The following is a 57,111-nucleotide window of genomic DNA, read 5'->3' as shown; positions in this document are numbered from 1 at the left end:
GATTGTGTACTCCAGATTGGATGATCTAAATTATCACAAATCTATCATGAATTGACCTCTGAGAGTTAAGAGGTTCATGGGTCTTATTTTGTTGTGTAACGTTACTATCTAAAACGAAATCATCTCATGTTACAGTGGTTGTTTTAACAATTAGGCCCCATAGCAGTTGGGATATCCCAACATATAACATATAACAACTCTTATTGTTTCTCGAGCTACTTTGGTAAATACAGTAGAAGTAACACTACTTAACGTACTGGCAAAAGCTATTATCACAAGTTTAGACTTGAAGCTATAGTCTCCGAAGTAGTTTGGATGATCTGGAATATTTCAAAACTATCTTGGAATGACTCATGAAATGCCAGGAGATTGCAGATGACAGTTGGATGGGCAATGTAACAGTTCATGGTGGGAATAACTACTGTTACTGTCAAGAGCAAAAGTCCAGGACAGTTTGGACGACCCTTACTGTCCCAAAGGTTCATAATAATATATAGTAGACTTTAGGTTGGTCCAGTAACCGCGATTGATTGTACAACGTTACTCAGTATAACAGATACAGTTGCTGTGACGAGTGTAGACCCGAAGTTCTGAACTCCAAGATAGTTTGACTGGCCTGGAATATTCCTATAATGCCTCTAAATGACATCTGAGGTTTTAAGAGCTTCACGGATCCCAGCAGATTCCTAGAGCCTTAAGGGCGTCAGCAGACTACATAAACGTTTATAATCGAAGAATTTAGGCTTACTTAATTCTACTTACTATTCATCTAGTTTCTGGTATAAGCCATCTACAAAAGATTATCTGTCAGTATCTTGGAATATCCTGGATATCTATTCCTCGAAGAATAAACCTTCAGTTGTATGATGATTAACCTGGGCTTGTCCCCAGTTGTATTGTTCCGAGACATCCTTGCCGGAATTTCCCCAAATCAGTTTTATATACTCATATGCTGCATATACTCTTCTTAGAACAGAACCTTTTTGAAATTTCAATTGACGTATTCCCGAAAGGATCTGTGGAAGAACTTTAGAAGGTATTCTCGTATAAGCCTTGAAACTATCACTGAAATTCACCTGAAGGAATTACTGGACGAATGTCTTCAAAAAGAAATGTCTGGAGGAATTTAAGAAGGAATTCCTAGAGGAATTCGTGGTGCATTTTCTAGAGAAAATCCGGGCAGAAACTTTTGTCAGAGTTCCGAAACTGTCTTCTCTGGTTGAATTGCTGAAGGATTCCCAGGAAAAAATATGGCGGAGGGATTTGCAAAATTTGAATAAATTTTTGAAAAGATCTCGAGATGAATTGCTGAAGGAATCACTACAGGAATCCCTGTAACAATCCCTGAAAAAACTCCCGGAGCAATCTCTGGATAAATTCCTAGAGAAATCCTAGAAGAATCTCAGGAGGAAATCCTGGAGGAACTCCTGGACAAATTCCTGGGATAAATTTCTGAAAGTATACCTGAAGAAATTCCTGGAGATATCGCTAGAGGAATTCTTGGAGAAATCCCTGAAGGAATTTCTGAAATAATAACTGGAGGCATCCCTGGGTGAATGCCTGAAGCAATCCCTGGATGAATTCCGAAATGAATTCCTGTTGGAATATCTAGAGAAAATCTGAAAGAATTCTTTGGTAAATTCGTGGAAGAATTCCTAAAAGAATTCCTACAGGAATACTTGGAGAAATTCCTGGAGCAAATCATGGAAGAAATCCTGAAAGATTTTTTTCTGGCGAGTTCCTTGGGAAATTCCAGGAGGAAGTCCTGGAGAAATCCCTAGATGAATTCTTGGGGGTATTCCGTGGAACTATCTCTGGAAAAAATCCTTTAGGAATCTTTTAATGAATTCTTGGAGGAATCTCTAGAGAAATTCTGGGAGGAATCTCTGGAGAAATTTCTGAATAAAATTTCTAGAGAAATTCCTGGAGGAATTCCTAGGTGAATCTCTGGAGATATTCCAGCAGGTATTCTTTGAGGAATTTCTGGAGGAATAACTGAAGGAATCTCTGGAAGAATCCTTAGAAGAATCTCTGAAAAAATTCCTGATAAATTCCTGGTTGAATTCCTGGTGGAATTTCTGGAGGAATCCCTGGAGTAATCTCTGGAGGAATCCTAAGAACAGAAATTCCTGAAGGAAACCCTGAAAAAAAAAACCTGCAGGAATTCCTGAAGGAATCCCTGGAATCCCTGGAGGATTTCCTGAATGAATCCCTAGAGGGATTGCTGTGGGAATTTCCGAAGCAAATCATGGAGAAATTCCTGGATTGAATTCTGGACAAATTCCTGGAGGAACTCCGGAAGAAGTACCTGGGGTAATTGCTGGAAAAAAAATCTTGGTGGAATTTCTGGAGGAGTCCCTGGAGAAATGCCTGGATGAAATCCTTCCTGGAAGAACTTTAGGAAGAACTCCTAGAGAAACTCCTGGAAAAATGCCTGGATAAATTCCGGGAGGAATTTCTACAGGATTCCCTGGAGAAATTGCAGTATTATTTTCTGAAGGAATTCCTGGATCAATTCTTGGAGGAATTTCCGAAGGAACTCCTGGGGTAATACCTGGTGGAGTTCTTGAAGGTTTTCCTGGAGGAGTCCTTGTATGGAATCCTGGAGAAATGCCGAAAGGAGTGCCTGGAGAAACCTATGGAGAATTTTTTCAAGAAATCTTAAGAGGAATAGCTAGAGGAATCCCTTTCCATGAGAAATCCCTAGAGAAACCCCTGGAGGAATTCCTGAAAAAAATCCTGGAAGAATCAATGGAACATTTCTGGAGGAATCTCTAGAAGAATTCCTTGAGATATCTTTATGGAGGAATCTTTGGAGCAATTCCTAAAGGAATCTCTTAAAAAGTTGGAGGAATTCCTAGAGGAACCCCTGTAGGAATTTTTAGAGGAATTACTGCAGGAATTCCCTGAGGAATCCTGGCATAATTCCTGGAAGAATTTCTGAAGCAATTCCTTGTAGAGTTCCTGGAGGAATCCCAGTAAGAATTCCTGTAGAAATTCAAGGACCAATTCCTGAGGGAATCCCATGAGGAGTTTCTGAAGAAATCCCTGGAGGAAGTACTGAAGAAATCGCTGAAATTCCTGAGGAAATGCTAAACGAGCCCTAAAAAGAGTACGTAGAGGAACTCTTGGAGAAATCCTTCTCGCAATTCATGAAGGAGGAGTTCCTGGTGAAAGTCTGTTACAAAAATGCAATATGGAACCCTACAAATGCTAGGGCCCCACGTTTGGCGCCATGTTAAAAAATTAAAAAAAAATAATTACTACAAAGCATCAACATAACACGAACCCTACAAATGCACAAATAAGAGACATTATCAATCAGCACAGCACAACGCAAAACATAAATATGCCCTGTTATCCAGATGGATACCTTCCGATCACAGGATGATGAGGTTTTATTTATCGGTTTGAGTCCATCAGTCATCCTGGAATTGTGTTTTATATGGCATTTCGCCATTTAGTTCACAGCATTTGTGTCTGTGCTTTAAACGATCATTTAAAATCTTCAAAGTTGTGGCACAGGCAAACAGACGTAACACTTGTGATTTCTTCAGGGATTTCTCCATATATTCACAGACAAACAGACGTAACATTTGCGAAATTTCCATCGACCACGCTTTTAACGATCATTTTAAATTTTCATAGTTGTGGCTTTCACAACCGCATCGTTTCTGTATGCGTTTGACGTTTCACACTAGCGCCTTCTGTTGACGATATTGCACAACACAGTGATTCGTGCAACTTTTCCACCAGGTGAAGGTAGTGTGTACTAGGCGATGGATTTCCATGAAAATCGTTCAAGGCGTTACGTCTGTTTGTCTGTGACTCTAACTTTCATGTACATTAGAAACAGGAGCTTATTATCTATAAGGAGCGATTTCGTAAAAGACTATATTTGCCCACAGAATGATTCTGTGGAGCTGAATGTATCTTTTCTCGTAAATCTAAATCATGAATCATTGTAGAATAAAAATTTTAAGTAGCGTAAAATGTCATAGAAAAATATTTAACTATATTTAAGGTGAATATAGAACGAAGCCACACCTCGAATTTCCAAAAGCACAAATCTAAGGAACCAAATGACGGATCGCGCTGAAAACTTGATCGATTGGTCACCACCGGTAGGTGACCAATCGATCAACTTTTCAGCGCGATATTATATTTGGTTCTTCAGATTTGTGCTTTTGAAAATTCGAGGTGTGGCTTCGTTTTATATTCACCTTAATACTTTTCTATGACATTTTACGCTATGTAAAAGAATATCAATAAAGCAGCTGCGAAGTTTAATGTTTCTCGTGCATATGCTCTACTGTGTATTCCAACAAAAATTTCACCGTTTAAGGGCGAACTGGACGGTTGAGGAAGTATCCGCCATTGCTCGGTCGCTACTACACGGAACCGCCAAACTACCCAAAATTGAGTTCTTTTGACGCAATCCCATAGTTCGGCCCAATAAGCCAAATTTGAGTAAATCGATTAAACTCACACTAGGTAAATTGCCTTCACCTCCAGCAAAAACATTTACTTAAGAGTAGGTAAATTCAACCCAAGACCCCCCCCTCATTCAACCCAAATTTGAGTAAACCTGCATTTACCCAAAATTGGCTTATTGGGCTCAAGGACCCCCGTTGGGTAGATGCATCTATGTTTGTTTTTGACAACATCGGTGCGGGAAAGAGGGAAAACAACCTAATTTTGGGTAACTAGTTTATTCGATATACTCAGCTTTGAGTAAAATCGACCCAAAAATTAGGTAATTTGATTTCTCCGTGTAAGAAGATGGTAATCTCAGATTCTACTTCATGTTTGCAATAATAACCGATCATTGTGTATGAGCCTCTGCACGAATCTGGCGTACTGCTCACTCCCACAGAAAGTTCGAAAACAGTTCGCACAGTAAAAGTCAAATGTGACTTTTACTGTGCGCGGTGTTTTCAAATTTTCTGTGGGAGTGAGCAGGACAGGGCAAATTCGTACAGAGGCCCATGCTCACTTGCAATGCATATGCTGATTGGTTTTCAGCTTATTCAGTGCGATAGAACTCGAGATTACCGTCTTTAAAATCACGAGGCAAATTGGGGAGCGTCCATAAATTACGTCACGCAAAAATTTCCCATTTTCAACCCCCCCCCCCTCCTATGTCACACTTTTTGTATGAGATCTCTGAAATTTTTGTATGGGTTGTCACACATTACTGAACCCCCCCTCCCCCCTAAAAGCGTGACGTAATTTATGGACGTTCCCTTGTTAGAAAGAGAGACAAGATAGGAAAAATAACACGACGTCCCATAATTCCGGCTTCAATTTATTGACTGGTTTGCTGAATATGATACACCGCGCGGCCTTTGTAATGTTCCAAACGCGCATTTGCACGAAATTCCACGCGGCAAATCCTCTTGGAAAGGAACAACCGCACTTGAGGAAACGCCGCAATGTTATCTCCCATAAGAATTGAGTAAAAGGGGAGCAAAAAACGCGGCTGTTCCTTTCCTCAGGGATTTGCCGCGTGTACTTTTGGGCAAATGCGCTAATATTAAAACCAGCTTCCCGACCATTTGAACTGACGATTTACGCACATTTACAGTTACCTCATTCAATTTCATTCATCGCACTTTTGCGCGCTTTCATTCATCTTTGTGTTTGGTTGGGGGGGAAATTTTCAACCAACCACATAGTTTGGGGTCGTCCATAAATGACGTAGCTTTTTTAAAGCGATTTTTAATACCCCCCTCCCCCCTCGTAGCATTTCGTCACATATTCAGATACCCCCCTCTATAAATGACGTAGCTTTTTTAACATCCCCCCCCCCCTAAAAAAATTCATGTCAAAAAACAAAAAAAAAATCAAATTTAGCTCTGATTTCGTGTTTATAGAATATTATGAAAAAACAACAATAGCAAAATAACATTACCGACTGCCAGGATCGGATCGCCGACATCAAGACCATAGGTGCAACCAGTGGAGATTATCACCAAAGCGAATTTCTCAATAAACCACCCATCGTTCTGCTTGATGCCGAAGAACAGGAAATTGATGCTCCCAATATCGTATTAGCCTGAGCTCTTCCGAAGATATTAGTTTGCTCACTAATAAATCTCTTCAAAATATCACATTGGTTTCATTTGAATAAAATTCACCACGACATTTGAAGGACCCTGCAGGAGTTTCTTCTAAAACTCTTACAGCAGTTCATTTTGTAATTCCTCAAGGAGTTCTTTTTTTGGGAATCCCGTTTTGAGAATTTCTCCCTTTTTAATTCCTTCAGGATATCCTTCTGGGATTTCTCCAAGAATTGCCTTTGAAAATTCCTCCTTATTGTATTCCTTCAGAGGTTCTTTCAGAGATCTCTCCAATATTCTCTTCCGGAGTTCCTTCTTACATTCCTCCAAACGTTCCTTCTGAGATTGCTCCAGCAGTTTATTTTCTAATGTTTTTCTAAAAGTTAACCCATGGTTTCCTTCAAGAGTTCTTTCAAGGTTTTCTTCTCCTCTCTTTCACCAGCAGTTTCTTCGGACATCTCTTCCTGGATTTTAACCGTATTATTTTTTTTGAGATACCATCAGAACTTCTTTTTGTGTTTCCCAAAGAAGCTCCTTTCGGGATTCCTCCAGGAGTTCCTTCTTGATATTCTTCAGTAATTCATTATGATATTCATTCCGAAATCTCGGCAGGAAACCCCACCGGTCTTTAAAAGCCCTCCCAGGAATTGCTTCTGGGATTCCTCCAGGAGTTCTTTTTCGGATTCTTTCAGGAATTTCTCGAGAACTTCTTTCTAAGATTAAGGATCAGATATTCCTTCCTGGATTCTTCTGGAATTCCTCGAGCACTTCCTTCTACGATTTATCCAGGATTTTTTCCCGGGACTCCTCCAGGAACTTTTTCCGCCATCCCTCCATTCTCTTAGAATTCCGCGAGGAATTCCTTCACGGATTCCTCCCATTGTTCCTTCTGGAATTCCTCCAGGATTTTCTTTCTCAGATTTCAACAGGAGTTATGTCCAGATAATCTTCCGGGATTCCCTAAAAGTTACATTCGGGATTCCTTCAGAGATTCCTTCTGGGATTCTTTCAAAAATTTCTTCCGTGTATTCTTCAGAAGTTGATCCAGGAGTTCCTTCTGAGAAATCTAATCCTCTTTAATAAAGACAAATCAATCAATCAATTAAAAATATTTCCTTCTGAGACTCTTCCAGGAGTTTATTCAAGATTTCTCCGAATGTTCCATCTAGAACTACTCAAAGAACTCCTCACGGAGTTTCTTTTGAAATTTCACTATGATTTCCTTTCCAAATTCCTCCAGGAGTTCCTTCTGAAATTCTTCTGGAAGTTCCTTCTGAGATTCCTCCAGATCCTTTTGGAATGTTTTCAGAAGTCTTTTTTTTTTTGGGATACCCAGTAGGATTTACTGTGGAAATGTTATCCTTTTCCTGTTGGGGAAACCTATAAAGAATACCATGAGAAATTCCTTACAAAGCTGCTAGAGGAGCTCCTTAAGAATTTGTTGAAGGAATTCTTCGAGGAAATCCTGTAGAAAAGAGCTCCTGGAATAATGCTATAATGCCAAAAACTTAAAAAAAAAATCCTTTGCAACCTTAGCGGCATGCAGTGCTGTATAGCAAGCAACAAACTATTGGTCGTGAGAAGCATGAGTGAAATTGATTTTTGTCTGCAAACACAAAACATTATTATTTACGCGTGATTTCAACACCATTTTCTCAGATACAGTTGTTGCGTCCGATAGGTGCATGTCTTATGAAATTGAGTTGTCCAAAAAATGTCTCACGAAACCTAATGCAAGCCTATCCATATACGTGAGAACAAAAGATGTTTACAAAGTTCTTACAGATAGATTAACACGGGAAATCTGAACACAAACCACTACCACATAGGAATTTGGATTGGTCAATGAGGTTGCCTTTAATCTTTATTATTGGTTATTTACATTGATGTGAATGAAAAAAAAATAATTCATGCAATATATTTTTTTTCGAATTACTAGATAATGATATTTAATGCAAGTAAAAAATTTATTAAGTACGAAATACTTTTCCAATAGACTTAATAGAAAGCTACGTAGCATATCATAAACCCCTACCCCCCTATCGTCACACTTCGTCACAAAATCACAAACACCCCCCTCCCCCCTAAAAAGCTACGTCATTTATGGACGCCCCCTTCTACTTCCGACGTCCAGAGAGCGCCAGTGCGCACGCACGCTCGCAGTGCCCTCTCGAAAGGGAAATTTTACCTCCGGCAGCCTTTTGCATCGGGCAGCTCGCTGTCAAACAGTTTCGTGCAGTTTGTTTCGACACAAACACAGCCGCACCAGTGTGTTTATGAATGGCAAACAGTGGGCAAAAGGAATCTTGGTACGGTCAAAACGTTTGGGATTTCAACGTTGTCCCGATTTTTCGACCTAAATGTATCTTTTATTTTATATTAGCGCATTTGCCCAAAAGTACACGCGGCAAATCCCTGAGGAAAGGAACAGCCGCGTTTTTTGCTCCCCTTTTACTCAATTCTTATGGGAGATAACATTGCGGCGTTTCCTCAAGTGCGGTTGTTCCTTTCCAAGAGGATTTGCCGCGTGGAATTTCGTGCAAATGCGCGTTTGGAACATTACAAAGGCCGCGCGGTGTATCATATTCAGCAAACCAGTCAATATTGAATCACATTGGAAGCTCGGCCCCAATTACTAATTCAAATTAAGATAAAACATGATTCAATTCAAGGTAACAACAAATTACGTAAATTTGATAGGTGTCATCACAAATAATGCCAAATAATATTTTGGATTGAGTTTAAATAAGGGCGAAAGTAACATGAGAGAGTTCTCTTCATCGACTCTCTCTTCTGCAAATTAAAGCACAGAGAACAGACATCCAAGTCCAGTTCCGAAACTGTGTAATGAATTTAACGGCCATTTGAAATCGGCAACACAAGTGGCAATAGCGTGGCGCTGCAATCGGGTAATTTCCCATACTAATTAAATTCACCACTTGAAATGTTTCAATTCACCACTGACTGTGGCAATATGGTGTTCGGTGGCGTTAGTGTTGTCATCGTGTATTGGTTTGCAACCTTACTCAAGTAAAGATTCAAATCCTTACACAACTCTCCGAATGAAATTTGTTCTAGCCTGGATGTCTGTTCTCTGTGATTAAAGTGACAAGATGCATATTCAATCAAACTTATTTACACTTAGACGCTAGATTGCATTGCAACCTAGCGATTTATGACCAAAAAGTGCAACCATACTTGCGTCTTATCACTTTAATTTGAAGAAGAGAGAGTTGATGAAGAGAACTCTCTCATGTTACTTTCGCCCTTATTTAAACTCAATCTAGATATTATTCGGTTGATCGATTCTATATACGATAAACCAGGCGTTCATTTGACGTATTCACTTATTACATGTGATACAATGCGTGAGCTGTACGCTGTATGATTCCACCAAAAATGTGCTTCCTCTTCGCAGTGATTTTTCAATGGGGCATGTTCGGTGTAGTACTAGATTTGTAGTAATGAGCTGAATTTTAGTATGGTGAGAAGGTCAATTCTCCGTTTCTGCAATGAAATGATGCAAAAAGCGTGGGTATTATGATTCCTTGTCTAATTTGATGTTTATGAGCAAAACTTTGGATAACTATGTTGTTTATGTTGCAAGAAATGGAGAAAACAATAACACTGTTGCCCAACGTTTTGCTCAAACAGCATCAAATTAGGCAATGAATCATAATGCCCACGTTTTTTGCACCATTTCATTGCATAAACGGAGAATTGACCTTCTCACCATACTAAAATTCAGCTCATTACTACAAATCTAGTACTTCACCGATATGTTCTATTCCTTATTTTCAATAAAGAAAACGTTTTATTCAATGCTTTTCAGATTAATGCTACCATCTATCTATCTATCATAATTTAAGAGGAGTTGAGTATACGCCTACATTATATTCCTCAAAATTGCACAAAAACTAAGATTATCCTTAAAAATAAAATGTTTCGTCGAAGTTTTCATCTAAACAATCGGTATCCTAAAAAGTCTTTCTGGAAAAATATAGCAATGCAGGAATATTCAAAAACAAAATTAGAAAAATCAAAAACCATAATTTATTCATCAAATCACGATTTAAAAAGAATAACCTTCCAAAACATGTTCAATTCGATTTTAGATGACGTAAAATGATATTTGTATCAAAATAAAAAAAAATGGTATTAGAGAGTTAAGATTAAAAATTTTCATCATTACAATTTTTTTAAAGAATTTAATTTTGTTTGTGATTAAATTTTTATGATACGAAAAAAGACATTCTGCCCTCTTTTTGCGGAAAACGATAATCAAAAGCGCAACAATGAAAATACAGTGACATCTATGTATCAAAAAACTGACTCAAATTGCCAAGTTACCAACACCAATGCACGGCTTGGTTTGAATTTTGCCAACTTATTTCAAAATCATTCATCATTTTTAATCATTCAATAAATTTATCCGAGGCAAACACTTTTACGAACAATGAAGACCCGGATAAAAAAATACCATTCATTACATGGTGAATATTATTAACATATGACTGGTTTTATTGTTCACAATAAAACACATAGTAGATATATTGTTACTTTTTACAATAGAAATCAAGCCCATATAGTTTGTACAATAAGTGAACATTAGCTTTTTAGTGACTAATTGATTCGATTGTTTTTCAATAGTTCTATAATAATTTAAAGTTATTGCATTTTTCATTGAAAATTTTCTTTGCCTCGCTGAGTTATATGACGTTTTCTCCCAGCGAAAGCTTACGCGATACAGCAAATCGCTATATCTCACACTAACACAGAAAAAAATCTGTCAACAATAACAAAATACACATGCATTTTCAGCGAAATGCTCTATTTGCATGACAACAATCCACTCCAACAGCTAACGGATGACCGCCGTCAAATATCAGGATTGCCAACTGTCCGGCGACTGCTGTCAAATCTCTTTGTCGCCGAATCTGGTGCTGGGTCTTCGGCGCGGAAACCCAAAGGTGGGAATATTGCGGCGCTCATAATAAATCCACATTGGGCGGCGGCGATATGCCCGCGAGGAGATTCCCGCGATACAGACGCAATGTCAAAATCGAACAGATACTGTCACCCACCCAGCAGCATCGCAGCAGCCTTCAGGCCGTTCATATCAAAATAAAAGTTTACACAATGGCAACTCAGGTGGCCACTGGCCAGAAATCGTAATAATATTTATCGCGACATTGATTCAAATTCGCATACGCATCACCTCGTCGGCTTTGTGTTTAATAATCGGGATGTTATTTAGTGATGCTGCAGGGGGATGCGGCTTCATCTTTTCCATTTCCACATTGCGTCTGTATCGCGTGCATCTCCTCGCGGCTATATCGCCGCAGCCTCATGTGGATTTGATATAAGCGCCGCATGCAGATTTTCTGACCATCAGATCGCTCATAGTGGTGCGGTCATATTTTTGCAACATGATGGAAAAGAAGAAGACAAACGCGTTTCGCGGATTTATCTTGCAAGGCACAATAAAATTTTGGGGTTTGCGCGCAATACTATCAGTAAAAATTAATTTAAGTTGTTTTTATTTATATAGTTGCAAAAGTGCCTGCAAAGTTCTCATGGACTTTTTAATAAAAAAGAGTTTATTGAGCTTTGCAAGGATTTCGCGACGATCGTGCAAATGTTCAATCTTTGACAGCACAATGTTCACACATCCAACAACAAAGGAAACAGTGCATAAACAAACCTATTAGTCGAAACACCACCCCAAAATAACGCTCCGTTACTGGAAAACTGTAGCGGCGACATCAACCAATGTATGCTGAAACCGGTGTGCATATTTTGTGGTGGGACAATTTTATTTGCCTGTGCGTCGTATTTGGCGTAAGATCGTCAATATTTCTCAATTACACTTAAAAACAATTCGTAACAAATAAATAACAATAAATATTATTGTTGCTTGGATCATGTTTGTATAATCAAATACAAAATCACTTGACATATTTTTTATAGTTTTCTTTTTAAATTTGAGTACAGTAGGTGTTTCGGTTATCGAATGTTATTCGCTAAAACTTCAACGACTAACAGACGTCAAGCCGTGTTGGCAGAGGAACCTCTCAATGAATAACTGAGGAAGTACTTATAGAAAACTAGCTAAAGCAGGTTTAGCCAAGTGAGGATGTTACGACAAGAAAAAGATGAACATAGATTTTTCTAATGTTTTCCAATAAATTAAAGGAATCTAGTAAATAGTAAACTACCATTGATAACAATACAAATACAATTAGTTTAATAGGGTCAATTGAACCGATGTTAAAATAAACATGCAATAATATTTGTTGTTATGTAAACAGATTTCGCCTTTGAAAAACCAAAGAATTCATATTTCTCGGTAACAATTTTCTCCAGCATTTACAGATACTAATGGCCACATGAATTGTGAACGATTTATGGTATGGATCATACAACCTGAGGTCTGACTTGTGATATTTAACAGTTATTTGAAAAGATTGAAGATAGATCTTATCAACAGCTGCCAAGCAATACTTACCAGGCAGACATCAGAGCACAAAGTTTGTGATCAGAGTCTTTGATTCTTATCATAAAATGTGCATATCATTCTGGCGGCCGTTAGTGCTCGTAAATGCTGGATATAAATGTTAGCGAGTAATATAAATTCTATGGATTTTCAAAAGCGAAAACTGCTTACAAATAACAACAAATACTGGAACAAATATTATTGTATTTTTTATTGCAACAACGATTCATTTGACGCCATTCAATTAATTGTATTTGTATTGTAAGAACAATGAAAAAACATTAAGATATATTGTTTTCTTTTGAAAATTGCCCTAAAAATGTCTCATAAAAACACAATACATTCTATCGTTTTTGTGAAAAAGTGTATGAAAATTTGCCCAAAATTTTATGGTTAAGATACATAACGACCACAATTTTTTATTGTAAAAGTGCCATTTACCATTCGCCAAATGGTATAGAACAATAGGGGTGATGGTGAGTGTGCTGTGTAAATTACAATGCGTTTAATGGTGAATATTTTTCGAAATAATGGTGTTGTAACAATACAATTTATCGTATTTTTATGATGTTTTTTATCAGGGGATGAAAATAAAAAATGTACCCACAAAACCGTTATCTCTCTTCTGTACTTCGTCGTCTCTCTCGGTGTGCGCCGACTGTCACACACGTGGTGCGTGCTGGTATGTGTGTGCGTATTCGAACGCGCGCGCCCGTTTTGCTGACGGCGGAGGTAGAGAAAAAATTTCCCCTTTCGGCTGGTACGTGTGCGAGGTAGCCATCTTGCTCGCCAGGCTTTCGTGCAGTTTTTCGTTCTAACCTAAAAATACCCGAGTCCTCATCCACTCACTCATCTTAGCCTACCTACATGTTATTTAGATTTCTAAGAAGTTTAACTTTTTTAGTTTTCTAATTAGTATTTAAGGCATTATTAAGGTTAAAGCAGAGATTTAAGTATAATAATTTTATTAACTGAAACGTAAAGAAGCCGATACCGATAAAATATAGACAGTAAGTAAGTTAGTTTTATCGCAACAGAGATAAAAATATCCGCGGAGCATTTTTTCGAATCGAGGAGAAAATTTTCGCTGCTCCATAAGAAGTGAAGTGCGATTTTGGCGGAAGAAGAAGAAGAATAGTCAGTGCTCTGCCGCCGCGCGTGTGTGAAAGAAGAAGAAGAAGATTTTCGGGAAGTGCGTCGTGGTTTGTTTGTGGCCAGACCAGCAGCAGCAAAATTAGTGCATTCGGCCGGAGGATGCATCCGTCGAAGAAGATGAACGCGGCGGAATTGGACGACCACGAGAAGGGCAAACTGTTCGTCGGCGGCCTGTCGTGGGAAACGACGCAGGAGAACCTTCAGCGCTACTTTGGACGGTAAGTGGTGTGGTTGGCGAGGTCATTGACTGCCTGCGTGGTCATGAGGGGGGAAACTTGTTCCGTTTTCATTGGGGGAATTCAGTGGGGCAAAATCTAGGCTAAAGCACGGGACCGGGACCTGTCGTTTCTGTCTATTTAAGAGGGAAGCTATCCTGAAGGTAAAATCTGGATTAATCCACCTAGTTGATGGTGCTGCCTTTCTGGGGTCTATTAATGTATGTTCTCCCAAAAGTGATTCAAGTGTAGAAAATGAGTTAATGCAACATCTATTCACGGTACGTTAATAAAATACAATAGTGGACCATTAAACAATTCAATTCATTAATTCTTTCCCCCGAATTAATCGATTTGATCGCTTTCCAGCGTAAATTTCGTCACTCGGAACTGCTGTCTAAAAGCCAAGGACATGAGTCTTTATCTCCCGATGGAAGTTTACACAGGTAGAATCAGTTTTGAATTGAAAAGTGTTCTCGCGTTCCAGCTGGAAATTTATGAATGATTAAAAGATCCACTTTTGGGTCAAATTTTGATTGAGACTACTTCCATCGAACCGATTTGACCGCAGCCGATTGGACAACACTGTGGACAAAAGCTCAAAATTAGTCCAATGTTTATGAAATGGAAACGCAAGTTGTGTCAGATTAGAATCAAAACATCCTAGTTCCGTCAGTTTTTTTTTTGCAATTTTATTGAAAACAATAACCTGCTAGTAAACGTTATATGGAGTCATGGAAATTCCGTTTTACAATTTTCCCTTAAAATAAAGCTAAAGTCCTTTTGACGTGCTTATCAACATGGTTGGAGATACATAATTGGTATTTTGGCGCAAAGCTCAATTTGGTCAAGCGACGGCCACTCAAATTTGAGGATACCGTTTGGAAATTATCCGTTCTTTTATTACTAGGGAAGTGGACCATCTCGGTAGGGCGGCTTCTATTTTGATTACTTTTCCGCTATAACTCAGGCAATTTTGTACCGGTGGAGCGGACCTGGTGTGATGGTTAGAACACTTGACTATCACGCCGAGGACCTGGGATCAAATCCCACACCCGACAAACTCATAAAATAATGAGCCCTTGCTTCGGAAGGGAAGTAAAGCGTGGGACCCGAGATGAACTAGCCTAGGACTAAAAATCTTGTTAATATGAACAGATGAAAAAAAAAGTTTTGTACCGATGCACAGTGGTTCCGGCATAGGTCATTAATCCAAAAATTTGACCTCAATGAAACAGTGATATCATTGTGTTAACATAATTTTTAATGCTTCAATCACTAGGCTGCCGGTGGACGCATAAATGTCCCATGTGCAAAAACAGGCAATCGAGAAAATCGTGTCCATAGTTCGAAAAAAGTAAATTATCTCAACTATGAAGAATAAGTGCTGAATCGTGTTCTAACATAAACCAATTTTTAATTTGAGCACTATTTTTTTGTTTTAGAGCGATTTTATAGTTTCATAGGATTTCCAATGAAACGTGACGCTTATGCGTCCACTTTTAAGAATGTTACAAATCGGCCATGCATTTTTTCAACAATTTTCGGAACAAACTACCTATTTTTATTTCCTCATATGATAGTACCCCACGATACATAGTCATGGGCTGCAAAATCTCAATATTGCCAAAAATGCACATGGGACAATTATGCTTCCACCGGCAGTAGGGTCAGTCATCTTTTATCAAATGTATGCCGAAACTATTCCGCAGACCTCGTGAAAGTTGATGTTTTTGAGTAGACATTTTATTTGAACTTTTTCTAATTTCAGTCCTATGCATTCATCGCTCAAAAAGTCTCATCCATTAGACATATATTTAGTTAATTGTGTTTGATTCCTACATAGTTGAAATCAGGGTGTAAAATGTTCACAGTCATTGACTGAAAATAGCACGAATTTGAATGATTCTGCACTGAATATTCAAAACAAACGAATTCATTTTCGCTCTACATCTTCACACAGTCAGTCAATTCGTAGTCATTGAATATGAAACCGATCGAGAAACATCTTCATAATTACCTACGTTTATGGCTACGATTCCTTCCAAAAGCACTCCACAACAATCAAATGGTTAAAGATCTGTGTAAAGCATCGTTAAATGTAATCGAAACGGTAATATTTTATCAGAAATTCAACACTTTGTAAGATGTTTACAAATATTCATTGACTTTCATTCAGTTGACAAACGAGTATCAAGCAGCTGAATATGAATATGCAGGCAAGTGAATGCAAATTGCCGCACGGTGAACTTCAGCTCGTCTGCTCGAAAATTTTGCGCCCTGGTTGAAATCGATGTTTATCATAAATTTAGATGCCATTCTTTATCATTTTATTTAAATAGCTGTGACTGAATTATATGCTTTTTCCACAAGGTATAAAAAACTGAAAATTTTCAACAAGCCGGAAAAAATGTTTCCCCTTCAGAAGTTCTCCTATAAAACTTCCCTATAATCTCAAACAATGATTTACTGGCGAATTCAGCTGCGATCGTTTACGACCAGATTGGTGGTAGTCACTTAAGTGTCGTACCTTCAATATACTCAAACACTATCAAATATCCCCCGCATTGCATTGCAGAGAACACTTTTACCCTCTCTATTCATCACATTATGTGTGTTTCACTATTCTTGAGCAGTTTTGACTACCGTGGACCGCCTAAACTAATATCATTTATTCAAATCAGTTGGTAACAGAAAGGGGCCATTCATAAACCACGTAGACTTTTTGGGGAGGAGGGGGCTCTAGCCAAAGTCTACGCTCCATACAAATTTCATTTTTTTTGTATGGACGAAAGTCTACGAGGGAGGAGGTGGGGCTGGTCTGAGATGGCCAAAATTTGGTCTACATGGTTTATGAACAGCCCCAAACTGCAAAATAATGTAATTCGGCTCCGTAAAGCCAAAAACTCGATTGAGCCCATTAAAAAAAAACAATACTAAAACGCCTTTGGAATGCAAATATGCATCAAATTTAGCGGATGATACCAATCATGAAAATCATATTTATGACCGCCCTTAAAGATCTTGGGAATAATATAAATAAAAAAGAATCGCCTCTAAAATAAAGAAGGATGCATAACACATGATTGGGGGATATGTTGATTTCCACACACTAAGATTCAGATGTTCCAGCTCAGTAATTTTTTTACAGAGTTCAGTATTTTTTCCATCTTTTTACTGAGTTTTCAATAGCAGATTTAATTCGGTACACTCGGTAATCGTATTTACCGTTCACCAGTAACGATATTTACCGTGTACCAGTAACTTTCGACAGTTTGACAGCTGAGCTCGGTAACTCATTTACAGAATATCCGCAAAATAAACAACCGAGCGTACCGAGTTAAATCTGCTGTTGAGAACGAGAACTCAGTAAAAAGATGGGAAAAATACCGAGCTGATCTTAGTGTGCATGTTTCATGTTCCTCTTTTTCCGAATTATGGTTTCTAACTTGGCTCTCGCAACATCCTTGTTCCGTTGTAGCCTCGCTTTTCGTAGAACAAGCGAGGCGCATCTGCAAACGGTACCGTGCCATGCCCTAATACCGTGACCTTAAGGATGCTCTTCACTTCAAAGAGCCCTATAAAAATCAATTATCTGTTTTTCTATATAAACGCTATATTATTGCTTATTCTGTGTATTATGCATAATAAATATAATTAATGATATTCCAAATGTTTAAACCATTGTTAACCTTTCGTAACTCGCGCGGTTGGCTACCTGTGTCAGCAGCACGCTAATGTTGAGTACAAAAAGCGAGATTTTTTCAACGTGTTGTACAGAATACACCAGCGCGATCGCTCGAGGGTTAAAAACAAAATGGTAGAACATAGCATTGTGCCTAATACCGTGTATGTGACCCGCGTACATTGGTGGTCCTTTGAATCATCACTATATCAATCATACTAAGTTCATACTTAAAAGAACCTGTGCGTTAAACGTTGCCTAGAGCACGGGCTCCCAACCGGTGGTCCGCGGCCCCCTGGGGGCCGTGAAGCCAGTCCAGGGGGCCGCAATGTTACCAAAAAATGGGTAAATTTTTATTCTATTTTGTGCAAATTATACCAATTTTTAATTTTGTATACCGCCACCCCCATGAGCCACAATTTGAGGAAGAAATTTTCAGTATAAAACGCCTTCAGAAGAAAAAAATTTCGGCTGCGCCGCTATTTTTCAGCTACGACTCAAATTGAATGTACATGACATCATTGTTCACGAAATGTGAGTGTCGAATAAAAAAACTTATCATTGATCGTCGAAAATCCCTCCCTTCGTTAATTTAATTCATTTTTTTTTCTAAAAAATTTCATTGGGCCGCAGATGTTTCGATAATTCTTAAAGGGGGTCACCACCTCAAAAAGGTTGGGAACCCCTGGCCTAGAGGTTTGTACAAGTGATTCATAAAGTAAGAAAGTATCAATAATATTTTCAGTTTGCAGTTTTAGCCGAAACACGGTATTTGGAACACAAAAGGAACCATGCCCTAATACCAACCTAAGGGGCTGTCCATAAACCACGTGGTCATGAGGGGGGGGGGGGGGTTTGAGAAGTCCCAAAAAAATGACCACGTGGTTTATGGACAGCCCCTAATACCGTGTATTGGTACTTCGCACTCACATTTTGTAAATATTTTCAATTGTTTGTTTTTGTAAATATGTGATAAATTTATTACGCCTAACTTAAGAAGGTTTAATATTCTATTGATTGAACTAGTTACTCAGTTAAAAAAATAATACTAAGTGTATATTTGAGTTTTTTTGTCAAATACACGGTATTAGGAGGCACACGGTATTAGGGCATGGCACGGTAGGGGAATCATTGAACGTAGAAGTTTTGGAAGCTAAGTTTCAAAGAATCTTTCGGGATTTTTTTTTCGCTTAATGCCGTAATAGCTAATATTTCTTAGAAATTATTTTTTTAACTTATGAAAACTCCATTAGAAATTCCACTGGGTATTTCTCCAAAAAATCCTGCGGGAATCTCATCAGAAATACTTCGAATTCAAGAATTCTTTTGGTTATTCTTCTTCAATATCACACAAATTTCTTTAGTATCTATGCATGCTATATGCAGCGGGTCTTCAGGTAGCCTAGGAGACGGTGGGTTCGATTCCCATTCCGGTCGGGAAAATTTTCTCGACTCCCTGGACATAGTGTATCATTGTACTTGCCTCACAATCTACAATTTCATGCAATGGCAGACAAAGGAAGCCCTTAAATTAATAACTACGAAATGGTCAATGAACGCTAAGTTGAAGCGAGGCAGGCCAAGTCCCAGTGGGGCCGTAGAGCCACGAAGAAGAAGAAAAATGCACTTTATCAGAGATTATTCCAAAGGTTCTTCAGGTGTTTGTTTTCAGAAGTTTCTCTAGGAGTTTTTTTTTGCTTCGGACGAAAGGTGACCACAAACACAAGATTTTTAATGTTTCTGAAGTTTAATTGATGATTGATAAAATATTTACTTTTATCTGATGTGACCAGGGATGAGAAATGTACTGGAAAAAACGGTTACCGGCTGTACATTTGACATTTTTCCACACGAACATCATAGGCCCAGCCAAACTCAAACTGTTCGAGAAATAAATGTCATATCATTTTTTTTTTCCTGCAGCCTTCTTCCTCGAAACGGTTTCCAAGCGGGACAGCGCCAGCTATCGAGCACAACGACGACAATAATTTCTGTCTCCCGTTTTCGCATTTTTCTGCGTTTCAAACGTTTCAAACCGCTTCTAGACAAACTTCTTTACATGCATCACAAAGCTTGGAGTGTGCTCTAGCTATTTGTGTAAATTGATTTAAATATTTATTAAAACAAGTGAAACGGGCTTGGTGGTCTAGTGGCTACCGCTTCTGATTTATATGCAGAAGGTCCTGGGTTCAATCCCCGGCCCGTCCCTTTCCTCCTACTTTGTATCATTCTATATACTTTCTCTCTGCTCTCTACATATACAACTCATGTATATAAACATGTTCATAGCCGTCGCTAGAACAGAAACGGGTTGAAAAAGCCGTTTCCCTTCCTTCCAAACTTTCACAGCACAGTGTCACAATCCTATTAGAAAACGCCTACAAGTTATGCAATCAAGCGAACTGTGCCGCACATCTTCAAAACAATAAAAACACACAATTCTATCACCTTCTTCTGGTATCCACAAACCAATGTATGAACCTTCTGCCAACCAATTCCCACCAACACTCCAACATCCGCATGAATTTGTGCTGGCGCAGAGGTATATTCGGCCAGATGTGGATACAAACGATTGCAATCATCACTTCCTTACCCCTTCCCCACATTGACCTGCAACCTGACGTGGCAGGCGCCATTGTCGCCTAAAAATAGAAGATCACCAACGCTCACACACTGAAGATGCCTGCTAGTCCCCGGCAGTTATCTCATTGGTCCTTGTGTGAGTGTAGGTGGTCTGGCGATACTGGAGTAGCATCCACGGGCGGTCAATCAAGCTCAAGCTCAAGCTTAAATATTTATTAAAACAAGTGAGTTATTAGCAGTTGAAAATTTTTGACATTTTTCGTAATCACCCGCCTCAGCATGACTGCTCATAAATATTTTCGTGGGGAAGCGAAAACTATCAAGCGTCTGCTTGACTGCCGTCTGCGCGGCGTCTGATGGTATTGGTGCTGCCATTGTTTTGTTTTTATTTTACTGCCAATATCGATGGGCGGAAAAGAAAAAAAGTGTTTTTGCCGTCCCTGGATGTGACAGTTTCCAAAACTAGAAGGTCGCACAGAAGAAATCTTTTGTACAAGTGTTGCTGACAGGCTTGGAAAGCGTCAATGTCAACACGAGTCGTCACGTGATTTTTACAGAAGTGCCTAAGTCTGCCTAAGTTAGACTCTATAATATTCGCTCATTTTTCGGTCATGACGAAGCGTGACATGGTTGTAAACAAGGCAATTACTAGCTCATAGATCGAATTTGTTATTGTTTAAATTCTTTAAACCATGAATATATGTCCTCTCTATCTATTAAATATAACGACTAGCCTAAATTTGTTTGGACCAGGTGAAAATTATAATTTCGAACAATATGAAAGTTTCCGTCATGACGCTTGATTATTGCGAAATGGCATGGCGAAGTGCGTGAGTGCTCGTTTCATTTTATGACGATGAAAAGGCCTACTTGTTCATCGTCAAGAAATGGTCATGATCAATTACAGCACTAGTTGCTGATATGGATGAGACTACTGCCTTCCTCGTTTAGTATAACAATAAGTGAAGTGATTTTTTCTTTTGTTGTGTTATTTATCTCATTTAAATAAGTATTCAAAACTGACACACTCGATGCAACATTTTGACAAAGATACATACTTGAAATACATGACCAATGAATCATTTAATAGAATTTTTGGAATGCTGGGGCTGCCCCGTTTGGTATAAAGCAAATTTATGGCAGTTGTCTGGTATAACTCTAAACGAAAGACGTTTTGAGTTATGACTCTGTGACAAAGATGGAAAATGATGAAGATTGCAGCTGAGCAGACACAAACTAAAACAAACCTACTCATGAACAACAGGGGCCCGAAAATACTCGCACTTCTTTATTCGTGAGTAAACGAAGCTGGCAAGCACTCGCATGTGATTCGCAAAGCTTCGCTGAGTTTGTTGCATTTTAACGAAAAATGCGTTTTTACGACTGACAATGCTGCTTTTGAGGAACAATGAAGCATAGCATTAGTATATGATAGGATTTGCTGTTATAACCGCACTAAAATGTACTTCCCGATACTCCGATAGTACCTACTTCACGAAAAAAGAGTGTTTTTGTTTTCGTTTTGCTTTTGTGTGAAATGTGTAGGAAACATATAGAACTTATTGTGCAACCATTGGTAAAGACAATTTAATTAGGATATCATAATATTTTTACGATCAGAACAAATATTAGCTACTAAGGGGTCCACTGTTGGCTAAAATACCGTACTTATAATAATGGCTTTAACATTGTGACAACAAAGACTTGCCAGGAAGGTGGCCCACACTTATGAAAAATTTCAAAAAATGTCAAATCTTACCTCCTAAATCAGTTGCATTGGACTCCCAGAAGCTACGTTCAAAATTTGAGCAAAATCAATTAAACCTAAGGGGGCGCTCAAAACGCTTGAAGTTTGTATGGGAAAATTTGGCCAAATGTATATAAAAATTTTAAGTTTTCGAATTTTGTCGCTAGTTGACGCTATTAGCGTTCAATAATCAAACCCTTTGATATTATTGTAGGTTACTATTTACCAAACAACTTTGTCGAAGACCGCAAAGTGATCCGACGGCTGTTAAAAAAGTTATACCCTAGGTAAAGTGAGGATAAACTTTATTGTTGTTTTTCCAATACATATAAAGCAATAATATCAATAATGAAATCTCAATACTTTGCCTTCCTAGGGTATAACATTTTTCACAGCCGTCGGATCACTTCGCGGTCTTCGACAAAGTTCTTTGGCATATAGTCACCAACAATAATACAAAAGGGTTAATTTATTAAACGCTTACAGCGCCACCTTGCGGCAAAATTCGAAAACTTAAAATTTCTGCATACATTTGACCAAGTTTTCCCATACAAACTTCAAGCGATTTGAGCGCCAAGTGTGGGCCACCCTACTAGCCAGTCTTGGTATGGTGGTATGAATCATCAACCAATCAGAAACCTTGCGAATACTATCATATCTATCATTGCATTATCCACTTTGATCTCTACTCCCTTACATTCTGAGTAAAAACTGACAGATGAAGCCATAAAATGATTAAGTTTATTGTTGTAACAAACAAATAATACACCAAATGGCCATAATGCCGAACGGGTTATGCAAAATGCCATTATGCTCAATTTTATGCCTAACGGGATAGACCCATTTGGTGGGGAGCAGGCCATTTGGCATAAAGACTCGCCTAAACCAGTGCTCGTACCCTTAAAATCGTATGATTCGAACAAATTTATTGTAACACAAAGCCTACTACCTACATATCTTACTCTGCAAAGCCTACTATTTAATACAATTAAAACATTGGCATATTCTACCCCCTTTTCAACAGGTATGGCGAAGTCATTGACTGTGTGGTCATGAAGAACAACGAGACGGGTCGTTCCCGTGGATTCGGGTTCGTGACATTCGCGGATCCGGACAACGTTGACCGCGCGCTGGAAAACGGTCCGCATACGCTGGACGGGCGAACAATTGACCCGAAGCCGTGCAACCCAAGGTCACTGCACAAGCCGAAGCGCACCGGAGGTTACCCAAAGGTATTTCTGGGTGGTCTTCCGCCGAACATAACCGAGACGGATCTGAGAAGCTTCTTCAGTCGGTACGGCACCGTGATGGAAGTGGTCATCATGTACGATCAGGAGAAGAAGAAGAGCCGCGGATTTGGGTTCCTTTCGTTTGAGAACGAACCAGCAGTGGAACGCGCCACGGCGGAACATTTTGTCAACATCAGTGGCAAGCAGGTAGAGATTAAGAAGGCGGAACCCCGGGACGGCAGCGGCAACAACAACAGCATGAACGCCGATTCCTACCAATGGGGATCGCCACAGGCTCCCCCGATGGGAAATGGCCAGATGGGAGGCCCCCCAATCAACATGCAGTCGAACATGATGCAGGGCTACCAGGGATGGGGTGCATCGCAACCCCAACAGGGCTACGGTGGTTACGGAGCCTCGGCAGGAGCGGCCAATGCCTACCAAGGATGGGGAGCTCCTCCGCCACAACAGTGGGGCAATTACAACGCAACGCCCCAGCAAACTCAAGGCTATGGTGGGTATGATATGTATAACAGTTCCGGTGCCGGAAGTGCCGGCGGATACGGTTCAGGTAACTGGAATTCGTGGAACATGCCACCGAACACCGGATCGACTGGATCGGCCGATATGTACTCGAGGCCACAGTCCGGTCCAGCGGCTGGCCCGGCTGGTTCGGCTGGCGGCCCAACTGCAGGTGGACCATCGAAACCGGGATCCGAATACGGCGGTGGATCGGCGTACGGTTCCGGTGCTGCTGGCGGCTACGGTGGCTACTATCAGAATGAACAGAACACGGCCGCCGCTGCCTACAATAGGCCACGGTCCGCCTACGGTGGAGGCAACGATGCCTCCTCGCAGCCACCCTATCCAGCATTTTGAGAGATGATGACGCCGACGACGACGAGCAGGATGCAACCGCCGCCGCCGCCTCAGCTGCAGCAGATCTCCAGTGGGGCCAATCCGACAGTTGCATCCGCCGCTTTCGATCGCAGCCTGATTGGAACGAAGTCGTAAAAGATGAAGTTAAGCTCATAAGTGGATGAGGAAGAAGTGGATTTTTTCTTATTATTTTTTAAACTTGAAAACAAAACTAATTATACATATTATATATTATAACGGAAGAGGTAGAAGATGAAAAAGCACTATCTAAGAAGAAGGCAAAAATTATAAATATATTATTAATGAAGCAAAAAGAATAAAATGAACGCAGAGAAGAATACAACAAAACAAAACACACAATTGGAAGAAAGGCAAAAGATTAATATAAACAAGAAAGTATAAGCATAAACACACAAACACACACTCACTCACAGAAACTGAAGTAAAATACGTCTATATTCTTAATATAAATGAAACAAACACTGAAGAAAAAACCCTTTATTGATTAGTGTTAGGAGTGAAGCAAAACAACAATACAAAATTGTTCATAAAAACACACGCACTCACATGATTATACAACAAATGATATGAATAAACATGGAAGTGAAAACCGAACTAACACCGACTTGTTGCAAGCAAATTTATTACTATCAAGAAAATTCACACCTCTCAAACACACGCGCACACATACACATTTCGCGGTGCACCTCGATTTAGGTTATCAGAAAACGGTGTCCTTAATCCATCGTAATCCTTGAAAATACGATTGATAGGCTAAGATGTGATGGAGATTACTTTTTCCAATAACTTCGATCAAGAGAGCACCGTGACGCACTCCCACACACACACAGACAAGATTGATTGGTTCAAATCCCCCCGCTTACTTCGACCCGGGTCTCACAGCTCACTCTCTCGTTTTTAAGAATTCACCAGAAGACTAGACTTAACGGTATAATTAAAAACACACTGAAGAAAAAAGTGACTGCAAAAAAAATGGAAAAACATGTTACTTCGATGAACAAAAAAAAACTTTATTTCTTTTTCTAAACCGATTGGGACAGCCCGACCTGTGCCGCCCACGTTCCACAACCAAACGTTGTTGACTTTTTCTTGGTTTGTTCGCAGCCGTTTGTGGAACCGTGGGGCGGTGTTTGGAGAAAACAAAACAAACAAAAAAAACAGCAAAACCCCCGTCGCCTCATAAGTGTGTACCGAACGCACGCTCGTACGTACGTTACTTCTATCTTTTAGTTGACTTTTTTTTTGGTTTAGTTCGCGTTTGCCCGCCCCCACCTCTGTAATAAGGTTTTTGTTTGTTTGCTTTAGAAACGGAACGATAAGGACATTTTCTATATAAACGTTATTAAATTTCTGTAAGGGAAAAATGAAATGATGCGAATACTTAATCAGGTACCCATAATAATAGTTGAAGCTGAGTGGATGCAGTGCAGCAGAAGAGTTTTTAAGACCCCCGCCTACTGTTTTTATCTTTGTCTATTGTTTATAAGAGTAAATGTGTAAAGAAAGTTGAGACTAGAGATCAGGAGAGCAAGTGATAATTTTTCGTTTAATTTTCGTTTTCGCGATTAAGGTTATGGAACACACACCTACAAAGTACTGCGCCCTCCCTTAAGGAGGTCTAGAAGAGACACAAACAAGCATTAACATAACATTTAACCTAAAAAAATCGAAGCAAACTGCTAGTTGATAACAATGATGATGATGAGACTTGAATTTCCGGCAGACCAGAGGACCCTTTTTATCTCGAGTCTGCCGGAAGAAACTTTCGCGTAACTAATTCTTAAGTTTTTCGTCGTTCGTCGGTTAAGGACCCTAATCTTTATGTGCGAGAAAGTTCGTTTTTTTTTTGGTAAATACATATAGGACACGCACTTCCCTCTCTGTGCGAAGACGTCAACACACAAATACTGCTACACCTAGGATCAAACAAACTAGTAAGAAAAAGAGGTAATAAGTGAGAGATATTTTTAAAAGTTCGGCCCGCCCTGCTAGGTGATCTCGGCCGGAGGTCGGGCCGGCGTGAGACTCTAGTGTTTTTTTTTGTTTTTCGTTGGTAAGTGACCGAAAGTTGCGCGTATTTTTCGGATATAATGTAACGTTACGATACAGTTAATCTATGTACGGACCCCCGCAAAATCCTTTTAATCAAACAAAGGTCGTGTTAAGCTTAACTTTAGAGAACAAGAGATTGACGAAAGCGCGAGAGAGAGAGGTTAACTCTTTGATTTGTTGTTTTTTTATAATTTAAAAACTGAAACCTTTAAATCGATATATTTGAGATAGAAAGACCATAACATAGCAGAAGTAACGCATACACTGGGACAAAACTGCGGTGCGGAACGAGAGAAAGAGTCTAGCGATAAATTATTATGGGTAAGTTTGATAAGATCACACACATACACAAACTAAAAGTAAAGTAAAGTAAAACGACAGCAACCATCAATAAAAATTAGAGATCAAATAATCGCGTTGTCTGTAAGTGAAAAGAAATGCAAATTTATCTTATAAATCGTACACATAGTTGAAAATCACCTGATTAAGAGAGATAGTGAAAGATAAAACTAGCGGATTATTTCTTGCGTTTTTGTTTTCCCCCACAAAAAGAAGCAAACCAAGAAGGTTAAGGAAACTCTTAGAAAAAGAAATAAGTTGTACTTCTAATTCTAATCTATAAAATTTCCATTTAAGAAGCAACCAAAATGCGAAACAAATAATACAAAAAAAAACGCATAGCATTCATTGAACAAACTTAAAAATAAAAGTAACATTAACAAAAACAAGAAAACCAAGCATCAGTGAGAGAGAACTTAAGCAAACAAAGATTGACCCACAATCCCCCAAAATAAAACAAGAGAAAAGAAAACAAACAGCAGCCTCTCGCCCCCATTTGTGTGTTTGACATTTGATTATGTGAAACAAGTGAAAAAAAAAACTGAAAAACAATTATTATTCTTCTTCAAGGACTTGTACAAAGCAGAACTTTAAGTGAACTAAAGTAATCAAGTAAAATCTACTAAAGAGAAGCAAATCTTCCCCTAACCTCCTTCCTGTTTTCTGTTGTTCCCTCACCCCAACATCCCCCTCTCCTCCCCAGTTCTAATGTTTCGTTTTTTCCTTATTATGCAGCGCAGTAGTGCGAAAGGGAAAATAAGATATTTTCCCTCCTGAATAATCATGTTTTAGTTTTCCTTAGACACTTAGACACGTACACACTCACAGAGAGAAAGGAAAACCCCCCTCTTCAAATTAAGCAAACCCAGATTAAATCTAACACTATTTTATATATGATGAAAAGAGGAAAATAATATACCACAAGTCGTTCTTTGTTTTCTTAAATTTTTATTGTTTCGGATGAGGGTGTGAAAAGTTTTTTAGTTCCCTATATTTTTGCGCTATTATTTTATTCCTGTTTTTTACAAGAACAAACCACAAATAATAATTATAAAAACCCCAAAAAAAAATCATATACATATATATTAATCATGAAAGTATCACTTTTTCGTTTATATTTTTATTTGTCGTCTTCAACTAATAACAATGGAATGATGAAATATTCTTTTTTTTTTGTTTGCTACTATTGAAAAGAGAAGCAGCAGCCGCAAAGATAATCTGATTATTATTTTTTTTGTGAAGTGAGGACTATTCCTGTTCAATTCGAATTAAAAGAAGGTCTAATAAAAACGATGAAAAATGATAAACTGACGGCCGGGTTCGGGTTTGTTTTGGTTTTTTTTTATGTTTTTATGTTGAGAAATTGCATTTCTTTTTCGTTTAGTTTGTTTCCCATTCGTTGATTGTTTTCTTCACGTAAGGTTCTATCGTTTCTATCTGTTCTAATTCCCACATCGCTCATGATCAAATTACTATTGATATGATTTTGACATGAAAATTTATCTCAGTGCAAGCTGATTAGACAGGTTCAAAAGGTCTAAAATTCAGAGTTTAAAACTTTGCAGCATTTATTTCGTTCAACATCAAATTTATGATAAGATCTTGGATAAGGCGCGGTGTCACAATTTCACACTAGCATTCGCTGCGAGCCGTAAGAATAGAACAACGTGTTTACAAGTTAAGCTAATTTATTGATGCGTCTTCTACTGACAATAGTTGGATTCGAACTAAAAACTAAAAGGCACGCGTGGGTGGTCACCACGACGGAAGTTACCATGGTTACGCTTGACGGTGCTGGCGCATATTGCCTACTACGATAGTTTCATCACTCCCCAACTAACATTTTTAGCGCTGTAAGCTTCAGTTATTTGCTTTCTGTTGTGTAACCATTGAATAAAAGCAGTCAACGCTGTATAAAAGGGGAGCTAGTCAAATATAAATCATAAGCTAATACACGACTGTAAAATAAGCACCATACAGCTACCAATCTCGGTTTTCAAAGATCCATCACTTATAACTGAGGTTGCCTTTACTGCCTATGATCGCATAATTGTCCCATAGGAATAGGAAACCCAGCAAAGATGGGAATGATATGCGATCATGGGTAGTTTACTCCACTCTATTCCAACTCCAGGAGATTTCCCGGAAGATGTGAAAACTTGAACAAATCGAATAGGAATCCTCACTAACAAAACAGCTGCTACTATACAATACAATTCGTTATACTGACAAATCCCCAAACCAGCAGCGCTTTGCAGGCCATTATGCGATTTCATTACAACTAGATGCTGTAATGAAGAAACTGTTGGTATACCGGATATAAACATTATTGTCAAAACAAACTTTAAGCGGGATATATAGCTATACTACACAAAATCTTCACAGCTATCCATCTCTGTGCTGTAAAATTATTTGGATTGCTTTTACTGCACTTTAATTCAATGCCGGAAGATGTGCAAATCGAGTAAGAGGCCCAGCCAATACAACAGCTGCTTCTATACAGTACGTTTTGTAATGTTGCCAAATACACAAAACAGCAGCGCTTCATAGCTGTTCAAAGAACACTCTTTCAGCTAGAAGCTGTGACGAAGAACCTGTTGGCGTAACCATACAGCTTGTTCAATGTAAACATTATTGCTTTGATGTTTCACAAGCTTTTGAAGCAAGATGAAGTTGGGTAAGGTTCCTTGTGGTACAATTATAAAGCCTTGTCTGAAATAAAACAAAACGGGCTATTTTCTATGCTATTTATATATAGCAGTGTGGCAACGAGGACATCATCAGGACCAGTGGATACGGAGATCGGAAGTTCAATTCCAAGTAGCGGCAAGTACTTTAATTATTCAATTTTGAAAGCGATAATTCCAGTTCCACATGTATTGCGTCACGGTATCCATAACCTAATTATATTGAGGGATTTGCACAAAAGTGCACGCGGCCTATCGCTTCTGAAAGGTACAGCCGTGGTTTTCACTCCCTGTTTACTTCATCCTTATGGGAAATAACATTGCGGCGTTTCCTACGGTGCGGCTGTTCCTTTCGAAAACGATAGACCGCGTGAACTTTTGTGCAAAGCCCCTTTTTGAAACATTTCAACGACCGCGCGGTGTTTACGTTTCAAGAAATCTGACAATATTTAAATCGGGGATGTCGCATAACTATTATTTAACAACTGCGAAAAGGCTGAAAAAGCGCCTTCTCAAGTATGTTATTCAGTTAGTGGTTACATAGGAGCCGAGAAAAGAGCTATGACTTCGTGGCATAGAAGCTGCTCGTACAACATATACTTGTGGATTAAGTTCGCCAGATTCATAGGGCTTGCATAGAAGCTTCCGTCCATATGTACAACACAGTAACTCAGCGTCAAGCCGTATTGAGGACGCTTTGTTGACGTTTACATATATCTATATAAATAAAAATGAGTTTGAAGTTCCTTTGAGGCAACAAAACTCAAGAACGGCTGAACCGATTAGGAAAACTCTTGCATGGTTTGATACGTATTCATACTGGCTGTGTTTATAAGTAAAAAAAGTTGCGAAAATTTACTTAAAAAGTAAGAAAATTGATGAAATACTGAATTTTGATGACCGGGCAGGAAACTGACACGATCGAAATAAAAGCAATCTAGAGTGCCATGCTACAATGACCTTAACAATTGTCAAACCACCACAACCTGGCAAGACAAAGTTTGCCGGGTTTAGTAAAATACGTGCTTTCAGTATTAACGTTTATTTGGGAATGATCAGTGTAAGTGTCAGATGTCAGTCTATCTAAGTCAAGGCCTACTGATTGGGAGTAGCTTAGTATCCGACTTAAGTATATGCACAAACACTAAGTACTTCATACTACATTCGGTCATCCTGACTCGTCGATGTCCTCATCGACGTCATAATTTGTATCTGAGAGCGAACCTGTATCAGAGAGCCATTTCCTTATATTATTCGGTGAGCAAACCGAGCTGAAAGGTAAGTTTGAAACTTAAAAACCTTCAATGTCTGTGACAAGGTATCGATCATTTGGCAGTAGTTTCTTTATAATGTAAGGGCCTTTAAATCTTTTTGAGAGTTTCTTATCAGCATTAATTTTAAGAACGACAAAATCGCCTTCTTTAGGTTGATAAATTCTGCGTAGCTTCTTGTCAGTAGCTCGGGTTGAGACGACAGCCAAACTTTTGCGTTATTCCGAAGATGCTTGAACACCACCAGTTTCATTACTTCCTCTTCTACATTGAACGTTTTTCTAGTCTGCTCTACAGTGTTGATGAAGAATTGCGCATTTTCCTCTGGTAATCCCGAAAAGAACGGCAGAAAGGCGGAAAGTTCGTCCAGCTTGATAGTACGACTTGTAACTTAACCAGTTTCGACTCCAGTAGAACATCTCTGATCAACGATTAGGGCATCTCCACTTCCACCAGAATTGGTATTGGATGAACTTGATTTTTTCGATCCTGAGCGCAGCGTTTCGGACTGTTTTCTGACGTCTTGAGAAGGAAGGCCACTTCCGAGATTCTCTTTGACTTCTTCCGAACACAAATGGCTTCGCAGGAACATTTTTTCAGGTTGATCCCACTTCTGATTTCTTTAGTAAAATACGTGCTTTCAGTATTAACGTTTATTTGGGAATGATCAGTCTAAGTCAAGGCCTACTGATTGGGAGTAGCTTAGTATCCGACTTAAGTATATGCACAAACACTAAGTACTTCATACTACACCGGGACAGCTAGTTCACAATAAATGTTAGTTGGGGAGTCACCTAACTTGAGTCGAGATTTTTCACCTTGATAAGCGAGTCGAGCTGAGTCACATTATTCCAATCGTAGAATAAGCACTCTTAGCTCCGAGCGGTCGATGCTCACATATGTCGTAATCGATGAACAGGTGATGCGATGAGATCAGGTATTCAGGGCATTTCTGGAGGATTTGCCGTACGGTGAAGATCTGATCAGTTCATGAACGGCCGTTGATGAAGCCGGCTTGATAGCTTCCCACGAACTCATTCATTTTTGGTAACGTTTTGATCCGGGATATTTAACAATGTCCATTACACATTCATGAACTATACGACTCTTCTTCCTTCAGTCGCGTGCACTCGTGTCCTTCATTCGGTTCCTTCAGTACTCTCATGTACGACGTTTTACCGAAGGTTCATCGATGCAGTTCAACACTCGAACAGTCGCCTTTCTTGTGAATATGGCTGTCAATCCCTTCCTTCCTAACTCTTGTAGCTGTAAGGTTACTCAACTCCTGGATATCAACCGGGGTAGATAGATGGTCAACTATGATAGGCAGGCCCAACGTGATCAGTTGCGAAACCAATCTTACCATCTGCTTTGTTGGTTTTAAGCTGCTGGTTTGCCGTGCACCCAAGCTAGAAGCGCTGAAGGCCAATATTCTTCTTTGACTCTTGTTAACTTGCTTCGTGAGTATAACAGCCATCATTGCTTTCGTGAGACAGTACATAACGTTCAGAACACCGGTACTTTTCAACTCTTTCACAAAATTATACTGCCTTAGCGATGTGATTTGTTCCTCTACTTTCAGCTTCAGATCGCAGTATCACAATACAACTTTATTGTCCTTCCGAATCCGTGTGTCCGAATGTGTTAGTCGAAAATGTCTCCTACATCAACCAAAATAGTTCACGACTTGTTTCGGATAAAGTAACAAACTACGCCTTGGTTGGTGTTTGTGAAACGCTTGTTTCCTTGTTGTCCAGTTAACCCGCCAAGCCGGATAACGAATCCCACACACCAAACGCTTTCAGCAATATTTTGTTGAATTTTGGCGAGCTGAACTTTCGGCAAATTTGCTGACTTTCAGCAAAACTTTACTGATGATCAGTTTAGTTTACTGAACGAATCAGCAAATTTTGCTGAATTTCAGCAATTCTTTTGCTGAAACTTTCAGCACGACAAAATTTAGCAAAATTTTGCTGAAACCCTCAATCGATTTTTGGTGTGCATAGGGTAATTCATGTATTTTGGACAGGCTGAGGACAACGTTGGAAAAATCGTCCCCTAGCTTCCTTAGAAAGCCATTGATTATTGTGCAAAGTTACTAATACACTTGCAATACGATTGTACTTTGCGTTCCTGGTGACAAAAACCTTAACGAAAGCATTTTAAGCTGAGAAAATTCCAATCGCCTGTTAGAATTGCATATTGGACACCGAATATATGTTTTGGACACCTTCAGGTATATATAATTTGGACAGGGCAATTATCTCAATGTTTAGCCATGAACACTGCTAGATCATGGAAGTAGCTTAAATTAACAATATTTTCTTGCAAATAATCAAATTTCATCGCTTAACAGGCATCTATTTTGATAACTATTACAGTGTTTGTTTAAATCGAGGAAATATCGCCAGACCCACAGAATACGCCTCCAAGTATGCAATCGCACAGCATCCCCATGTAGTTCGTCTGATGACCAAAATATATTTACAGTGAAAAACTTGTAATGTATTTTGGACATCATCTATTTTAAGTGTTCTAGATGAATGTTAAGAGCTTGGCTGCCTAATGCTTCTTTATTGAGCATTTTTCATTGCACTAAGGCTTTTAAATGTCTTACAATTATTAATTCAGCGATTTTAAGGTGAATATTGTATGTGACTGTGAAGTGTATGTCGTCTTGCATACCAGTGCATTTGAGGGGTTTTAGTGAAATAATTTACATTTTCGATAATTTTGAAGTAAATTCTTAATTGTTAAGCGTATTTTCAACGTAAGTCATCAGAATAGGGTCTGTTTGATCCAATAATCGATATTGAGAAGTATCTACTTTCATTAGCTCCCCGGAACAAGACATACATCGCCGTGCATGTCCAAATTATATACATGTCCAAATTATATTTTTTACCCTATCGCTCTCCGTAGGCTTCACAGTGGTCCTGTATCTCCTAGCTTCAGCTGCAAGTTTGCGGTTGTGTACAGATACCCCAGCGTTCGTTGGCTTCTGCCCAATCGTGTATCGTGAGCTGGTTCATCTTGCGCCCTAGTTTTTTATCTCTACTGGTGCAAATCCCTATTCCCCCCTTAGCCTATCCCGTATTTCTGGTTGATCTCTTGAGGAACGGTCTCTTGTGCGCCGGTAGAGAAACAATCTACAAAATGGCATTTTCTCGGTACGATTTCACCACCAATCGGTTACCAATCGCTTCGTATCTAGCGGCGCCGTGGACCCAGTGCCCTGATGGCACGTGTATTGGTAACTTGACATATGGATGCTCGCTCTCCCTTGATGCTTCTAACGCAATTAGGGGGTTGTGGGGCAAGATGGCCATATGGGGCAAGATGGCCACCCTGTCTTTTAAGCATTAATTCGCAACACAAACATATTTTCTGCATGGGTTGTGATTATAAACAATGCTTTATGTTTATAATATGCGAAAAAGTTACTATTAGTTTGAAAAATCTGCTATAAAATAGTGTTTGAAGTTTGAGTGTTCAAAAACAGTGTTTTCTTATAGTATCAGGTCATCTGATTTTAAGGATTAGTAATGAAATAACATCGTTTTAAACATTATTTTTAATTTTTAATGGTGTCTATATGTGACTGTTGTTCAGCCTCGACAATAAAATTTTAATGTTTTAAATTAATTATGTCATATAAAAAATGATAAACATATCGTAATCATTCGGGGCAACATGGCCACCTGTGGTAAGGCCTATGTCACCATCCAAAAATCAATCTAAAGCAGCCTTAAAACTGTTATTGATGTTTAGAAATATTGCAAAACCACAGAAAATTGCTTTTCATGTTAGTTGAAGCTGTTAAAATTAATTACGATGGAGATGATACCTCAGAAATACTTTGAAGTTATTTGCTGTTGAACGGTGATTGGTTTCATTGAATATTTTGGCACAGGGATGGAAAATCGTAGCTAAAACCGCTATAAGGATTCGTTACAAGACGTTGAATTACAGTATAGTGCATGAAAAGAGTAGCAATGTATCTAAATCGTTTCGAGAAAAACAAGTTTGCTGAAAAAATAGACCAAATCATAGAACATTTCCAAATAAATTACTATCAATGTTATTTCAAACATTATCATAAAGAAAATGGTGTCAAATACTACACCATCTGTAGGCAAAGCGTTGCGGATGATTCGACCTTGGTTTATTGAACGTTGCTTAGGGATTAAAACATACTAATTGTAAAAATTTAGCTCTGTGGCCGTCTTGCCCCGATGGGGTGGCCATCTTGCCTCATATGGCAAAAATTCTATGTCGAAAGTAACATTTTTCAAATGAATTTATTTTGCAATGGTAGTGCAAAATAAAATGCTTTTTTGTGTTAATAGGATAGAAAAGACTTGAAACAAAGGGAATGAGTGTTAAATAGCCATATTCTAATGAAAGTATATGCTCCCAAGGCGCCTAAGCTTAGGGTGGCCATCTTGCCCCACAACCCCCTACTAAGTATTCAATCCGATACAGCACATCAGTGAGGCCCATTTCTGAGCGTCCATCCTTGGGAGTAACGAAGAATGACAGGATCGTTTCCCTTGGCCGACACTTTCTGTCCGTCCTCCAAGATGGCCTCCTGTTGTACGCTCTCAACGACGGATGGACAACATGACGTCCGCAATTTTTTCCAGAGTTGCCGGTTGGTTCTTGTTTTTGATCCAATCTAATCGCAGAGATCCAGGCAGGCAGCCTTTCTACGAGCTCCTACATCAATGCCGGGTTCGAAAGGTGATTCAACTGCTCGGCGGCTTTCAGATAGTCCACCAGAGTTTAAACTGGATCAGTGCCTCTAGTCGATCATGTCTGGGAGCAGAAACTTGCTGGATCTTGTTCAATAGCGACCGAATAAGAAGTCTGGTCTGCCATAAAGTGTGCGCAGGGTCTTGATGACGTGCGGTACACTTGCTGGTATGTAGCAGCAGCCGGCTGTGTCCATACTCCAAAGCGTTACGCATCAACACCTCTGTAAGCGAACCAGGTTCTCTGCATCCGAGTAGCCGCAGGTAACAGTGGACCGTTCGAAGTTGGTGATGAAAATCGGCAAGCCCTCAGAATTTCCTACGAAAGTAGGAATATCTTACCCAGAACCTGCGGCAATTTGAATTTGCCAGAGTATATGTGGAGTACGCATAGTCAGTGGATCGTGACCACTCCGTATCACTGGAGCTGGTGGATTTGGGTATCGCGGAGGATTCGGCTGGATTGATAGCGCACCGAGATCGCGGAATTGAAGTATTGGGTTGACGGGTACGTCCAGTGGGTCCTGATCGACAGACTGCATATCGTCGTTGTCTTCGCCCTCCGGTGGTGCTCTCAGTTCTCCAACATTCTTCTGCAAACTCAGCGACTTATTCACCTTTTCTTTCGAATCCGCAATCAAACCGATTCTGCTACTCATCGACGCTGCATGACGGATAATGGCTTGGTATTTCTTCCGGTACTCCTTGCGGATCTGTATCTGCTTCCGCTTCAATTCTAGCTCCTCCTAGCTTTGACAATATCAAAGGATGCAAATTCTTAGAGGAATTGATGGAACAGTACTTAACCCGATTTTCTTTTGACTTTATAAACAGATGATGGGTCTGTAAGTTGTACTCCCGAAATTTATCGAGAATCTGTCGCAGGGTGAACATCTGATCCGACGTTGATCGGCCCTAACGAAAACCCGCCTGGTATTCGCCGACGATGGACTGAATCCTCAATCGGCCTCTGCATGCAAAACAAAATTTCGGACAAAATTGTGTACGCTGAATTGAGAAGGGCTGAAAATCTCTAAAAAAAAATCATAATAATAAAATAATTACTTTGAACAAAAAAGTAAAATTTTAGTTTTGGAAGTTTTTTTTGCCTCTATATTTTGTCAGTTATTACATCCGATGAAGCGAATTCGATTCTTCCAGATCATCTAAAAGAGATTAAGTTTTTTGCTAAGTAAAACTAATAAGCTCGATATCAATTCGCATGTAAAGGATCCAACTTGTACGTAAGAAACCTTAAAAACCAAACTTAGGATGGAAATATGTAATCTTTATTTCCACGTAAACGAAGTCCGATTTTTCTCGAAATCTGAATGTAGTATCGTAAACTAGTCGACAGAGGCAGAGACAGAGTGTTGTCACAATAAAAACTGCAAAATTGTTATCACCAAAATATGAATAAGTAAGAACAAAAGTGGGAAACAGTTGTTTTTTTCTATGTTGCATTTCCGCATACTATACATTAAAGAAAACAGGCAGCCAAAATAATTAGGAGCTAAACTTAATAAGTAATAGAAGACAAGCGAAGCAAAACGGATAAGGATGCAAACACTTTAGTATGCAATTTAATAAGAAAAAAAAATAGTGAAATCGAAAGACTGGTTACTACTATCAACACAACTTTGAGCTAAGTAAAGGGACGGGAGACAGAGAGAAGTAATTCAATAAGAGTACATTTTTACGGCATTAGGGCAGCCCACTGGCTAGCGGTAAAACGGTTTAGGTTGAGGATCATTTTTCTAGATTTTTCCCCGAGGACTATTGATACCCATATTCGTTAAGGAAGACGCGTATATTTACACACTTTTGGCCTGCTGAAAACTAAAATAGACAAATAGAGGTGGGGAGGATTGCGATCCACATGTCTTCGTCGTTATTCGCGAGCGCCGGTGACACATCTTGTTGAACATGCAAGGCAACTATTGTATACACAAGTGACTTACAGGATAAGAATAGTGGTTTTAATATTTACCCAGAATCGGTTGTTGGTGATAAGGACTTTGAATAATTAGCGAGTAATTCAGGACTAACTCTAGGTTCTCGTTTAGGTTCCCGCTTTGTAGGTATTTTATTAAAGTTTATTTAATTGGATTTTCGAAACAAAATAGAATGTTAAAATCCATTGTATGGTGTAAATTCTAACATGTATCTTAAAATCAGACTAAATTTAAAGCCTACGTATGACATTTTGCCTCAAGTAAGTCAAGAGTCGACTAATAGCGCCGTAAGAATAGAATAGGTAACATACCCAACAGAAACCAAATATTCTAACCCTGTCTGGATACCAATGGAAGAATCGATTTCGCGGATATAACACTTTTCATTCCTCATCCAAGAACTTTTCATTTTTATCTATAGATGCTTTCGTTTTTCAGAACAAGTATATTCAGACTTTTTCAGCTACAGAGCATTTGTAAATTGTTATTTAGGGTGTATAAGGGATAAAAAGTTATATTTAACGCTATAAATGAGAGTTGAACCTTGAACAGAAATAGAAAGAACAGAAGTCACAAAATTAAGTAAAAATTTAAAGAGAAGAATTATTTTTTAATTTGACATTGCCTTATTAACTATAAAGAAAAATACTACAAAACATGAGAAGAAAATTATTAGAAATGCACACAAAGACGATGCGAAACAGTTTGAAAGTAATACAAAAGCGAATTACACTACACTACACTTATCCATAATGGACGCTAAGATGATTGAAATGAAATTAATAAATATAACACATATTGATCCGATCGATGGAATGGTCCACATATATGGTTCGACGTAGATTTGATTTGATTGGGAACGCGCACGTTGAACGAATCGACTTACTGATGGACGACAAAGTTAATAAGCATTGAGCATATTTTGATCAAGTATATCAATGTATTCTGTATCTTGAACAAGAATTATGACAAAAGTATATAAAAACAATACATAAAGCATATTGGAAACCACTATTTTAAATCTACCTAAGCAAGATATGCATTAAACTTGATGTAATAAAGTAAAAAATAAAACATATATTCATAATGTACTAAGCGTAAGAAAATTTAACAAACCCCAAAACAAATAATGAAGTTTTCTGTTCACATCGCTGGTGTCAGTAAAGCATGAACACACCCTTACAATCAGGATGATTCTGTTCAGATAAGTTACGAAATTAGTTCATATGCAAAGGAATCTACGACAAAAAACCTATACTTTACAAGACCATCATGAAGAAATAAAATAAAACTAGAATTAGTCACGTCTAGAGAAGGCCAAAACTGAAATAGACAACCTGATTCACTGAAAACTGAAGCAACTATTTCGATACCGATATCGATATAAAGCAGAGAATTTTTATTTTCACATATCTGAGTTTATATTCACCAAAATCTACACAAAACTAGAGCCGCCACTTACAGTTATACATGTGTAATAAAACCACTTGAACAGGATCTAATAACAAGAAAACATTTCATACAGATAATGCATGATTATTTCGTTAAATTTCATAATTTTCTGTTCCGATCAAATAGTTACGTCAATCAATAAAGAATGTAGTGTGGTTATTTGTATGACAAACTTCATTACGCAAAAATGTGAAAAAATCAGCTTGTTTCATTTCTTGTTGTTTCAACTTTTTGTCACGGTCGCCATACGATGGAGATGACGAGTGTTCAGAGTTATCCAACCTCAAGCTGAGAAGCCATAAGGGACAATCATAGGTCCACCTACTCATTGCCATCATAAATTAAACAATGTGAGGAGATCCATATACCAATGCACACATCTGCCCTCTTTCTTTTGTAAGAATGTAAGATGCATGTATTACAAGTTTCATTGACAGGAGTGCCTCAATAGAACTAAAGCTATCCAATAGTATTTCAAAGTAGACTTTTAAAAATCCCGAGATTCCTCCAGGTATTCCTTCCTTGATTCCTCTAGGTCTAGAAGTTCCTTGTGTGATTCCTTAGGAAGTGTTTTCGGGGATTTCTCTAGAGGCTATTTCTGAGATTTCTCTACTACTTTCAGGATTCATCCAGGGAGTCCTAAGGGGCTGTTCATAAACCACGTAGACCAAAATTTGGCCATCTCAGACCACCCCCCCCCCCTCCTAGACTTTTGTCCATACAAAAATTTTGAAATTTGTATGGAGCGTAGACTTTGGTTAGAAAACCCCCCCTTCCCCCCAAAAAGGCTACGTGGTTTATGAACTGCCCTTAAGATTCCTCCAGGGATCCTTCATGCATTCCTTCCCTACTTCCTTTTGTGGGATTGCTTCAGGATTTTCTCCGGACATTACACCAGAAGTTCCTTGTAGGATCCCACTAGGAATTTCACCTTGATTTCTTCCTGAATTCCTCCAGAAATTCTTTCCGAGCATTACTTTGTAAATTCCGCAACTTCTTAAGAAATTCTTGAGAAAAAAAAAACATCTTCCGGAAAGCCTATATATCCTTCCTGGAATACTTAGGAACTATGTTTCGCCATTGATACCTTTCGGTATTCCTCCAGGAGTTTATTCTGGAATTTCTGCAGATCTTTCTTCACAGACTTGACAAGATTAGTAAATCTTAGACAAAACACGAAACTTAAGGTTCTTACAATCGTCAAAATAATTAAAAAATTACCTTAATGACAACTGGTTTCATGCTCGACGCAGCCCATCTGCTGGAGAATGCCGATGTTGTGCGATGAATGCGATGTTGTGCGTACTGGTCCTGGTCCGGAGGGAGAGAGAGAGTGTTACTGCAGGTAATTCTTGTCGATCAGATAGAATAGACTCGACATGAAGGGAGAATCGTCTTCATTCATCAGCAATTCTTGGACATTGACTCCCATGTGTTTAAGGGAGAAGCGTTTCTCACACTTTCAATGAGCTTCGCACCTTCACAATCTATTTTGTGGTTCGTTTCCACCGTATGAACAGCCAGGCTCGAATCGTTGCTCCTATTCGTAACCACGGTATTCCTGTATTCTTCAATGCGGACTTTGACCTTCCGTTAGACGTACACATCATGGTAGCCTCGATAATTTATAGTCATTACAATCGTTGCTAATAAACTCATTCCTATACACGTGTTTCACTTCCTCGCTCTTCAAGAGGTTATGAGCCCAGTAGGCTAGGTACGAAAAGTGTGGAGCCTCGTAGCCGTGCGGTTAGGGTCACCAAGCTTATAATCGCACCATGCTATGGGGTGAGGGTTCGATTCCCGCTGCGGGCGTTGAAACTTTTCGTGAGAATAGTTTCTTCCCCGTTTCCACTGGTGAATGCTCCGTTGTCCGTTGTCTAATGTTAAGTTCAAAACAGTCTGTACAGCCGAAAGCTGAAGACGTTGTCCGTGTCTTTTCAAAAGGCTTGACATTTTACAAGAAAAAAAAATTCGCTCGAAAATGGATACCAAGCTGGGAATCGAGAAGCTAACCAATGGAAACTACACGCATTGGAGTTTTGAAGCCGAGATGCTGTTGGAAATACGTTGCAGAGAATCCACCGGCTGAAGTCACGACTGCTTGGACATCTGGAGACCGGAAAGCTCAAGCAACGATTTTGCTGCTGGTCGAGAAGCGACAACATCTGTTGATCAGGGCTATGCCAATCAAGACACGAGATTTGGAAGGAAGAATCAGAAACCTGTCGAAAAATAGAAGGAGGAGAAACCGTATGCTTTCGTACTGGATGACGTCCAAGATCAGAAGAAAGAGTGTATTGTCGATTCTGGAGCTTCTTCGCATGTTTGTTGTGGCCGGGGATTCAAGCCAAGTATGGGTCAAAATGTATTCCTTGCACATGGAAAAGAAGCGAAAGTTCAAGGTTTCGGACAGTGTTGCGAAATGAGCGAGTACTCACACAACTTGTCAAACTCACGAGTGAGTATGAGCAGTACACCTTAAACTCACCGTGAGTATTACTCACATTTGAGTAAGCGCTGTACAACTCACACTCACTCGTGAGTATTGACGTGGATTTACTCACTTACGAGTATACTTTACTCATATTCATAGGTAATCTAAAATTTATCTAAAGGCTTGGAATCCTATCAAACACTAAAATTGTATGTTTTATTGGGGCGAATGTATTGAATCAGAAGACAAGGTTGCTTGTCAATAATTCTTTTGTTATTTTTTATTCTAGTGAATTGTAACTTACTGCTAGTTCTAAGCGCTCCGTTAAGGGCGGTCCTGAAGAGGTCCCCTTTGAGCCCAACAGCTCAACGTGAGGGCTTTTGTTTGAACTTAAACCTCTTGTAGACAGAGATCAATCCCCTGAAATGGCTATCATCTACATATAACTGGCGTGAAGCCAAAAAGTTTGCGCAAGACGTGGTGCTGATTTGAATGGGCGGTTGCATTAAGCTGAAAACAGTGATGTTTTTCTGTTAGTGCAGGCGTTACATTCACATATAATTGAGTTCAGCGTTGCTTTAAATGGACGAAATGTATTTTCATGCTTGTGCGTCTTGTAAATTTAACAAAGAACACTAAACGCATTGAACAAATCGACACTGATTCTTCATTAGGGCCCAACTGACATTTTCAATTTCTCTTCATCGATCCTCTTTTTGTGTTATTACAGAATGTGTATTGAGTTTTCCAAAAAAAAAAAATATTGAAATGCGAAGGAGATGACTTCATCTTGCTGTAGAAACAAAAAGAATAATGATTTTGTTCGCTTTGATCAAGTTATTAGCGAAAGAGAGTGTCGACGAAGAGAAATCGATCAAGTCAGCTAGGCCCTTATGAAAAGTCATTGTCGAAATGTGTAAACGATCGTTTCTCAAATGCGCGATAATTTGTATGACGAAGTTCGCTTCCGCACGTAGCAGATTGAAAGGCAGGTTGAAATTTCGTAAACGGCTCGTTTACGGGCTCCGTGACACCCCACCAAAGGCGGCGGCTTCAAGAATCAACGCTTTCTTCAGGGGGTTGGCAAAGATAGCAATTAAGAAAAAGTAATTTTACGGAATCGTGTGTGTGCTCGATTGGTAGCCGATTTGACAGCTCGATAGCAGCAGACTAGCATTTAAGGTGAATATATAACGAAGCCATCCCTCAAATTTTCAAGAGCACAAATCTGAAGAACCAAATGATGGATTGTGATGAAAAGTTGATCGATTGGTCACCATCAGCGGGTGATCAATCGATCAACTTTTCAGCGTGGTCAGACATTGGGTTCTTTAGATTTGTGCTCTTGAAAATTCTAGGGGTGGCTTTGTTATATATTCACCTTAATGACCTGCTCTAAAGGCGCATATAGTGCTGAATTAATGCCATTTTAGCTGCTTATTGGTTACCTGGGTGTGATTACTGGCCATGTTACTGGTAGTAATTTGCTCGGCAGTTTTTTTTTTCTTTATAGGTCCGAGGCTCATATAATTAGGGTGGTCCAACTTTATATGAAAAAAAAAAAACTAAGACTTGAAAAAGTTCACGAGATTCTTTCAGAATATGTTCCTTTTGTCACCCATAAGTTCCAATAAAGTTTTGTTCCGATTCTATCAAGTCTAAGCACTTTTTTATGAAACATCCAGCAATAGGGCACAAAGTTGTACCTGATTCTAGCAAAAAATTGCTTAAAAATCAACAATTCGTTTTGTTGGTTTTTGCTTTGCTGGGTGCGTTTAGTGTGTGAGTTTCATGTTCGAAAGTAAATTTACAATTTTTTGTAAATTTTAAATTACAAACTGATCAAGTATTTAGTATGAGGAAAAACGTTACTTTTCCTTACGGAATAATAGAACGGACTATTTTTCCGCGCAGAAAAACTACAGCTCTTTTAGATTTGCAAGGGAGGCGTTACCAGTGTAAAACTTTTTTCCTTACTTGCCTGCTCAAGTAATTTTGAAGCGAAACCTATAGTTGGCCATTACATGCCCTATCTTTTTGCACAGTAATACAAACTAGCCATATGGAAAAAACAATCAAATGTATGTACAAAATAAAAGTTTTAAATGTTTGGACCTAGGAGATGCTGTAATTGACCCTACCATTTTTTATTTGAAGGTAGGAAAATATATGCCAAACATCTTTATTGAATACCGTAAAGTGACCCGACGTATGCGAAAAAAGTTATACCCTTAACAAAGTGTGGCGAAATATAGAAATATCCTAGTTGATGATATTACTTTGCATGCGTAGGTAAACAATAAGAGGTTTTAGCCAGTGGGGTGACACGGCTGTCAAACTCGGTACATCGCCGCTCCACCCAACATCATTTTTGGTACGGCGCGTTTTGGTACCCACTTTCTGGTCGGTTTACCCTAACTTGCTCCTGATTTTCGGGTGTGTGGCTCGTGTGTTGCTAGTGCTTATTTCAGAAATTACACATTTCAAACGAAATCGTTGTTTTTGATGATTGTTTCTCTTTCCTTATCACTTTGCACGATATTATATGTAGCAGCGAAGCAGTGTCGATGTTTCCAGCGCATGTTTTCCATGAATTAAGCAATCAAAACAAAAACATTGGACGCCATGTTGAATTGAATGCTGGGTAGATGATTCGGGCCCTTCGTCATCCCCCTGGTTTTAGCCTATGGTGCCAAAGCTCTCGAGCAGATCCACCTTTCCTCGAAAACTGTGCCTAGTATATAAATAATCACCATTGCAGTACAGAACAATCGAAAACATCATTTCAAACCAACAAAAATAACTTACTCACTAAACTCACCGTGAGTAAAATGAATGACTCACGCGTGAGTAATGACGTCATACTCTCGCGTGAGTATTACTCACTTGTGAGTAATACTCACGCGAGAGTATGACGTCATTACTCACGCGTGAGTATACTCATACGCGAGTAACTCACAGCGTGAGCATTACTCACAAATGAGTAAGGTGAGTGAGTATTTTTTACTCGTGAGCATGAGTTTCGCAACACTGGTTTCGGATCGGGAACAATTCACACGTGGAGATCGAATAGCTGTAACGCTATCAGAAGTTCTGTTTGTTCCCGGACTAGAGATGAACCTGCTGTTTGTAAGCAAGCTGATCCAAAAGGGAGCGGATGTACGTTTCGGCATCAAGGCTGCCGGGTTATGGCTGGAAAGGAAGTTGCTGCTGTAGCTGTCAAACGCAGAGGTCTCTACCGATTGAAGGAACACGGTGAGCAAGAGATGGTTGTTGGACATAATCACACCAAACATTGTTCGCACACCTGGTACAGACGTTTCGGGCATCGTGACGGAGCAGTTATTGATCAAATAATCAATCGGAAGCTGGCCAACGGTGTCGAAGTTCAATACTGCAGTGTACGTGAAGACTGTGAACATTGTTTCGTTTTAAAACAAATCGGGAAACCTTTCCCAAAATCGACAGAGAAGAAGACTTCGGAAATACTGGACCTGATACATACTGACGTGTGTGGCCCGATGAAAACTAAGTCGCAGAGTGGAGCGAAAACCCGTTGACCAAGTTTTGGACGAACATCAACGAGAAATCCAAATCGAATCGGACAATGACAGCGAACAGCTGGAGGAATTCGCATCAGCAGCGGAGAATTTTTCGATACTACCTTGTTGGACGAAGATCAGGATCTGAACGAGTATGGATCAAGTCGGAGATCAAAGCGTATCAACAAAGGTGTGCCCCCTCTTCGTTAGAAATAAGTGGAGCAGCTGTGCATTTGGTGGATGAACCTCGTAACTACAAATGAAGCCGTTAGTGGAGTGGAACGAGATCCATGCTGGAGGAGCTGAACTCGCTTGCGGATAACAAAACGTGGGAAATGACGACGTTACCACCTGTAAAAACTGCTATGGGAAGCAGATGGATCTTTAAAAAGAAGACTGACCAGAATGGCACCTTGGTCCGTTACAAAGCAAGATTGGTTGCGCAGGGTTTTTTTTTCGCAACGGTACGGCACTGACTATGTGTTATAACCAAAGTTGAAACCATGAAAACGGGAGTTTTAAGAGACGTTCTTTGAGGATGGAAATAATCAGCCCGTTCGGGTTCATGGTCTATAACATACTCAACTAGCTGTACCCGGCAAACTTTGTCTTGCCTACTGCGTTTTTTGACGTTTCAAGTCCCTAGCCAAGCGCCCAATTCACCGTTCAAACTGTATGAAAACCCGATTTTCAAAAACTCTCAATTTTCCCAGGTTTTTGGCCTCATAAACCTTCCTTGGGTGAAAACTAACAGAACAAAACTTAGACGACCCAAATCGGACCAGCCGTTCGCAAGTTATGCGCGGTCCCACGTATGCCACTGCATTTTTATATATATAGATATATTTATTGTTCTAGTTACATGAGATCTATCATATCTGAGTACCCGTTCGTGGGTATCGCTATTTTACCGAGCGTGGAGTCACTACACTATGAAGAGGTCTTTGCTCCAAACAACCAACATTCCGGGTACTGCTGACCATAGCCAGCCAAAGGAAGATTTTTGTGAAGCACGTCGTGTCAAATCTGCTTATCTATACGGTGAACTGGAGGAAGTCATATACATGAAGCCACCCGCTGGATTGAAGGCAGATCCAAATCACGGTAACCGACTGAACAAAAGTATTTACGGACTTAAGCAAGCTGGAAGAGTCTGGAACAAGACATTGGACAATGTGATGCGAAAGATGTACTTCCTGCCCAGTCAATCGGATCCGTGTTTATACAAAAGGGAGTGCAACGGAGAAACTGATTTTATTGCTGTGTATGTAGATGACATGGTGATAGCCTGTAAGAATGAAGCAGAATTCCAAAAGATTATGTCCGTGCTGAAGGAGAAATTCAAACTGTCGTTGCTGGGAGACCTTTACATTTTTTTTTGGGAATGAAGGCGGAGGAAATTGACGTAGCTTTTGTCGTGAGTCAATCAGCATACATTACAAAAGTAGTTGGAAGATTTGGACTGTGTGAAGCAAAGCTATCGTCTATCCTAATGTTCAGAAAACGGAGAAGGCCAACAAACTACCACGTGTCGATAACTACCTATCAGAGTCTGATCGGAGGATTCCTTTACATTTCCGTGATGATAACACCGAATATCGCGATTGCAGCCTCGATTCTGGGAAGGAAAGTCAGTAGCCCGACCAGTTCTGATTGGAACGAAGCGAAACGAGTCGTGCGATACCTGAATGTTACGAAAGATCTGAAGCTGCATCTTGGCGGAACAAGCTAGGCTCTGAAATGCTATGTGAATGCTGATAGGGGTTCATTCAAATATTACGTAAAGCAAAGTTTGGCAATTTTAGACCCCCTCCCTCCCCCGCGTAACAAGTTTTGTATGGGGAATTTTCAAAATTTGTATGAAGACAGAGCTGGACTCCCTCCCTTCTCCACTTAGCGTTACGTAATATTTGAACGAACCCTTGGGCAGGAGATTGCAACGATCGAAAATCCAACTCCGGATACTTGGTATTCCTTTGCGGAGGTCGCAAGCAAAATTGTGTCGCCTTGTCATCGACTGCAGCGGAATTCGTTGCGTTGGTGGAATCCTGTCAAGAGTTGCTATGGTTGAGGAAGCTCTTAACCGATTTCGGCGAACCTTGCGAACCTATCAAAATACTGGAACACAACCAGAAAAGATCGAGAGAAGGTCAAAGCATATTGACACCAAGTATGCATTTGCCAAAGATTTGAAGAGGAAAAATGTAATTTCTGTGCAGTAGGGGTAGGCGGGGCAATATGGACACCCGGGGCAGAATGGACACCCTCAATATTTTGAAATATGCGAACTTTTTTGAACTTTTAATGAATAGAGAATATAGTCCATTTGTCTAAAACGTAGTTTCAGGAAAGAAACATTCGAATTTTTTTTTGTAGAGTGACCAGGTGGAGCTGCATGGCAGCTGATAGCAAAGCCTGGACCCTTTCCCAACTTTCCCCCTACTAGTACCAATACTCACGATGGACTAGACGATGTCGTCAACTTGAGCAAAGTTTGTAGTAATTAGTATTGGGTCGTAGTAGTTTTTAAAATTACTGTGTTTTAACTATTCCCATCGCACTAGTGTTTTGACCGAATGGAAGCTCCAAAGATGATATGATATTGAGGGATTTGCACAAAAGTACACGCGGTCTATCGGTTCCGAAAGGTACAACCGCGGTTTTCACTCCCTGTTTACTTCATCCTTATGGGAAATAACATTGCGGCGTTTCCTACGGTGCGGCTGTTCCTTTCGAAAGCGATAGACCGCGTGAACTTTTGTGCAAAGCCCCTTTTTGAAACATTTCAACGACCGCGCGGTGTTTACGTTTCAAGAAATCTGACAATAATTGAACAATATTTCAATAATCGAAAATCTCCGAGATCACTGGACAACATACAGAGAGAAAAAAAGCTGTACATGTTAACGCCTTCAAGGCACTATTCCTGAAAAATATTACAAAGAAGAGCAAAAAATGTGTCATAGCTAATGTTTACAGGTTTGATATTTTTGAAAATTATTCGGAGACAGCTGCCAGAGCTAGCGTTTTTAGCCGATATGGGCAACTAGTTTTCTGATAGCATCTCTAAACAATAAATCAAATAATAACCTAAGTTTTTTACAATAGATTCTGAAAATTATTTCAAGCTGATTACCAATAGTGTCAATAACCGATGTTGGTCATTGACAGCACCAGCATCATCCCCAAATAACTCTCATATTAGTGTTAGGTAACACTTTTTGAGTTTCCATTCGATGTTGTAATGAAAACAGTCAAACCCTATACGTCGAAATATAGTCTATAATGTGTCAAATTGTGTTCTTAATTTCGTCTAGTCGTCTTCTGCATATCGTCCGAAGTATTATTACATCTACCGTAACCCTTTAGATTGTCAACTGTCCTAAGTCCTAAAGAAACATGTAACAAAATTCCTGCTTTTTTGGTCAGTGTTATAATACCGTCTAGAATATAAAACAAAAAAAGTTCAGTCAGCTGATTGTTGTGTCAAAAATTAAAATGATTAAGATTATTTGTCAACTTCTATATATTCATCCCTACAAAACCTATAAAAAGAAGAAATACAAATATAAACTCATTTCTAAAATCAGCAGTTTTGACTGATTAGGGTCCAGAATTTTCTAAAGGTAATAAATTTAATTGTTAACGTTACCTAATCTGTAAGGCTGTAAGTCAACTTATCCTAGCGTCCCCTGTCCTGTGTACTTTCGAGTGTAACGCAGAGACCTCCCCTACCCACTCTTGCGTTACGTTAAATTCAACAATTGTTGTTAAATTTGAGAAAATTTAAAGAATGCAAAGATTAGGTCTATGCAAGCTGAATTATAACTTGTGATAAATGCACTACGGATACTCCTTTGGTTCCCATTAGCACTTACGGCCGATTCCTTCACTTGCGCTCAACTCGTAAACCAGATATATCTAGCTCAAAGTCCAAGCAGTGGAGAATAAACTGGCGCTAAAATGCTAATGGGTTAAGCCCTCCCATCGCGTCAAGATTGAATATCCAGGGGGAGGGAGAAACATTCGAAATTAAAATTATACTTGATTTTACACGAAAAAGTTGCGTCCTCCGTTTTTTGTGCATGGAAATTATAATTTTTGCACCATCTTAAATAAGATTAATTTATTGCAGGTCGATTAAAACCTGATATTTCTAGAACACATGCAAGTAGTTTTGCTGTATCTACAAGCTTAACATGTTTATATTTTCTTCTTTATTATATCAAAAATCAAGTTTGGAAATATCTTCTGCTGCCGTGGCAAAATGGACACTCACCTTTTTGAAAGAAGCGGCAAGGGAAAAATATAACCTAAATCACAAACCAACCAAATTCTTTGATTTCAGTATATTTTCGGTTAAATGTTCACTATAGTAGACATAGGGTGAAACAAATTGGTCAAAAAACGACAGCAGTGGAAAATAGTTTTTCTAGGCACAGCTGTACATGCCGACAAAAACGAAGCTTTATCCAAAACAGCCTGAATTTTAATTAACTGAACAAAAATGAACTACTTCGGCTTATTATTTATCCATAATAGTTGTTTTGTAATGAAATTACTTTATAGGTGTAAATAATGTACGAAATTTGTAAAAGTCTCATGGTGTCCATATTGCCCCATGGGGGTGTCCATTCTGCCCCGTATGCTTGAAGATGGTCATGAAAAACTAACATTTTTCAAATCATTTTTTGAAGTGGATAAATAATTTTTCTTTGTGAGCATTCTTATGCAATAGATGCTAAATAGACTTTAAAAGGATACATGTATCAAAAAACTAAACTTTTTTGACATCTTGCCAGGTAAAGTTGGCAAAAACCTTAGGGTGTCCATATTGCCCCGCCTCCCCCTACTGTTCAACCGCTGAACTTTTAGCGGACATGATGACAATGCTCCTTTCCAGAATAAAGCTTCAACATTTCCGGACGGCTGCCGGACTCAAATAATCAAGAAATACCATCTGTGAGGAGCAGTGTTAGACGTACACATCATGGTGGCTGGTCATCAGATTCAGCGGACTGTATAAAGAAACTCGTTTTCGCGACGAAATAAAACGCGTGCTTTCGCTTTAACGTCGATACACATTTTGTTTTATTAATTCAAGGAAATGTCACACAGAAGGTGCGCTACAACATAGTTGAGCATAAAAAAGAACAAGGTTTATTATACACAGGTTCGGACAATTAATTCAAGGTTTATACATCCTCCCCCGCATTGAAATGACTATTTCAATGGTCCAGCTTCTGCTCCTCCTGATCCAGTGGAAGAAGGGAAATCTCGGTGACGCCTCGTTTGCATTCACCCCTGGCGGTACGCAGAGTTACGACCCTGGTGATGTTGTCGCTACCCGGATGAGTCTCGATGATTCTGCCGAGTTGCCATTGCATCGGCGGAGCATTAGGATCATTGATGAGCACTAAAGCACCAGGTTTGATTTGGGTTGTCTTGAACCATTTCTGGCGGTTCTGCAACTCCGGCAGATATTCGGCAAGCCACCTTTTCCAGAAATGTTGTTGAGTGGCCTGCACTAGTTGCCACCGTGTCAACGTCGAGAGCTTCATATTGGTATACGATGGCTCGGGGATTGACTGCATTTGCCGTCCAACCAAGAAATGTGCTGGGGTTACGGCGGTCAAATCGTTGGGGTCATCGGAGCATGGCGTGAGTGGTCGTGAGTTGAGCACCGATTCAATCTGAACAAGTACTGTGCTCATTTCCTCGAACGTTAACTTCTGGTTTCCGACTACTCTTTTCAGGTGGTGTTTTACGGATTTAACCCCGGACTCCCAAATCCCTCCAAAGTGGGGGCTCCTCGGTGGGATGAAACTCCACGAAATCGATCGGCTTCCGCAGAACTCAGTCAGCTCCTTGATGTGATGTTCGTCAGCGAAAAGTTTGCCCAGCTGTTCCAACTCGGCTTCAGCCCCGACAAAATTCGTCGCATTGTCGGAATAGATCTTGCTGACAGGTCCTCGTCGTCCAGTGAACCGCCTCAAGGTTGCAAGGAAGGCTTCGGTCGTGAGGCTTGACACCAGTTCAAGGTGGATGGCGCGCGTACTGAGACAAACAAAGAGACATACGTACCCTTTCGTGATCATCGGTTTGCGTGCCTGGGTGAGCGACTTGATCAAAAAAGGTCCCGCATAATCGATGCCGGTGTGGAAGAAAGCTGGTGACGGCTGGACACGATAGGATGGGAGATCGCCCATCAACTGCGTCGTCTTCATCGGGTTTGCTCGGAAGCACGGGATACAGTGCCTAATCACCTTCCGAATAGTGTTCTTAGCCTGCAATGGCCAGAACCGCTGTCGTACGATTGCAAGCAACGCCTTTTGTCCTGCGTGAAGGTTACTCTGATGCTCATGGCGGATCAGCAGTTCGGTGAAGGGATGGTTTGGTGGCAGCAACATTTGGTGGCGACTATCATACGGAATGAAAGCCTTCTTGACACGACCACCAACTCGCAGAATCCCGTCAACAGGATCGATGAACGGGTGGAGACTCCGTAGGCGATGTGTACCGCCTTCCTTCAATGCGCGCAGTTCCGGTTGGAATGCCTCCTCTTGCACGCATCGCACTATCAGCTTCAATGCTTCGTCTCGTTCGTAGGCTGTTGGCGGACCCTTTTTCAACATCTCTCGTCCCGAAAGCACATAGTGGGCGAATCGAACCACCAGGCTCATACAACGCTGTAGCCGAGTGAACGTACCGATTCGATCAAATACTGCTAATCTTGCTGACGGTTTGGCGAGAACAAGGCACGTTCGTATTTCAGGGAGGTCACTATCGTTCAGAGGAGACGGCTGTTCCAGTTGCACTACTTGTTGGTTCAGCACATCGGGTCCATTCCACCAAATAGACCGGTGGATCAGGTGCTGAGGCATCTCGCCCCTCGATATCAAATCGGCCGGGTTATCATACGTTGGAATGTACCGCCACTGGAATTCGTTGGTGAGTTTCTGAATTTCGATGACTCTGTTCGCTACGAATAGCTGTAGATCGGCAGGCGATTTTCGGATCCAGCAAAGCACAATTTGCGAATCACTCCACAGCGTCACACGATCGAATCTTGTGTCGACCGAGTTGAGTACCTTCGTTACTTCTCGAGACAAAAGCAAGGCGGCCAGAAGCTCGGCTCTTGGCGTTGTGATTGGTTTCATCTTACCTGTCTTTTTCGGCAGAATCCTCGACTTACTGCAGATAAGGTTCATCTTGACGGCACCATCGGGGAGTACGAGACGCGTATACAGGCACGTCCCATAGGCTTGATCAGATGCGTCAGCAAACCCGTGGAGTTCCACGAGATTCATTCCATCGCTGAGTATCCACCTTGGAATTTCCAAGTCGTTCAATGCTGGCAGTTGAGTCCGGAAGGCACGCCACTTCTCGGCAATGGCGTCAGGAATGGGATCGTCCCACCCAAGGTTGAGAAGGCCGACTTCTCTGAAGATCAGTTTCGCTGTAGTGACCACTGGTCCAGCAAGTCCCAGTGGATCGAAAAACTTTGCAATTTCACTCAGCACTCCCTTGCGAGTCACCGACCGGCAAGCTTCTTCAGGTGGTTGGACGCGGAACGAAAACCAGTCTTGCGAAGCATTCCACACCACTCCGAGAGTTTTTACAACCGTCTTATCAGCAGCATCTCCAACGTCGAAAGTAGTACCCTAGAGGTGCTTCGGGATTTCCTCTAGAATGGCTGGTTCGTTTGAGCACCACTTATGTGCGTCGAATCCACCGCTATGCAGTAATTGCAGCAGCTGTCGACACAACAACTGCGCCTCCTCGATTGTGCGTGCCCCGCAGAGGGCGTCATCAATGTAGAAAGACTTTTTGAGTACGGGTGCAGCTATCGGGTAATCCTCCATCGAGTCATCGGCCAACTGGGAGAGTGCCATCGTGGCGTGAAACGGCGACGAAGCCAAGCCGTAGGTTACCGTGCGTAATTCAAAAGTCTTCAGGGGTTTCGATCGATCATCCCGCCATAGTATACGCTGGAAAGGTGCATCTTCAGCGTGCATCATCACTTGGCGAAACATCTTCGGTATATCGGCTGTAAAGACGAACCGATAGCACCGGAAGTTCAGCAGGATCGACACCAAATCGTTTTGCATGATTGGGCCAATCTTCAGCGTGTCGTTGATGGAGGTTTCAGTGGACGTTTTTGCAGAACCGTCAAAAACGACCCGCAGTTTTGTCGTTGCACTGCTCGGCCGCAATACGCAGTGGTGCGGCAAATAGTACGATGATCCGACCTTCTCGTTCGGGTTGGCCTGTATTTCGCACATGTGCCCGAGCCGCTCGTACTCGTGGATGAACTTGGAATATTCTGCCTTCAGCTCGGGTCTCTGATCCAAGCGACGTTCGAGCATCAGGAACCGCCGGGTAGCCATTTGCAGCGATTCGCCCAGTTCTGTCTTTCTTTCGTTGAATGGAAGTCGGACTTGGAACCTTCCATCGGGCATTCGTTGAAAGGTGCTCCGGAAGTGCTGGATGCACTCATCGGTACTCGCAGTAGAGTTTCGGCGTAGATCTTCAGCACCTTCGATCTCCCAGAATCGTTTCAGCAAATCGCCCAGGTCGTCTCGCTGGACAACGTTGCAGAATGTGCGTGCGATGACGGGTATTTGATCCGAAATCACGCCACCAATCACCCATCCTAGTTCGGTGTTTCTGAGCGAAGGAAGGTTCTCCGCAAGGGTGATTTTTTCCGCGTTGATGAGGTCCCAGAAGATTTCTGCTCCCAGCAACATATCAATCCGACCTCGCTTGTTGAAGTTGGGGTCGGCGAGCTCCACATGGACTGGGAGATTCCAGTTCGTCACATCGATCGATTTCTCCGGCATATCACTTGTGATCTTCGGCGCTACCAGCAGTTCGAGCTCGGTCGAGTAGCTGGTGACGCGAGACTTGACCGTCGTGCGGACGACGTTATGGATTCGTGTTGTACCTCCATTCAAACCGCTAACTTGATAGTCGGCACGGTGCTTCTTGAGCGCCAGCTGCGTGGCGAATCGTTCCGTCACAAAGTGATTCTGGGAGCATGAATCGATGAGGGTTCGGCACGGGTGCAAGACGTTGCCATAGCCGTTGACCATCACTACAGCGGTTGTCAAAAGCGTCTGTCTTGTCGGACGGTCCGATGACACACACAGAACGACGTTCTGATTCTTCGTTGCTGCCTCAACCGGAGCGGCACTGGCAGCTGAGGACTCAGCTTGGGAACAGCCTTCACTTGCTGCCTGCTTCGTTGCTGACGGATGCGCAATATCTTCCTTCTTGTTCTCTTCCGGATGCAGGAGTGTGTGGTGCTTCCTGCTGCACTTCCGGCACGTACTAGAGGAGGAGCACTCGGTGGTACGATGCCCCTTTCCAAGGCAGTTGAAACAAGCACCAGACTTCCGAAGCAAACTGTACTTGTCGCTGACACTCTTCCTCTTGAATTCTTCGCACTTATATAGTTCGTGGGAGTTGTTGCACACTGTACACTGTAGTTCATTCGTTGACACTAGAGTCTTCGATTTTGTTACCGGGCGTACCGGTTTCGGATTCTCCACTTTAGCACTGTTTGTTTCCACTTTTTCCATTATTCGGCACCGCTGCTTCAGGAACTCGATGGTATCCGCATACGATGACAGCTCCCCCGGGTCCTGCTTCGTTTCCCACACCTTACGTGTGTCCCGATCCATCTTCGATGCCAACTGGTTAATCAGCATTTGCTCCCCCAAGCCATCCACTTCGAGTTCCAGGTTTTCGAGTGCCTGAACATTCTTGACGCAGGTGTCAACCAGTTTCCGTAGTTCAGTGGAGCTATCCTTGGAGATTTTCGGCAGTGAGAAGATCGCCTCGATATGCTTGTCGATTATCAAGCGCTTGTCTTCGAATCGGTCGGTTAGAATCGCCCAAGCAGCCTCGTAATCGCCGTTGTTGATAATATCCTGGTCGATCACTCCCGCTGCTTTTCCGACGAGGGCGTTCCGGAGATGATAAAGTTTGATTGCGGGTGATTCCGTTGCGTACCGTGCCATCACGTTCTGAAACATGGACTTGAATGAGTACCATGCTTCGTACGTTCCATCGAACGTAGGCAACGGAACGGTCAATGGAGGGATGAAGTGTTGGGGGGCAATGGCTGGAGCAACAGGAGCAATCGCATTTCCAGCTACTAGGGGTACCGGAGGAAGTAGCTCCGGTTTCGGCATCGCTTCTTCCAGCAGGGTGCTCAGCTGGATCGTGAGCTCATTATAAAGAGCTTCGAACTCCACATAGCGGTCTTCTTGCTCTCGTCGTCGTTCATCAGAGAGGGGAAGGGCGTATATTTGATTTTGGAATGCGTTGTATTCACTGTAGCAGTTCTCGACAGTCTTTACGTGCAGCTTCAGAAAGTGCACGTTTCTAATGTTCGCATTCGGAACCGCGGCACTATGTACGATCGCATTCTTCACTCGCGTTAATTTTCCTTTCACCGCCCCTCTCTGATGAACGAGAGCTTTGAGCGCTTCTTCCATCACTCGCGATTCTTCTTTTCTTCGTTGCACAGAAAGTTGATCACTGATAGACTGCACGGCAGCAGCTCCGTTATCTTCCATTCAGCAAGCGTTTCGAACACGTCCAATCATGTTCGTCACTGGGAGCGCGTTCACTGCGAGCTCGTCGGCAGTACACACGCACACTCGACCGACGCAACGCCCCGACCGAATGTTCACAATTCTCGGATTAGAATCGAGATTTTCCCGGTGGAAAACCCCGTCGATGTTCGATTCCGGCCGTTCCGCGGAACTATCCGGCTCCTAAAGGACCAAAAAGATGGTCATCAGATTCAGCGGACTGTATAAAGAAACTCGTTTTCGCGACGAAATAAAACGCGTGCTTTCGCTTTAACGTCGATACACATTTTGTTTTATTAATTCAAGGAAATGTCACACAGAAGGTGCGCTACAACATAGTTGAGCATAAAAAAGAACAAGGTTTATTATACACAGGTTCGGACAATTAATTCAAGGTTTATACAGTGGCCTTGATAATTTATAGTCATTACAATCATTGCTGCATTTTATTCAGCATGACCATGCTAAGGTGACGGGTTCGATTCCCGGTCGGTCCAGGATCTTTTCGTAAAGGAAATTTCCTTGACTTCCTTGGGCATAGAGTATCTTCGTGCCTGCCACACGATATACACAAGCAAAATAATCATTGGCAGAGGAAGCTCTCAGTTAATAACTGTGGAAGTGCTCATAGAACACTAAGCTGAGAAGCAGGCTTTGTCCCAGTGAGGACGTTACGCCAAGAAGAAGAAGAAGAAGAAGAAGAAGAATCATTGCTAATAAACTCATTCCTATAATACTGATCGTTACACTAGCCACACGTGTTTTACTTCCTCGCCGTGCATTCCATGCAAATGCCAGACTGCTCGTCAAGTGGAAAATTAGAATAACTAGCCACAGAAGTTCAATGTCGCGACTGTTCGTGTGACTAACACCTAGTTTGCCTCGCCCGATAGAAAAACACTAGAACTCCAATGGCGCTATAGTCAATTTTCCTATTTAATATAATTAATAACTTTTATTGTAATAATTGATTGTTTTTAAGTGTCCAGCTTGAAGAGTATCACTTGATTTGGTAAACAAAATTTATTTGACACTTCTAGTACCGCCACTGATGTTGTAAGGGCGTGGCAAACTTGATGTTAGTCACACGAACAGTCGCGACATTGGACTTCTGTGCCCAGACAACCAGGAATCGCATAAGGAAGCACGCTGCACATCGTATAAAGGATTATTTCAAGTCACTATCGCATATCTGTACGGCTGAGGAGCAATTTTCATCGCATATGATGTTATTTTTTGAACTTATTGCGATGTATCTGATGAAATCATATAAGAGTGCAAATTAACTTTTATTATGTATGACTAAATCGTAGTAGACGATATTCTGATGTTTTATTGCGACGAACTTTGCTCATTCGCAAAAGTGTCCAAGCAAACTCGCAAAGTGTCAATTGAATTCGCATAATTACGTGCTGCGATGGTTATATGACTTCGCTTGGTACTTTTCTTATTATGTCAGCTTATGTCGCATTGGTGTATAAACTGAATGGCATTAAAGTAAAAATAAACTCGTTAAAATGTACGAACAAACTTGCATAAGCTAGAATCGTTAACGTTGGCATATTGCGATGTGATTCGTGATAACAATAATGATAGAGGTGCTCTTGGAGTGCCAAAAAGCTACAAGAAAGTGAGCAGTCATCATTGCGGTGACAAATCAAGTTACAAAGTCATCATTTTTGTTTTGTTGACCTGATAATTAACAATGGGTTTTGCTAGCAATAGAGGGGTAGTGATAACTGTACGGGAAATCACGCTTCGTCATATTGAGCTCCAGATAGCCTGCCGAACACGTACAACGCATGGAAATGAAGTGCATTTCAACAAATACTGAGGTGAGTTAGAATGTCATGGCAATTAGCAAGTGTGTTTCATAAGTAGTGTTTGGTGTTAAGTGTGAAGTGTGACTCGATAATCCAAAGGTTATTAGTTCGATACTAAGGTGA

General features: G+C 40.5%; 1 protein-coding gene across 1 annotated transcript; it reads left to right on the top strand.

Annotated features, from left to right (window-relative positions):
• Positions 1–13,381: 13,381 nt before the first annotated feature.
• LOC115253927 (heterogeneous nuclear ribonucleoprotein 27C) lies at positions 13,382–27,774 on the top strand. Its single transcript, XM_029852013.2, has 2 exons — positions 13,382–13,931; positions 22,968–27,774. The coding sequence occupies exons 1-2, from the start codon at positions 13,813–13,815 to the stop codon at positions 24,049–24,051; spliced, it is 1,203 nt and encodes a 400-aa protein (XP_029707873.1). The 5' UTR covers positions 13,382–13,812; the 3' UTR covers positions 24,052–27,774.
• The last annotated feature ends 29,337 nt before the right edge of the window (positions 27,775–57,111 follow it).

Source organism: Aedes albopictus, chromosome 3 (assembly GCF_035046485.1).
Source record: "Aedes albopictus strain Foshan chromosome 3, AalbF5, whole genome shotgun sequence".
Classification (NCBI taxonomy): Eukaryota; Metazoa; Arthropoda; class Insecta; order Diptera; family Culicidae; genus Aedes; species Aedes albopictus.
This window is presented reverse-complemented; position numbering and strand designations above follow the sequence as displayed.

Bases quoted from the DNA above. Each gene is read 5' to 3' on its own strand.
- LOC115253927 (XM_029852013.2), top strand. From the start codon at position 13,813: ATGCATCCGTCGAAGAAGATGAACGCGGCGGAATTGGACGACCACGAG. The intron at 13,932-22,967 runs GTAAGTGGTGTG...CCTTTTCAACAG, and splicing joins CTTCAGCGCTACTTTGGACG to GTATGGCGAAGTCATTGACT.